Source organism: Rhamphochromis longiceps, linkage group LG5 (assembly GCF_057381845.1).
Source record: "Rhamphochromis longiceps isolate RC_006_pf linkage group LG5, R_longiceps_female_GT1.1, whole genome shotgun sequence".
Taxonomy (NCBI): domain Eukaryota; kingdom Metazoa; phylum Chordata; class Actinopteri; order Cichliformes; family Cichlidae; genus Rhamphochromis; species Rhamphochromis longiceps.
In genome coordinates this window covers 15,140,711-15,212,799 of record NC_140561.1, presented here as the reverse complement: position 1 = coordinate 15,212,799, position 72,089 = coordinate 15,140,711, and the positions used below count along the sequence as shown (strand labels likewise).

Here is a 72,089-nt window from a genome sequence, read left to right as displayed (position 1 = left end):
CAGCTATTATCATGACTGTGCATGAAAAGAAATAGCAGAGGAATTGCAACCATGGACCGGAGCCTGATTCAATAGGTATTATTAGTGTACAGCCTATCTACATCAACGTTGATGCATAATGAAAGAACACCACTCTTTACTTCTCTAAAATACTGCGCAGCACATCTCCCTGTGCATAAAAACAGCCCAATGAAATAAGAAAACATAGTCTAAAATTATCACACGATTGCTGCTGTCTTGTAGGTTGAAGGTTTTTTAATTACCAAAATAACTGGCACTCTTTTCAGTCATTAGGTAATTCTGTCCGATGCCAATAAATATTTACTGTCATAAACAATATTATCCATCGATATCTTTATAAATGTGCGAGTATAATCCACATTTAAATGATATAAAGTTTCCAAAAACCTACGTATTAATAAACAATGTGTAAAAATCAATGCTGACTGACACATCTAACAGTGCCATTCATCTGTATTCTGTCTCTCTGAAATGCAGTCTTGGTTTTATGCTCACTTTCCAAAGCATATATAACATTTCTTTTCAGTTTTGTTTGTCATTGGTTAAATCAGGATGTTTTGAGCAGAACAGGGACAAGAGGGACATTTGAGAGGTGGGAAGGGACTATTCAAGTGGCTGCAGTTGATGCGAAGCATCAATCTTTCATATGCTTTGAGGCCACTTCAAATCAATTTCACCCCAGCCGCTTCCAGGCTAATCATGTGGCAGAGGGCAGGCAATGTGCCAAGTCTGTCTGGATAGAGGAAAAGACAGACAGACACAGAGGCAAACAGACACCCAGTCACACAGACAGATAAGCAGATAGACAGACAAACATCCCAAACCTGCACTGGGCTAGATATGGAGGAGGTTGATCTGAAATGACAGGCACTCAACCATTTCTGCCTCAACAATATTTGCACTCTGTTTTGGTATACAAATTTATTCCACTATCTAGTCTGGTGTATTCTGAATATTGGAAAACTTCTGTTCCAAGGCCAAAGTAGAAGTACCCATAAAAATATCAGGTGAATAGTTTTAAATATCAGTCAGAATGCAATGATCTATCGTATCGGCGCTAAAACAAATGCAGTTACTGTTGTGAATACATGAAACAATCGAAAAGCTTTTTACAAATGCAAAGCATTTTCACACATAGGTAGAATGATTCATTGTGTGCAATCCCAACAGCTCTTAGCTCATAAGTGGTGCATGCATATGCAGGGTTGACTCACAAGGCTGGACACTACCCTTGCTGTGCTGCTGAGTTAGTGGTGCATATGTACACTGAGCACGCTGGCTTTGTTTATTCTATTGACTTATTTGTTCTGTCCATTGACTGTGTTCCCCGTAGCCAAGCCTCGCTTTTCTCCCTTTAAATCACCACCTCCTAATTATCTGTCACATTTTCTCCTATCCCATGCCAAAGACACACAATGGCCAATAATGACCCCGTAGACAGCATCTATCAGGCGCCCCGCCATTGATTCCTTTCTCTCTCTTTTTCCTCTCTCTCATTTTCTCGCTGTTTCCTCTTTGGCTTGCATAGTCCTCGTCCTCCCGTCTTGTTCAGCCATTTCCCTCCCCTCCTCTCACTTTGTTTCTCTGTCACTCTGTGTCGGCCTCTAACGACTGCACAGACCTAATGCTGGGTGCCTGAAAGAGAGGGGCATCATCCTAATGTACTGTTTTACGGAAATGTCGCTCGTCTTTCTTTTCTTCTGTTCACAATCAATAAAAATATGCCAACACTTTTTTTTTTTTTGAAATTGCCAGTGCTCACACACTCAGATGCATTAGGGCTGTGTGTGGCAGTATAAGTTTAAGTCAAAAGTTGCCACATTAAAGTCTGGAAAAGTGCCTCAAGTAGAAGCTGTTTAACTGCTGTCACTGGCTGACTGAACAGACAGTGGGGAGTCAAAGTGGGTGACTGGCCAATGTTTGGCCAGAATGGACTCCTATATGACAGTAATGTGGTTGGAGTGTTAGCTGCCTGAGGGCTGGAGAGAAACTCGTTCCCCTCCCACAGTTTCAGCTGGCATCTGTCTCCCTTGTGCGCCTCACCCACAGCCACCACCCCTCACCCCTCGTTCACTCTTTCCCGTCTCCAAAAGCTTCACCCTGCCGAGAGTGCAGGAGCTCAGGTCATTACAGCAAACTGTCACAGCTAACTGTCACATGGCCCAGGATGCTAGCGTCACTGTCCTCGTGTCCTGACGAGCTAGGCTTGTTCCCAGTACAAACATAGCATCCATCTTCTCACCCACCTCACTGACACACTGAGCACCAATGTGAGAGAAGTCAACTTATTTAACTAGTGTACGATGAAAGGCAGAGAAATGCAAGTTACTTCTACTGTCATCTAAGAAGTCATGTATACTTTTTGGAGATCTTATTTAGAGTCGTGTTTAATAATCTCACTTTTTGCTTCCACTTGAACTGAGATTAGTCACCATTAAGACAGCTACTGTAACCCTATCTTAACAGCTCTTTCTAAAAAGCTAAGGATTGACCCTACATTCTAGCTGAACTGAGAAATAAATAATAATACAAGTCATATCAAATATAAAACAGCATTTAACAAATAGAAAAAGAGTCAGCTGTGAATGCTTCGGTGAGGTCTTTGGAAGTCCAAGATGTTGGTCCTTTTTTAAAAATCTTCTACAATTTTCCGGTTCCATCCAAAGCTATTCTTGATGCAGAAACCTCCATCCCACGCTATCTGTTTGGGTGAATATGAGTCACTGTTGGTGATTGTTTGAGGGAAAAAAAACAAAACAAAAAAAACACCGCAGGAAAGTAATGCCTGACAGCCTGAACCAGGAAGAGAGAAGTGTTGTTTTATTACCAGAGGGGTAATAACAGCGCAGATAGCATCTATCAGCGGGGTGCCGAGAAGAGGCAGAAGATAAACTGTGGAGCACCTCGGCACAGATGATGCTCGACACTTCAGAGGAAACGAGGCTAGGACCGTTGACAGAGTTAGTGACGTGCCCCCCACCCATCACATCAGCGACAGATGCTCCAGAAAGGGGGGACTAGAAAATATCAAACGCGCTAAACTGAGCAATAACCGTTTGTGTCTGCACGGTGTGCATGTGTTTATGAGGTCCAACATGAAAACGCCACTTCAAATGTGAAGTCCTTTTGACAATAGTAGTGTGCTCTGAATTTTACAGAGACCACATGCGACCAGGGTTTGTGTATAAGTTTTCCACAGAATGGTCGCTTTTCCACGTGTGTGTGTGTGTGTGTGTGTGTGTGTGTGTGTGTGTGTGTGTGTGTGTGTGTGTGTGTGTTCGTGTCCCTGGGGCCCTCTCCCTGTGTGAGTCAGTCTAGTTGCTGTAATCACTCTGCTCACTACCTTCCACTCCAAACCTGATTTGGCCAGATTGTTTCATTTTCTTTTTCCTGGCTCCTGCCCCCAATCCTCCCGGTTTCTGCTTGCAACCTATCTTTTTTACCCTCCCTCTTCTTTTTCTGTCCTGTCTCTTCATCCTTTTCTTAACCCCCACCTACCCACCCCCACCCCTGTGCATACCTCCTGTGTTTCTTTACCTCCTTCCACCAGTTTTTTCCCCACTTCCCTTTCCACCCTCCTCCCCTTTTCGTGGTAATGGCAGCTGATTGATGGAGTTTGTTTTGCTTTAATTACACTGCAGGTGAGTGGCCAGGGCTGTTCATGCTAGTGAAGCAGAAAACTCACCTTGGTTAGGCTAGAAATTGGATTGCCCAAAGTGGAAACCCAGCGCACTGGTCGGATCTTAAAACTATTGCATTTTATTACTGCTTTTTTCTTCTAGTTTCTCCCTGAGTGTTTAACAGTTTGTCTTACAAGCTTATTAGATATATAAACTCTACTTTATCTTCTAAAAACATAGAGTAAACAACATTGCTAAGATTTAACGTGTGATTTAACTTTTTTTTTTGCTTAACATTTCCTTTATTGCCACATTTTTTTTGCTAAGTGTGCGCTATTGCAGCCAGGTAATCTCTGATTTTATTTGGAGTTTGCTAACATTTAGACTTCTGGGCCCTATTTCAGGAAGCCGGTTTAGTGCAAACTCTGAGTAAGTATACGCTGAGTTAACGAAAACTCTGGGTTTTCGGTTTCACAAAGCGAGTTTAGATTAATTCTGAGTGAGTTACTATGACGACACACTCCGTGAAGCTAACCTGCCCCCTAGCAGGTTTACTTCAACTAACCCTGACCTTCTCCGCCTCTTTGTCGGAAACCTGACTGTAGGAAGTGTCAGACATGGCGTGCTCCTTCCTTGAAGAGCCAGTAGATGTTGAAGCCCAAATTCTCCGCAGAGCTCTCCACCGGGAGAGAGTGATTAGAGCGCGTTTGGACATCTTATCATTTCCTGATGATTTCCTGTGTGAACGTTACCGTTTTTCAGCACAATCTATAATTTATTTGAATAACATCCTCAGGCCTAATATTGCTCATGTGACACATCGTGGACATCCTCTCAGTTCTGTACATATTATTTGTATCGCACTACGGTTTTTTGCAAACGAGAGCTTTCTGTATAATATTGGTGACGCTGAGCACGTTTCCAAGGCTACCGTCTGTCGGGCAGTCAGGAATGTTACAGTTGCACTGAAACGTCTCCTGTACTCGTTTGTGGTGTTCCCCGGTCATAGACCCACAAGATTTATCAAAGAGGGATGCCACAAAATTGCAGGTAGCAGGATGAACAAAACTTAATTCATGATGTGGTGATACTTGAACTACTACTTAAATTTCACATTTATTCTCACGGTTCCCAGGCGTGATTGGCTGTATAGATGGCACTCACATTCCAATCATTGCTCCTTCAGTAAATGAAGGAGACTATGTGAACAGGAAGTCTTTCCACAGCATTAATGTGCAGGTACATAGTTCCCTGTAGCATTTCAAACTAACAAATTATTTCATTATTAGTAATGGATGCTAATTTGTGTTCTCTGCACTGTGAAGATCATATGTGATGCTGCCTACATTATCACAAATGTGGAAGCCAAGTGGCCAGGCTCTGTGAGTGGTGGTGGTGGAGGACCCCCACCTGTTTTTCGGGCCTCCGCTTTTTTTCTAGTGGCCATAACGGGTCACATTTGAGCATACAGAGTAAGCAAATATGTACTTGTAATGTGCTCAGATAATTTCAATAAGTGCTTACAGAGGGGAAATTAATGTAGTCTCTAACTGCAATTGATTTACATCGGACAAACAGACCAAGCACTATGGCTCATAATACAATTACACCTTACCTGTTTGGACTATATTTTTATATTTCGTTTTTACTTGCTGCCAGGAACATTTGGGGCCTGTTGGGTTGCACCTGCGCTCACATCACATCACAAAATAAAATGTATAAAATAAAAAATAAAATAAAATAAAATATAATAAAATAACGTGTCTCTCGGCTGGCCTGGGAACGCCTTGGTGTTCCCCCGGATAAGCTGGAGGAGGTGGCTGGGGAGAGGGAGGTCTGGGCCTCTTTGCTTAGGCTGCTGCCCCCGCGACCCGGCCCCGGACAAAGCGGATGAGGATGGATGGATGGATGGAAAATAACGTGTTAAATGGGTGGAAATCCCTAGATCAATGTTTAAATTAACACTCACGCATTGACTCTGTCGGCTATGTTTGCCATGCATGCTCCCTTTCTTTTGCAGCTGAGGCTGTGTTACTTTTTTTCTGCAAAATTTGCATGTTATCGGCATATACTGCCATCAGAATTTCGGCCTCAAGCGCTGTAAAATACATTGACCGCGCCTTCTTTCCCTCCGTCTCCATGGTGACTCGCTTAATCTGTGCTCCACTAATCAGGGCTTTATGTATCCTCGTGCGCGCGCTTAATTTGGGGTTAAAGCAACTCCGCGTTGATTGAACTAATTGTTATCAGCCTTTCTGAAACCAAATATTCCGAGTTGGACAGTTCGGGGTTACTCAACCCTGAGTATCGTTTTTCACTCTGAGTTTTCTAAACCGGCTTCCTGAAATAGGGCCCTGGTTTGCTTGGTTTAGTTTAGCATTTTATTTTGAAAGTATCTTTTTTTTTCTTCTTCTCTCCTCTGTTTTTCCACTACCCCACCCTGTTGTCTCAACTATATGTATATCTAGGCTATGTCTCATTATGCTAACATGCCCCCTTGCTTCCTTCATGTCTCAGCTCTTCCTTGCACTGATGTGACAGAGTGGTGAAAGGATGGAAGGGCTGAAGCTGTTAAATGACAAACGCTTGCTTCCAGAGCAAAGTCAGCTTAAGCACTTAAGCAAAGCCAGCTTCTTATGATATGACATGCTAAACAAAGCTTGCATTAGACTCACTTGTTACATGGTCACTGTAAATGATTTTGATTTTTATGAAACTATTTCTTTATTTGAATATTTGTTAGTTTCAAATTATGACACAACATCTGCATGAGCTGTAGAAGCTTAAAAAACAGAAATGCGCGATGCTTTGCAAGCAAATTACTCTTTGTAATCTACTGTGTTTGATTTACATTTGCCTGATTATGCATTATATTGCACCTGAGAATATAACTGTGATGTATTATACTCTAACGACAAAATTAATTAAGCACTATGAGAATGAATTGTCTACAGTATATGCTTACACATGGAGGTGCAGAATATATTCATCATGTGATACAATGAAAGGTTTTGCATAGGATTTACCTGTGCTTTATTGCCCTTAATGAATGTAAACACAGGAGGCTAGCAGCAATGTGGCAACCACCCAAACTGTGGAATGTCAGTGAAATTCAGAAACTTGTAGTGATGAGAAAATAACATGAGGGACTTAGTTGATGGGCTGGGCCTGAAATGACTACCAACGTCTAAGAGCAACAAATCATCAGCTAAGCCATGCAAAGAGACCAAATGGCTTTGTACTGATGAGGTTTATCTTTTCGAGAAGGCTCCTCTCTCCTCATGCTGTTCACACGGAAGAGTCATGTTTAATTAAGGAGTTGGGAAATCCTTTATGATACCAGTTGAGGAACAATTTCTGAGTCACGGAAGGGGATAAAATACGAGGAAGCACAAGTTAGCATAATGAAAAGCACCTATAGGTTTCCTCTCCTTCTGCATTTGGTGGTCCATTTTTAACACCCTCTTTACATTCCCCTGAGATGTCCCATTACTTTTGTGGATCTTTACTAACTAACTTAACTAACCTGGCTCTAGGGATGGGTGAAAAGTTGAGAGCTGCTGAGGAGTAATGTTTTTAGCAGCTGGATGCATTGTAACATGCATTCCAACGGGACTAATGAAGTTGCTGAAATTAGCTGTAAAGAGTCCAAAATTCATACTAAAAATTGTCCAGAAAATGTTATTTTTCCTGCACAGTAAGAATTTACTGTGTTTGTGTTTCATATCTTTTATTCACTACTATCAAATACATTAATGATATGATATTGATATTATGAACAAGTATTCTTTTTTTGTCTGCATTTGTGTTGTTTTTGTGACCCGTGCACATTAATAAAAGCTTCATTTCTGCCAGTAAATGAGCATCTCTTACATGCAGGGCAATAGCTGTGGCCTTAGCACTCTCTTTCAAATTACACGGGCTCTTTTCACTTATTCTGAATTTGCCTCCCTGCAATCTGCGTTGAATTTTTCATCTGCTACTATTTAACTACTCATTAAATTAAAAATTTAAAAAGAGACTTTTTGGTCATTTAAATGCACGGACAACACCTACAAATAACGTTATATACAAATAAAACCTCACTTTAGCTCAGACACTAAAGTCATAGATGCATTATTGATCAGGAGCTTATTTGTTCTCGTATGGCTGATTGGTGAATAAAATATCAGCGGATATGCCCTTTTAATGACTAGAGATATCCAGCCACACTGAGCATGTAAAAAAGATCCTCTGCGCTGATGTTTTGTTTAAAAGTTTCAGGCTTATGCTCTCATTTGATTTGTCTGTATGCCCTGAGGGATTTAGTGTTCCCAGCAGAATCTCTTGTGGGCAGCTTAGATCCTTTAAGGAGCTCCCTTGAGAGCAGAAACTTTCCCATCATTTATAATAAACGATAACTCTTTGACAGTAACTGTCTGCTGGAAGTGCATGTCAAATGTTGGGACTTTTCCCTTCTGGTAATTAAATGCAGATTTTCATCATTTAGAAGAAGGAATCAGATTTCTGTCTGCAGGCTTAATTGTAAGGATCCTTAAAGATCTGAGCAGTGTTGGTCAAGTTACTTGAAAAAAGTAATCAGTAACTAATTATTGATTACTTCCCCAAAAAAGTAATCCCGTTACTTTACTAATTACTTATTTTCAAAAGTAATTAATTACTTAGTTACTTAGTTACTTAGTTACTTTTTAAAAACACGATTTACAAGAGGTGATAAAGCGATAAATCTTTCAGCCCAATTCTACTTTTTCTACATAATCCATCATACAAAATGTAATGTCATCTTTTTTTAACTTGTTTTATCAGTTTTAATCTTTTAACTTTATGCATCAAGCAAAAATGTAATTATATGCAACATTCTCTGACTTGAATAAATTAGTTTAACATTTTTTCTACACATTCCAGCACATAAAAGAAAATATTTTTTGTGTTTACACTCACTCTTTCAAATAGATGCAAGAAAAAAAACAGCAGAAAATAAATAAAGTCAAAGACTTAGCGGTCCTGTTGCTCTATTTTCACCTGTAAAGCAGGACTACGGTAGGCGGAGGTTTACCCTGGTGCAGGTGTGCCGCGGTCAGTTGAAGAATCCGCGAGTTTCTCTGTGAATTTCCAATTACGTCGTTTCCACTCGATGCTTGCTTGGAAGTTTAGGGTTTTTTTCGCTGTAAAAAGGAGTTTTCTTCCCACGCACAACGGACGCTAATGTTTTTGTCACTTTTTATGGAATCAAGCTCAAAGTAAGGTCAGTACTTCCACACTTTAAACGCTGCACGCTCATACTGTCTCCTGCACTCGATACTTGATCCATTGTTGATCTGCACACAGCTGTTGTCACTAACGGCGCACTCGCTTACGTCACTGTCGTGAGACATTCTCGCAAAAAATCACGGTTTTAGTAACGCAGTAACGCAGCGTTCCTACGGGAAAGTAATGGTAATCTAATTACTGTTTTTGCAATAGTAATCCCTTACTTGTTACTTGAAAAAAGTAATCAGATTACAGTAACGCGTAACGCGTTACTGCCCATCTCTGGATCTGAGGTGCATGTGCAAATGTAACAGGAACCTTTTTGTAACTTGATTAACAAAAAGTAAGTGAGAAAGTCAACTTTTGCTGCTCTCTAACTACAGTTGGATTGTGGCTAGTGTATTAAAAATCCAAGCAACTGTAGCCTGTAACATCAATGATTAAAACAAATAGGAACAAAGCAACAAACGAATGACATTGCCGACATCGTCTCTGCAAGTATTTAAGATAAAGTAAATAACATTTAATATTTTTCATTTACATTTACCTGTGGTCACAAACTGCTGTACACAAAATACAAAATGAGCAAACAATACAAGAAAATTAAATGCCATGAAACAAAAACAAAAGCAAGTTCCAAAGATAACCTAAAAAAAGTTAGTTATATCCCTAATTAATTAAAATTGTTAAAGCCATCTTGTAAATTTTAACAACTTATTTTCCCCAAATGAAATAGTTCTTGCCAGTGAACAGCTTTCTTGTTTTAGTTATTGTTTTTTTTGTTGTTGTTGTTGTTGTTGTTGTTGTTTTTACCAAATGCAGGCTGTTTTGGCACAATTTAGTTGCTGTTTTCCCAGGGAAAAGGTGGACTTGGCACGGTGTCATAAAAGCGTACTTCATAAATCACCCCAAACATTTTGGGGCTTAAATACACCCCTATGTTATCTTGATAACTGCATGCATTTGTCTGCTTAACCAGTAGATAAAGAGTGGTGCTTACAAAGTATGTGACTACAACTGATAACAGGTATTAAGTAGACTGATAGCATTTGAAGCAGGATACAAACAACTATATTGATATGAAGCTTCAGTACAAATGCACCACTTTATTTACCTGAATAGGAGAAAAGAAATACCAGACTTCTACTTTATCAGCTCCAACTTCTCTAACAGCAAAAGTCACCCCAAGTCTAGACAGTTCTAGCTTTCCTTAAAGCCCCTCTTTATGGAAACATCTGGACCGCTGATTGTTACTTGCTCTTCTAGCTATCCTTGTACCTTTCAGGACACAGAATACTTACTGAGCAATTTCCTGCTTTCTGTCTCTCAATACTGCAGCATGTCAGGACCATGGACAGATCCAGTGGCTGGAAGACTCAGGGAAAAGATTGCTCTGGTAATGTTAATACTTTACTGTCACAGCTTGTTAGCATCATTTATATTCCTCATTTAAAATGACTGTTTGCAACTTAATTTCAGCTACAACTGATTTTGCCCTTGGGGAATGAAACTGCATCAACCTTTTTTTTCCCCATAACATGACAATTGTATAGTTACAAATTCAACACATCATAGCTCTTCTGTAGCAACCGCTGCCCCACTAATTATTGCTTGTGCCAATGAATCGATATGGAGTTGATGTTTGCATTGCATGAGCAGTGGAATGGCTTGGTTTACTTAAACCTGATGGTTACCAAAGTCATTATCATTCTATTCACTTTGCGGTGTTTCATTTGTACTATTCAAATTGCTGAACACAGCCTAAAGTAATCAGCCATTAGCAGACTTGGATTTAGTATTTAAGAGCAAAGGCTAAATGTACAGCTAAAACTTACTGAATGATTTAAAAAAAAAAAAAGACAAACAAAATAAAGGAATAAAGAAAGAGAGACTGTGGAAAAGTGTGAGATGAATATAGAATATTTTAGAGTTTGAGCAACAGGAGGAGGAATAATCCCATATTATCAAATTCTTATATGTTCTCTTACTTAGCGACTTACTCTTTTATGCTCCTTCAACCTTTCCGTGTACTTGAATGAATTATGCAGTGGTAGCGCGGAGCATGCTAATTTGTTAAAACAGAAAAAACAGATGGGAGTTTTAAAGACTTAAAATCAAAACAAAATACAAAAAAGAACATAAAGAACATGTAAACCCATCTCATGCTTACCTCTATATGTACAGAAACAGGACAACATACCTCCATGCTCAACCTGCTTGTCATTCCTGTTCACCTTTGGCACCTTTTTGTTTTCCCCTGTGAGGTGGTCATCCCATCCACTTCTTTCTTATTCTCACTATTCCATCTGCTCTCTACCCTTTTTTGTCTATTTGTCAGAAAAATGGGTCATCAGGGAAATTCAAACAACCTGGAAGTCTTCCATACTGTTGCCATCTGCCTTGTACACGCATGACTGCATAGCCATACAAGCCCCTATAGCACCCAACGTCCACACTGTGGGAGTAATGTAGTCCACACTCTTCACATAAGTTTATCCCTAAAACATTCTAAAGTTTGTTGTTGCAGATTTTGTTTGTTTGATCAGTTTGCTTACATTACATAGAGTCTCGTACATTTGCCATTGCTGATGCATAATGCAATATGAATAAATATTATTATTATCATTATTATTATTAATGAAAATTATTTTTCAAGAAAAAAATAGGCATAAACATTAAAGCAATTATACAGACAGTTTATCACAATTTACAACTTCCAGTGATCTACTGTTTGCATTATCATGTGGTGCACAGAGATGTCCTGCACAATGACTGCATCTCTGAAGAAAAACAAAGGTTAAGTGATCTAGCAAAAATGTCACTTTACTGTGTTTGTGGATTATCAGAGTTGTCATGCTGCTTGCCCTTTTGGATTACATTTTTCTATCCCTGAAGTTATTTTGGTGAACACAATGTTATCAGAACCCCTCAGACATTGTGGCCAAAGAAACAAACACTGTGCCCAGGTAATCACCTGGGATTATTAGTGATTATTAGTGATCAGTCTCGATGATCATCGTGTCTTCAATGTAAACATACCAGTGGGCAATGTGAGCATGTAAGAACACACAACAAAGAACAAATATTTAAGTTACCTTTCGTTTCTTCTCATTGATTCTTAAACAAGATTCCTTATGGCACCAACCCCTGCAGCAGGCTAATACACCCAGTCTGCCTATTAACCAAAACTGATACCAACTCTCCATAAAACTACTTCTACAACATCGAACAAGCAAACCCATGAGGACTGGGAAATCCTGTAAGTCTAAATAAACTTTTTTTTAAGATAAGAAATGTATCCAGATTTTGAAATTTCTATTGTTAAACTATAAAAAAACTTAAACACAAGAAACTTTTTACAAATTAAATACGGTCTCAAGCCACTCCTCTCTTTTTTATTTTTTTACTTCCAGTGAGACAGACTTGTAATTTTTAAAACTGGTCTTAAGCAAAAGTTCTTCAGACTTTCTAAAGGTCTTTTAAAGTGTTTCTCTGGGCAGTTTTTCTTAGGTGTGCTAAATAAATTTGAGAAACTGGACAAGTGGAGGACAAAAGAACAAGTGGCAGGCTTAGAAATGAACAAACACACAAAACAGTATCTGAAAGTCATATCCTTAACCCTTTAAAGCCAAGTGTATCGTATTTGATACGTGACTTTTTGAGACTTCTGCATCATCAGTCAGAAAAACTAAAATAAATTGCATGATACATTTTCAAAAAACAAATTACAAGAAGTGCCCGATGTAGCAAATATGAAACTAATTAATACTCACATATCCAAATTAAAATTTAATTCATTCCTTTTTTAATTTATAATTTTGTTAGAAGGTTCACTAAAACACTTTTCTTTTAAATTTTCATGCATTAAAGTGTTAAGAAATTTGAAGACCTGCCCATGGACCTGATAGATGCATCTGACCCATTAATATGAAACCATCTTCTATTCAGTGAAGCCTCATCAGAATTAGTCTAAGAAGTCATTCTTAAGGAAAGGCAAGGCAAGGCAAGGCAAGGCAAATTTATTTGTATAGCACAATTCAACAACAAGGTGATTCAAAGTGCTTTACAGAGACATTAGAAACAAAAACAAATAAAAAGCATGATTTAAAATTGATTAAAACAAGCAAACAAACTAACTAACTAAACACACACATTTCACACCAGGAAAGGAAAGGAAACAGGGAGAAAAGGCTGAGGTAAAATACACAAGAACTGGACTGCAAATCAGTGGCCACAGGTTCTGACAGAGTGATGAATCCAAATGTCCTGATTTTCCACATGACGATGATCCCAAACACACTGTCAGTCCAGTAAAAGCATACCTGGGTAGAAAAACACACAGTGGAAGACGATCAGACATAGACTGTCTTCCCCAGAGCTTGGATGTCAACATTATGAAGCCACGTGGGATCATATTGACAGTGAACACAACAAAAGCCAAAGCCAAAGAAGAGCTTTGAAGGTCCTTCAAGAAGCCTGGAGAAGTATTCCAGAAGACTGCTTAAAGAAATGACAAAAATGGCAAAATGATCAAACTATTAACGTTTAAGGATAGGTCAGAGGTCAAAGTGTGACCTGATATTTTTACATTTTTATACTGTACTTTCTCTGTGTTGACAATACACACTTGTAAGAGTCACAGATTCTAGTTTCATCAGAATTCATTTCAAACTTTTCGAGCTGTCATGTTGACAGACAGAATGACACGCATCCAAACACTAACAAAAACACAGTCTCCTTGGTGGAGGTGACAAGTGAACTATTTCAAAATCAACAAAGCAAGACGATAATCTAAAAAGCTTACTAAATGTATATAAAAACAGATGACACGAGGCGCTTAAGTACAACAGTGGAAAGTGTAATAGTGTAATAAAGTGTTTTAGTGTGTAGAAAAGGTGCAAATGTGTGCAAATGTTAAAATGAGAGAATGGCTAATTCTCTGCTCGACCGATGTGTTGCCTTGTAGAGAATCACTGCATGAGGTAGAAGAGCTTTCCATTATCTGCCCTTGTGGCAGTGGAGCTGAATCAGTCTGCTGGAGAAGATGCTCTGCTGCCTGTCCAGTAAATGGTGCAGAGTATGGTTAAAATTATCCTTAATGGATAACAATTTGTTCCATGACCTCCACTTCACCGCAGCTTCAAGTGCTCAGTTTGCAGCCAATCGCAGAGCAGGCCTTTATTCACGTTGTTGGTGTCACCACATCTGCTGTATCTTCCTATACATGTCAAAGGATCTCAGTTTCCTAAGACGAGCCTGCTCATCCATGTCTTACAGCTTCTGTGTCATACAGTTCAGCCTGTTCTTGATATAGATGCGTGGGTGCTTATCTAGGGATAAGCAATACCCCTGTACAAAAAAGGTACCAATAGCTAATATATGTTTATTCATTAGTCCAACTAATGTTTTTAGTTTAGCCATGTGGCATACCTACAGTATAGGTCATTGTTTGGCACATTTTGTTTTCGTCAGATAGTAACAGCTATCTCATCCTCTGCACTCAACTCAGAGCTAAAGTCTTCACTGGAGTTATAATCCTCTGCCAACACAACTTATTTGAATGTTTTCTTTAGGCACATTTCCAATAAAATGTATAAAATGATGATACATTATGAAAAAATTAATATTTTTTCTCATTCATAACTAACGTCCATTTCCTTTATGCAGTCTGGACTGTGTATGGCTCACTGTAAAGTCAGGATGTCATAGCAGCAGCTACTTCTTCTTTTACTGCACCTAGAGTAGATTTTCAAACTGCATTTCTTCAGCACACAAGGTTTGAGGTCAGAACTTTGTTTCTATAGAGGCTAATGGTGAATTGTGAGTTGTTAAATCTCGCCAGGTCTCCTGTTCCCAATGGTAGTTAGATATGTACTCCACTACCATTACCCAAACCCCACAGCAACCAGAGAGCTTTGCTTCTGATTGCTGTCATCAGCACTGAATGATCATAAATTTCTCTCTTGCACACAGCAACATCTTGATATAACTTTCTATTAAGTTAGTGAAAGCTGACTGTGCTGTGTTCCACTTACTCTATCTGCAATCATTATTTTGTGGTTACATCTGATGATAGTGGACATGTTTGGGCATAAAAAAAAGCCACCATTATTTTTTACACTTTTTGTCTTGTTTAAAAAGGATGTGAAATAGAACAGCATGTGTGAATGATTTCACACCATCTGAGCTCGTGGCAAAGAAAAATAGATCTGCTGGGTTGTGGTAAATGCCCACTTTCTTTATTATTATATTCATTGACAACCTCTGTGTTATGTAAAAAGGTAAGTCCAAATGCCCTCTTCATATCAAAACATTCATTCTTTCACAGTTCAGTGGAATATACAGAAGATATGCAGAGTGTGGTAAAGAAACGCATAGTCAGAATTAATGAGAACTGCCCATATCAGGCAGTTTGTCAGTTGTGCCTCTTATTCCACTGTCTGTTTGTAATTGTGCCAAACACCTCGCTTCCCAGGGCGATTTGAAGCATCTTATTGTGAGCCATTGCCAGTTGGCTGATAAAGCCTTCTATAAATGTCTTAGGGATTTTCTGATCATACATTGCGTTGTGCGAGTTTTCTCTGAAATTGTTCCTGATTATTCAATGTAAATATAAATTATGGTGTGATCGGAAATAGAGGCCATGGTGTTAGATGCAGTGTGTAAATAAGCAAGATTAAAGGGCCACCTTGGGGTTGTGCTCAGTGTAGGTTTACATATTGTCACGTACTAAGTGATTGAAGCTTTTTCTATTTTCTCTATTTTTTTTGTTGGTCACAGATAAACATACACCTTAAGCATCAACGAATTAATTAACCTTGATAAGCGAATTACACGGAGAATTCAATGTGAAACATTAACATGTAAATCACAATAATTTGGATGGAAGATCTGCAAGTTAGATCTCAGTATTAAACAGCTGTGGCAGACCCACCGTCGCCACTGAGCTAGATATTACTCTTCTAGATAGAGGCATTATTGGTGGATGTATCATCATTATACCAACTCAGTCAACATCTCTGGTAATTTCATAAACTGGCAGGTATACCAAAAACCCAAGCCAAAATAAATTCATGACAATGATATTCCCTATAAATCATCTGGAGCAGGAGAAAACAGAGCAAAAGGATGAGAAGAGCAGGACAACTTGAGCTAAACTGAAGCACAGATTCTTCGGGTGCGGAGTTTGGGGAATTTATCAAACACTGATAAAAAAGAAAGAAAAACAAAAAATAGGAACATAAAGAGTTTGTAGGTGCCATGTTTGGGCTGTACTAACAGTGTGATTCCTTGGAGTACACTGTGAAGGTGAAACGAGTCTTATTTGAAATGGACAAAAGCAATCAGTAATATACAACAACGACAACAAAATAAAAAAAAACACCAACACACTTATATCAGCTTGCTATACACAGAATAAATCATCCTTCTTCTCAGACAAAAGGAGAGCATGAAAGTTAGGGCGTAGTAATAAAGAGGAGAGCAGAAATTCATACAGACAAATGAAGACGGGTGGACTCTGCATGGAGCAGTAATCACAGGGGGTGCTACTCAACTGGAGGACCGAGCAAACGAAAATACACATAAACAAAGCCCTTTTTGATCTTCAGAGAAGCAAAAATATTGATTGGAGCTCTATGTGGTCAGTTAGGCTCTGCATTCAGAAATAAAGTTGAGCTTGGCGGTGGGTAGGCGAGGGAAGCAGCTGAGGCAAAGAGAACCTCAGGCTAATGTGTCTGTGTCGAAGGCATCATGGGCTGAAGAGCCAACAGGTGGCCACCATGCTTCAGGGTACAGACTCACCTGGTGGATGCTGAGCCACAACCCCTACAAAGAAAAATGAAGTGTTTGATCTCCAGCAAGAGGCTATGAGGGGAGAATTTAGTGGCTCAGAGCAAACACACAAATACAGTGTTACAAGTTTAAAGTTGATATTTTCAGTACACTCTGTTCCCTGACTAACTTAATTGATCATTTTTGTGTACTGGAGAATATTTTAATGTCTAAAAGAAAACGTTGTAGAAGGCATTACATGCCAGATCAGCTTTATTATGATTTGAACGAAAAGGTAGAATTGTGTTATGCAGCTGCATATTTGGTGTAGGTATTGGTGTTCACCTCATTTTTACCAGCTGGCTAGATTTAGCAATATTTTTACCTACTGAGGTTTTTTGTTATTATTATTTCTGCAGGTAGAGGTGTAGGTTAAAATTGCAATTCTGGAGATGTTGGTTCTTGTTTTTAGCTAGACTGAAGTTTAAAAAAAATGGTTTGGGTTCAATTCAGGATGTGCTAACATCAGTGGATCAGTGACCTGCCCTGTTTGACCTGAAAAGCACAATTTGTTTGACTTGTGTGCCTTGGTGTGATAAAGTAAACTGTACCTTGTTATACTTTCATCAAAGAAATCCAACTCTTCACTGATGACAGGAGGCTTCATAAAACTGAGTTTAGGTAATTAACTACTCTAAAAGGCATGTGAGAAGACACTGTGTCACTTCTTTCATGATTAACCTACAAAATGCATAAAATCACGAAGCCTCTGTTCTCTGCAAGATTGCTTTTCAAGGCCACGCATGTGTGTAAAAGTGAAAGCAAGTGAGAGAGGGAGAGAGCAGTTGATGCTGTAGTTCACTCAGTCCTGGATCATTAAGAGCAGTGTGTGTGCAGGCCAAGAGGGGAGGGGGCAGAATCGTGCTTGGGCACAGTGCAGGGCAATCATAACTAGTGTGGCTAAACTGAAACAATGCTCTCATTGATCACTAGTGAAATGATGATAAAACTTCACTATTGATGATTAGTAAAACGTATTTATTATAACTCACTTGTTAAAAGGAAAACAAAGAAAACTACAAACTGTTCATCGCCTTATAATGATTAGGTATTTGGACCGTTTGCGGTCTCAGTCAAAGATAGTATATAATGTAACATGGATGTAGCTTCTGGTTTGGGAAAAGGCCAGTGTGGAAGACTGAAGGGCACCAGATAATTGTGGTTATAACAAAAAGACTTTCAGTTCCATCCAAATCTATGAGAAAACAGCTTTTTGACTTCCTGACAAGTTTATGGTCTTAGTCACTTTGGTTCATATAGAATATAAAATTAAGTCTGTTTTGTAAATCTTGGTCATACCATGTTTCCATAGATTATCCGTGGTACGCTCATTAGATGATGATTTGCAATTTTGAAACCAAGATGGCAACAGCACAAATGTTAATCTTGAGGCTTCAAAAGGAGCCTTCAGATACCAGTGGCTGATGTCTGTGGTAACTGCTTTTATACTATTTTTGGTGCCAATTAATCATATAAATAGAAGTAACCCTTCATATATTTAGGTGGATTTTGCACTTGTACAATGCTGCAGTTGAACACATTGTGACAGCAGCTACACCCTGCAGTTGCACTGCATAGTGGATTTGACTGTCCACAGTGGGATATAACTGTTAAATTTGTGATGTACGTTTTGAAACAGGGCAGCTTAGACACTTTTAGATGATCTGATAAGTACTTTAGCTGCAGAATTGTGAGGTTTTAATCTGTTAGCTTCTTGTTATCACCCCTGTAAAACGCTCTCAGTTGAGGCACGAAATGATGGAAGATGTTCATAAACAGTTGAGTGAAGGCTATGAAATTATAATTGGGGCTGTTAATGCTGTTTGCGAAATCCTGCCATAATTCAATCCCATCACCTTTGATATCTCTTTTAGCATGTTTATGATCAATTGGGGATAACAACATTTGTATTTATTATTATTCTGATGTGCATAAAGGGGCAAGAAACCGCTTTAATTCCAATTGCAGTAAGTAATTTTCATTAAATGTCAATTTGTTATTAATTCAGAGCAACGCTGAAATCAAATAGTGTTCATTAATCACTGTGCCGTCCGGCGCGCTGCTAATTAAAATGTTGGGGGCGAGCTCGTTATTCACTGGCAGACCTGATTGTTAATGTCGACTCATTGTCCTCCTCCACCACGCTATCATTTATTTTCTTTGGTTTTCTTGTAAACTCTTGTTAATTATTAAATAGCTTTTTTGGACCCCTTGTGACAATTTTCAGATATTCATCCGAATGCTGCCACCGAGAGGAAACTGTCCTCTAGGAGAGTGCACTGCAACCGACCATAAGGGAAGGGTTCTATTAAAACCACATATCTAACAACATGAAAAAGACATGAAGCAAAATGCATTTGAATCAGAAGTTTTGGAAAAGTATAAAAATCTGCAGACGTTGCATCTTTGTGTGCTGAAAGACAGAACTCTGGTCAGCGCGCAGCATTTTTTTCAGTGCGCAGTTCGACAGTATTGAATAATTAGCAGTAGGCGTTTAAACAGAAGTCTACTCCCATTGCCGTGGGCACAGAGGACCAAGGTCGGTGTCTTTGACTCACACACATCGTGGCCAGGGATATAACCTGTTTTTCCATCCCTCAATTATGCATGTTATCCAAGAGCACCCATATGTCTCTGTCAATACCTTTTCCTAGCATTCAGTGGCGGTCTGTTTGGGATTTGTGTGCGTTAAATAATGCAGTACTGAAAGGTCAGGAACGAGATGGGGAGAGGGTCAGTCCTTTGACGAGTTGCACATGGGGGGGTTGGAGCTGAGGCTCCGGGAAGCTGCCGTTAATTTCCAGGTCAGTTCCAATAATGAAATGCATACGGTAAATGTCAAACAGCACCCGTTGACGAGTAATCCACCTCCTCTGGGAAATAATGAATGGCTTTCTTTAAGACCCCAACTAACTCCTTCGAACGGAGAAATCAGCATGCAGTTGAATTATGTTTAGGCACAACCAGCCTTTTCTGTGTCTTACACTCGGGTTTGTGGCTTCAAGTTTAACACGTGTGATATGAAGTGCAGTAAAACCATAACTGTAGGCTGATTTTAAAAATGAAATTTGCACACTTAGAGAAACAGAGCAGAATTCTTAACCTTCACAACCCCGGTGTAGGTTTATTTTATAGTGTGTTCTAAAATACCCACAGTTACAGAACAGCACACAGTTCTGGATGTAATAGTGCATCAATATCCTATTTACAAGCAGTGCATTTTGTATCTTTAATGTACCCTTATATGTTTATATACAGAATAAACAAACACTGAGAAATCCCAGAGGATAATCTTTATTCTAAGATGCAAGCATATCCAACCTCTTCCCTTAAAAGTGTAGATTCATTATACTCGGTATCTTTTATTAAGCAAACATTTCCCCAACTAGAAAAAGGAAGACTCTTTCTAGCCAACTTACATCAAAAACTCGTCGCAGCTGGAAACAGTTCACCTGGCTCTGTCTAAAGTACAAAAACTGCTACAGCTAGCAGCACTTCTAATGCTAAATATCCCCACTCAACATGTTGATTCTTGTTAGTTCACAGTGCACACACACTGAAATGCAAGAAGAACCATTTAGGTGTTTGTAGGGTGTTAAATGCTGTAAATATATCTTGGCAACCAGCAGCCAAAGGTGCAGCGAGTTCCCCGAGCCTCTGATGTTTGCTTGGCTCATAGTAACAACAAAATTCCTACAAGGCAAGAAACAGTAAATCCTTGTGAAAGCACAACTTGACATTCTGTTTGTGCGCGGATTAAAAACAAACTGCAATGTGTTGACTAGTGAGTTGGAGAGGCACCTGTAGGCCTATTCTGAAACTTTAAAAAAATAAAAAGGTGGCTGCTTCACCCCGCTGTTTATGCAAAGCTAACTACCTGCTGGTCTGAGCATCATTCTTAGCACAAAGGCTAGACAGTGGTATCAGTCAACTTAGTGTCAAAAAACAAAACAACCACACCCCAAAAACAAATAAGTGTATTTCACAGAATGTCAAACCTAGGCTCTGTGCTGACTGACATGCAGCCAACACTTGCAGACAGGATCTGCAACATCAAACCATAAACAAACTTATGGGAATAGATACTTGGGTTTTCCATTTTATTAAGCGTCAAACTGCTTCTGTGAAATTCAAATAAATCATTCTGAACAACAAACCAAGTTGCTGTGAGCCTGTTCGTACTTTTCACAAAAGGCAAAAGAGCATCCACGTTAAAACAAAGTCATGGCTCTTCATTGTGGCGAATGAAGACACTTTGTGCCTTATCAACAGTTTTATGCAGAGCACAGCTCTCTTAGTTTCATTGTCATAAATTATTGAGGTGATTGTTGGGAAGAGAACAACAACACAGCTACCTTTAGTGAAAGACAAAAGCTGTAATGAAAGGGGGGGGGGGGACTCAAGGTGACTCGCAGACTACATTATCTTTTGGTTGCTCTGTTTCAATGTCAGCTGCAAAGACAGATTCTCCTTTCATCTCTGCCCTTGTTCTGTTTTTGCGTCTGTGCGGGAGAATAAAATATGCGGAAATTTGTGGGTATGCTGTATGTGTGTGCAAAATGAGAGAAATCACTGGAGAAGCATCAGTTAGTTTGAGAGGCGTTGGGAGGGCGGGTTATTGGGGGAGGGTGGAAATGACTAACGGCCTTTTGTGTAATTAATGAGGACAGCGTTGATTTCCACCGATAATTTAGCATGGTTGCCAGCGCTTGACTTCTGATCCCCATTTACCCTGCTCTGTCTCTATTTAGATCAGCCTAGTGTGGGAGGACTGTGTTAACCTTGGAGAATAGACACAAATCACAGGCAGATGCACAGAAAAACACAAAGCCTTATCCACGTCCGCACACAGGACCCCCCCTGAAGTCGCCCACACGTACACACGCAAACATTTATACCCCCTTCATCTATTTTGCACCTTCTCTCTTTTCACACACATACATCAACCATGTGCACACATGCAAACAAGGAAAAGGCATCTGAAAGCGCACAAGCGCGCACATGCACACACACACATACACCCACAAGCACCTGAGGCAATGGAATAAATGCATCTGTAATGATAGCAGATAAGGACTCCCAACCAGGCCTGTAGTCATAGCTCAGTGATTTAGCTAGCAGGGAAAGGGATTGTGGGAATGAAAAACAAGCCAGTGGAAACGTCTGGGCCTCCAGGAGTCAGCAACCAAAAACCCACAGTCAGTCAGTCGGACAGAGAGGAAAAGCTCCAAGGTACTCTTTTAAACATGCTTGCGAGATTCAGCACACAGTTTAAAGCAGATTTATATTCAAACTACTTGTCCTTTTGTACATGGGCATCTTGGTAATGATATTTGCTCCTGTTAATGAAATTGCTAATCACTTTCTGCTGTGACATGTTGATTTGACAGACGTCTGAAAAAAGCCTGATGCGAGCAAGCTGGTGATGGCAGAAGCATCGATCAAAATACCCAATAACCACCCGCATTATTTATTGATTTCTGATGGCTTATTGTATATCAGGAACATATGTTGGCTTAAGGCTCGCCGTGTTCAGGCCGCTGTAAAGACCTGATTGACATGCAAGTGCCGGCATTCTTTATTCATTCACTTCTATCCAAACATCAATGGCACAAGGCTGTATCACCAGCTAGAGCTTAAACAAATGGCACGCGTCTCCCTCAGGCCTCACAGCTGACATTTCCTAGATTTATTATGCATGTGGATAGGCTGCAGGGAATTCAGGTGCAACTAGATAATACTTGAGGTATAATAGTGGGTTTGTACATCTTACAAAAACACAAATGCCCATATGGCACGGGGGAACTTAGATTTGTTCATCTTCAATATTCACGGCCTTCCTGTGACACAACCTACATGTACATGCCCTGAAATATTTTCACAACACAGTTTCACTCTTTCTTGTTATGAGTTGTGTACAGTTTTCATACTTTTCCTTGCTTATTGTTGAAATGTAAGCGATACTCCTGCAGGCGACTCAAAGAAGGGGTGTGTTTCTTTTTTCAGCGTGAATCACCCAGCCAGCCTGTCAGTGCATCCATCACTGATGCCGGGCAGTTCTGCATTATTAAACTTTACGCACGCTAGTGTTACGTGAGAGACCCCCAACTGTCATGCATTATGCATGCTGTAGGTATTTTTCAGGGGCTTTCAGTAATGAGCTCAAAGCTTGCTTTGGAGGACCCTGGTGTTTTAAAGCAGGGTTCCAGCCCTGGCGTCAACATCGGAGGATGTGAAATTAAAAAAAAAAAGAGAAATCACACTACTGAGCAGTGCCATGCTGCCCCCGCTCATACACCCGCCTTTGACCATCCCCAGCCTGCAATGCCACACATGATAAGCTTCTTATTCATATGTAAAGCAGGAGCTGTGGGGTCAACCAAATGATCTTACTGCTGGACTTCTGACGAGAGGGGCTTAAAATGCCACATGAAACTCATTAATCAGGGACAAGTTGATGTTGCAGTTGTAGGTGAATGCAGCAAAAGTCCCGGCTGGAGGTTAAATATGCTTTTTAAAAGTTTGACATGTAGTTTCTTTCAGACGATGGTCAAGTTTACTATCACAGAAAGTCAGGATGGACTGGACACTGCACCACCTCCATAAATCTCTAACAAAGCTGAGACATCTTTACTGTTTTTAGCCAAAAGTTTTGTTACATAGAAGTTGCGATCTCATTGCCATGTTGTCTGCATCCCAGAGATTAAAAAAAAAAAAAGCATCTTACCTCAGTATTGTTTAAATTTCTTCTCCGAGTCATATAGCCAACATTCGTCATGTAAAAATATGTCAAACATTGCATCAAATCTTCAATTATAAATCACCTTTACCAATAATATGGCACTTTGAGAGGAAGAGGTGGTAAAAAGAGATGGATCATAACCAAAAACAGGAACAGGGCAAAAAAGAAATCCTGTCAAGGGTATTATGGAAGTGTCTGAGAAGGAAGGCCATAGATCAAAGCGTGGGACGGCCATTTGTTCCTGAGGAATAATAGCTGTGATGTGTGTCGGACCCGCTGACCCGCTGGAACAATAAAGCCGAGTTGCGGCTGCCTAAGAGCAATGACCTTGTGCGGTTGAAACCTGCCTGAAACAGGAAAAAAAAGAGAGATGGATGGGTAGAGAGACGCATGACCAGGGAGAAACAATTACAATCTATATAAAGGCTGATTCCTGTCCGACACCGCCACTCACACTGCTGAGAGAAGATTGTTGTCGGCTTTCTCTTAACAGTAGAGTTAAGAAAAAGAGACTCTTTTTCTTTTATAAGGCATGAGGGCAGAAGACTTTTTTAAGGCAGCCCACTGTTTTACTACCTGTAAAACAGTTGATCCAATTTAGTTACGAGTTTTGCTTTAAAAGACTTGAATCTTATAAACACCAAGCCATATCAGCCTTATTCTTTTATACCAGTAGCATAGTTTCTGTAATACGTTTTCTCATCGAAATGTCTTTGCAATGAATATGATGCCACACATTATATACTTATTCTGTCCGTGACTGACTGCTATAAAGATGCCCCAGACAAAATTTTAGAGGCTGGGACCACATCATAAAAAAAGAATGGTATCCAACAGCCAAGACATAGGACTACTTTGTCACATCTGAAAAGTGCGAGAGAGAAATATCCAGTGTGCGGGGGGAAAATGGCAAAGTACAAATCAAAGGAAAAAGCCATTCAGCCACCTCGGGGATAGGTAACAAAAGGGCTTCCACGAGCTGTGGGCTTCTTCACAGATAAAAGTCTGTCTGGGAGAGAGCGACAGACTGGTGTTCATTGTGCTACCATGGGAGGGTGCAGACAGTGGTGTGAAAGGAGCCATCAAGGTTGAATGGGTGAGAAAAGGGGATCTGTGGGAGTAAATGAAAAGGGCCTGGATCAAGCATGCCATTGGTCTCAATAGAATGAAATGACAGCACCTTGTATGGAGGTAATCTCAACATGTGACCACCAGCAACCGTGTAATCACAAAGCAGAAAGGGTGCAGAACAGAAACAGCTGTATTGGCCCTATTTTAGTAGCTCACAAAACTAATCATTTCATTGAAAAACTGTGTTTTGCCTACTTGCCATACTGAAAACATTGGGAGAAGAAATGATATATCTTCATTTCAAACAGATCATGCAGACTTGCTTTTTAAAAAAGAAATTTTTATGTGTTCCGTATAAATTAGGAACATATCACGCAATAATCTGTGGAATTAATCACATTATTTATAGGCCCAAAGTAGGTCTATTTCCACATTCTGTGCTTTACCCTGTATATTTGCTACTGCGTAAAGATGTTGCAGATTGACCCAAGAAAGAAAAGCATCTTCCACAGCAATGCAATACCAGACTTTGCAATGTTTTACAGCCAGCACTGTGGAGCCACCCTGGAAATTCTGAACCTGTACCACAAATATGCGCCTACTAGTGTCTGCTTTGTGCTTTAAAGGGACCGGGAAATTTAAAAGGGAGCTAGGATCTGGGATCGGAATATCAAAGGAATTCATAAGCAGTACACTCCCATGAGCTGGTGATGAAAGAACTCAGCTGGCCAAACAGTATAAAACATTCTCCCATAAAGCACAAGAACAGGTCCCAGTCAAGAGAAGACGCCGTTGCCGGTCAACCTAACACCATCTGCGCAACAGACTGCACGCACATGCGCTCTACAGCACGGTTTCTGCTTCATAGGACAGGTTCAAATGCTCAGCTGATGGCACACCAAAGAGCGCTGTGCAAATAGCACAGATGCACTGGTCTAGCTCAGATAACTCTGGGAACGCCTTTTTCGCTCCAGTGAACAGTGTCTCGTTTGCGTTTGCCAATATTTTTTTGGCCCCAGATTTGAGTACGCCTCAGCACGGGTACTGTTTTCAGGTTGTCAGGCAGATGTTACTTTTATTCCTGTGGATGCGATATGTCCTGAATATAACATGGGAATTTCTTTAAATCTGGCACAAAATTTCACTTGGACTTTAAGACGAAGTGATTACAACTGAACGTGTAAACTGCCAGTTTGTGGAGGCATGTTTTTTATTTTCTTGATTTATAAGAGAAAGTCTCTCTGGATCAATATTAGTCACAAAACAAGGTCCCCTCTGGCAGTCTGCCGCATAACTGCGATGCAGATTTGGGTATCCATGACCTTTTATTACACAATATCGTTGTCTCAACAATGTTTGTTCGATTGCTCTTTACTTCCTGCGGTGAACCTCCACTTCAGACCATTAGTTTTAACTTATGGCACCGATGAGCTCGCTGTCGACACATACTAATAAGAAACAAGTAGCAGATGCTTTCAGTTTACAAGGGCGATCACATTGACTCAGGACCTTTCTTGAGAACGTATAATGGTGAATTATGAAGAAAGCCTGTGGTCTCTCTGCACCAGGCCACACTATTATATTGTATTTACATTTACAATAAATCATTGGACTTTCAACCAGTTTAAGTCTTGTGAAAAGATAGTTATTCTGTTTTTTGGTTGTTGTTGGCCTTGTCATCAGATTTGAAACAAACTTAAATGCTGGATTTGACCACTGCGTCAACCTGAAGATGAATTTAAAAGATCTTCATCAAAGAACATTAACCATCAAGGCTTCTTGTTTTCATTTCATCATAGTGTAAACTATGCAAGAAAGAGCAGAGCAAACTCTCAGGATCCATTCATTCTCTTCCGCCTATCGTTATCAGGGTTGCGGGGAGCCTATCCCGGCTGTCTTAGGGTGAGAGGCAGGGTACACCCTGGACAGGTCGCCAGTCTGCTGCAGAGATAACACGTAGACACAGACAACCATTCGCACTCACATTCACGCCTATGGGCAATTTAGAGTTTCCATTTAACCTATCCCCACTAACTGCATGCCTTTGGACTGTGGGAGGAGGCCGAAGTACCCAGAGAGAACCCACGCAAACATGAGGAGAACATGCAAAATCCACCCACAAAGACACTGGCATGATTGTGGAATTGAGCTCAGGACCTTTCTGCTGTGAGGCAAAGGTACTAACCACCATGTCACCATGCTGCACAAACTGTTATGATATAATTTGACAATGTCTGTTTCTCAGCCACAAAAAGTCCACTGTCAGGAAACAACTGACCACGTATCTAAAGTCTTAAGCTCCTGAAGATTCAGTGCTTCCATCATTCATAAGTCTCAGGATGAATTGTTTGGAGCCTCTGTAAAGATCAGCCACAAAAGAACAGATCTGTAACAATTCACACTGTCATTGAGGATAAAGAAAAATTAAGCTAATTCGAAGTGGGCGGGTCAGGATTTGTCATAGTGCATGAAAGAAAAGGGTTGTGACAAAATCACAATGATGAAAGTGACAACCAGGTCTGATTATGTCTGAATGCCTTCTAATCATATCAGTCCACACTTATGCTCTCGGGGGAACTGATTCATAAATCAAGGGTGCATTTGTCATGAGCAATCGAGGAAGCCTTGCATGTGAAACCACAAACCTCCGACTGGCGAGTTTCAACTGGGAGGGCAGTGGTGATTCACGCTTCTGGGGACATGCTCTCTCCCCTGGCACCTTCCTCCGTCTCCAGACACCAGGTGGTGTCATGACAGTCTGCCGGAATGCAAATGTGTTCTCAACAACGCCTGAACTGTTACGATTCGCCCATTTGTCACAGGATATGTTCATTACCCACAGCTTTGGGCCCAAAATTAGTGTCGGTACAAGACATCCCGGCTGTGTGATGAATCCCCCTCGCCGCCTGCCTTGTCATCCCCTGTTTCAGATCGAAGGGTCTCCTTCCTCCCCTTTCCTCCCCCCTTTGCTCCTCCGTGTCCTTCATATCTCCACGCTTCTGTTCTTTATTTTTTCACAAAGAAATATTAGTCAACAAAGCTGTGCGCAGCAAGGGCCCAAACCATGGCTCCAGAGGACGTCACATTACCCTTCCAGATGGTGCGCTAATGTTGCGGTGGATATCAAGGTGTTCCAACTCATAATAAGAGGGATCCATTGGCGTCAACAGTCATTGAGTTATAACCTTGCAACAATACGTGGCATCTTGGCGGAGGGGCGTCAGTGTGATGCCATGGTAACCTTGTCGTGAGGACAACAAAGTGACACACGTTGATAGATAGAACGCACTAAATGGTTTTATGCATGTGGTGACTAGTCAGTAACTGCTAGGGGAGGTCAGACATAGTAATTACGCCACTTCATATGAGGAGCTATTATTATTCCACGCTAGAGTTATTTGCATGACAGGATTAGGGTCAACTTATGTCTCAGTTGAGTCAGTTCAGAAAATGAATGCAAATGTAAAATGTTATTTAAGCAGATCTTTGGAGTGAAGGCAGGACTGCAGTGTGTGAGAGAGATCATATTCTTGTGTTTTTGTGCTGGTGTACGGTGCTCAGCCACTGTTGCAGACCCATCTCATGCTTTTTTGGCAGATTTGTCACCTCTGGTAGCACAGACCAAATACCGAAGGAGAGAAAGGACAAAGACACAAACAAAACCGAATCGCTTCATAACTATCCTTTCCCTTCGCTTCAAGAGCAGACACGGCAACATTTTATGCCACGCCACCCCTGTCATGTATTTATGATGAGCAGTCTCCCGCCATAATGAATGCGAATCCAGCGAGCAGACGTTCAGACATGACAGAAGGACAACAGCCCTGCCTTACACTTGCTGAAGACAACAGCGTACGTCCCACTTTCACTTCCCCTACCCCTTCCTCCTCCCTCACCGTGGTAATGGTTTCTCTGACCTCTGTCTCCCCATTACTGTACGCTTCACCCAACATCAACCGTCAGACAGCATCACTCATCAACACACATCACACATCATGAACACACCAGCGCCGCTGCCCATTGCCTGGTTCCCGCCGCATCAACTGGTGACAGCCGGTGTTTGCAGGATGATAGAGATGACAGGAGCTCTGTTTGAGATAGCAATGATGACCCTGATGATGACCTAATTAGTAAAGTGTTTGACAGCACTGCACTGGAGGAAAGTAGTAGAAGAGCACAATGTATGAATTTTTGAATGTTAGGCATCTAATCATAGGCCAGTTGTAGCATGTACTGTTCTGACTGATCAGGACAAGAGTCAAGGATTTGCTGCGTTTGATTTATTTTCTGTTAGGTGTCTCCTATGGCTGAATTCGAAATAGTACATACATTGGCAAGCCTATTGTTTCTGGGTGTTGTTTTTTGTTGTTGTTGCAAAAGGCAACATAGAGGTAGTTTGTAAGGCTGCCAGAATCACAGCACATGTTTACTCCATGGGACATTTGATTCATAGCCCAGCAGCCTTTCACACTGTGTCTATAACGTATGCCTACATAGATATGACAAATCTCTGCTAAACAAGAACTCAGCCTGAACAACCCTGTTGTGTAACAGTAGACATGTGACTGGAAAGAAAGAAGAAATGTTTGAAGAAGGACGATAGCAATATATATATAAAAAACGGCCCTGTAACTCTCCCCCTTATCATTGTGATCATTTAATGTGAAATCAGTCAAATTTGCTCGAGATAATTGACTGAAAAGCTTAATTTTGTGAACTTTAAATATACTGAAAACAAACTACCCTGTCAAACTGCAGGTTACACTTGACATTAATGTAATTTTAAGGCGTGCCGCGTTCATTTCTGGGACTCCCGTAAACATGTAATGAATGTAACGAATTAGGACTTCTAGTTTCTGAAGGCATAAAAGACAACATCACCTCCTGGACACATGGCTACTGCCATCCTTTCAGGAAGATTCATTAACTCTGGGTATTACTGTACAAGCGTTTGTTTTAACTGATGTCAGTCTGCTCACTTTGAATGTGTGTGGCAGCTCACAGACAGAAACCAAATGAAGAAAAAAAACTTTCCCTCTGTTCCTTTCTTCTTAATCAATATTACTTTCCCTCAGGGGAGGATTAAGAAAAAGGTTTTCGTGATAGTCGTACAAATTCAATTTCAAATTGAATTGTTCTTCTTGCGGGCAGGTGCGTTTTGTCACATGTGAACATTTTATCACTGATGCCATCTTGACAGTCTCCCTTGGCAATGCTCAGATGGTAGGTTATTAACACATGCTGAGAGGGAAGAAAATCCATATTCTACAACTTGTTGTTTGTCATTTTGACAGTCGTCAGCATTAACAACATAGTCAGCCTGCAGCAAACGTAGCAATTACCTCTAGACTCTCAATTAATGAGCTTTATGAAAATGTTATTATAATTGTTACAGGACCTTATCAGACCTTGCCAGGCTCTTCTCTCCCCTCCTTCTTTAAGACACAGGGAGTCGAGTGCACGATATAATTGTTTATGCTTTAAGATTTCTTTTTTTTTTTTTCATCTGTTTGCTCCACAACATTTCTCCCCATGCGTGCTTTGCTCCACAAAATGGCGACTTTTAAACTGGAAGCGTTCCATATTAAAGTGTACAAAATGAAGTCAGGTTTCCTTTGGGGGAAGAAGAACCCCCCCCCCCCCCCCCCCCAAATTGCTGGTGGTTCTTTAATGTGTCCTTATAGCCTTTTTTTATAAGCCTTTTTTTGCCCCCCATCGTTTACAAGCCGTCTTCCTGTCTGGCAAAATTCAAAATAGACCAACTACCAGGCTTATTTGGTTTTCCCACATCTGCTGCTTCATATCCTTGGCTCAGATTCGCAGGTCTGGAGCCAGTGTCAGACTCAGCATCGGAAGGCGGCAGGTCTCCCATCAACCTCCTCCAACCATAAGCTATCCTCCTCACTGAAACAGGCCCCAGATGGAAATGGTGTAAGACTGTGAAAGAATCTTGTTGACAGAATTCAGGACCCAGTTAAAGGTCTCACTTTGACAAGACGAATCCTAGCCTCAGGCTTCCTTCTGCCTCCAATTCGCTCTCTCCCATTCTTTTGCCCTTTCTCTCTCTTTCTCCTCTCTTTGTCTCTGTCTTTCTACCCTCTGTCTCTTTGAGTGCGGGCACTGGCAAAATTTCAAGTCTTCTTATTTATTTATCAACTCATTAAGATTCCCCCTCGCACCTCAGTCCCACAGAGGCTTTTCTGGAGGAAAAGATTCCTAAAACAGCCCTTATCTGAAGTCTCCTTTGTCCCCAAGTTCTTAGGAATTGTTTAACAGGATTATTACCGAGGTTACACTATCCATTATACATTCAGCTGGAAGTGGGAGAGTGATTTACATTACGAATAAATTTCTTTCCTCTGTCTACTTCATTTCTGACGTAACTGCGTGCAGAAATGACCTCCGCTCAAAGCACAGAGGGATAAGCCTTGGTAGGTACATTATGAGAATTAATTTGACAGTTTTTCAGATGAAGAATAGAAAAAGACAAAAGTTTAAGGCATGTGATGGAACCGCTTGTCTCCCAGGATCTGCCTGTACACGTTGAGCTGCAAAAAAGTGAAACACTATGAAGCTGTTTTATCTGTATTAAGACTGGAAAATGAAAGTGTTCTGTATCACTAAAATATTATTCCCAGTACGTTGTTAGTTATTATGTGTTTTAGCGCCCTCTGTGGTCGTTTCAAGTAATGCATCGTAGAAATGGTTTGTTTTGAAACAACTTTATTGAACAGGAAGTCAGCTCAAGGAAAGCAAGCGAGCGAAAGAAAGAGAGACATATCGGCACACGGCTTATGGTGTCCTGTCGGAAAATTTACTGTCTACATCTTTGGTTTACGGTTGTATCGCCGGTATGTACTTAAAGTTAAATTACAACTTGTTTTTGTACATTATGTTGCCGCTAGCGCAGTATTTGACCGTAAAGCTAATCTCGGTGCTAAGCTAGCTATCCGCGATGTCGGAGGTCGTCTGAGATAGCCTCAGTAGTTGTTTAAAAGTTTATATAATTAGACGTATGCTGTGTATTAGTATTGCGGTGTATAAATGTATGTTATGCTACGCTTATGTATGTCATGACTGTATTTTTTGTCTTGTTTTTAGTTTTACCCTTTTGAATGTCAGTAAACCTGTTGACAACGCCCATCGGTCTTCAGAGTGGTGATATGAGAAAGGTGTTCACGCCCTTGCATCAGACATGCACCCGTAACGGCACAGTAAAACGGCGACATCTGCACGAACAAAGATAACGCAGTCATCGCACGCTAGAGTGAAGCTGACCACTACTGCGCCTGGGAGCAACACGGCATACAGCAGTGAGCCAGCAGTCGTCTAATCAACTCCAACATGTCCAGCAAGGCGTCATCCCTCAAGACCCGGTCCGAAGCTTCGTGTGCCTCCTCTACAGGTTCTGCAGCAGCCAAAGCCAGAGCAAAAGCTGAGGCAGCCAAGGCACGGCTCAGCTTCGCAGCTAAAGAAATGGATTTGAAGGTAGAAAAAGCACAAATAGAAGTAGCAAAAGCTAAAGTCGAGGCATCCATCGAATATTTACAGCATGAAAAAGATGTAGCTTCAGCCATTGCTGAAGCAGAGTCATTAGAAGCAGCTGCTGCCACACAGACAGAAACGCGCAGCAACATCTGTCCCTCAGTAACAGCAGAACGAACTAAACAGTATGTCATTGGCCAATCTACATTTGTGAGAAAAGAAAATGATGCTGCTCTTCAACAATCACAAAATGAAAATGTAACACAAAGTAAATCAGAGCTCACCTGTGATCAGCCACCAAGCCCTAAAAAGGAAAATGACCCACAAAAAATTCCAATTGGTCTAACAGATGATCCTGACTGTTGCCAAAAAACTCCAGTCATTTCCCCTTCTCCCCATGCTAATAAAAATTACAGTACCAATTGGTCAAATCAGGTGTCAGCATCTAGCTTCCATAATGCTAGGCCTTTATACAAAGAGCCTAGAGAATCAAATGTGAGTGACTTCATCAGATACTTTGCTCGTCGTGAAATAGTGGCAACAGGGCTGCTCCAGTTTAATGACAAGCCCCAAAACTTCAGAGCTTGGAAACGCTCATTTGAAAATGCTATAAGCGGGTTAGATCTAACGGTAAGTGAAGAAATGGACTTGATGTTAAAATGGCTTGGCAAGGAATCGGCTGAACATGCAGAACAACTCAGAGCCATACACATCAACAACCCAGTCAATGGCCTCAACATGATATGGGACAGACTTGAACAATGTTATGGCTCAGCTGAAGTGATCGAGGATGCACTGTTTAAAAGAATTGATGCATTCCCAAAAATCTCATCCAAAGACTTTGCAAAACTGAGAAAATTTAGTGACATGCTCATGGAAGTGCAGAGCGCTAAAGCTGAAGGAGACCTCCCTGGTCTCGCGTTCCTAGATACAGCAAGAGGAGTAAATCCAATCATCCAAAAACTTCCCTTCTACCTGCAAGAAAGGTGGATTACGGTAGGAGCCAACTACAAACGCACAAAATGTGTCTCCTTCCCACCATTTAGTGTTCTAGTAGACTTTGTTGCACAAGAAGCTGATGCTAGAAACGACCCCAGCTTTAACCTCACACCATCACCTGATGCACCCAGACCAGACAAACTATCTTGGAGGGCAAACAGACAAAAAGAGATTTCTGTGCACAAAACTGATGTCATCTCTCGCACTAGTTCAGACACACAGAGGTCCCCAAACAAAACTGTACATGGTGAAAAGCTTTGTCCAATTCACAAGAAAGCCCATCCTCTCGCAGTGTGCAGAGCATTTCGCATGAAAACACTGTTAGATAGGAAAACGTTCTTAAAAGAAAATGACTTTTGCTTCAGGTGCTGTGCCTCATCTTCACACATAGCAAAGAACTGTAAAGCCAAGGTACAGTGTTCCGAGTGCAACGATGAGAAGCACTGCACAGCTCTCCACCCAGGACCAGCTCCCTGGCTAAAAGAAACCGAACCAGCAGCAGAGCATGGCGGGGAGCCTGACACCATTGAATCAGAGGAGATCACTTCTAAATGCACTCAGGTTTGTGGTGTGAATGAAGCAGGCACTTCATGTTCCAAAATCTGTCTCGTTAATGTCTACCCAGCAGGCCACCCACATCAAGCAGTAAGGCTCTATGCCATCCATGATGAACAAAGTAACAGATCACTAGTACGTCCGGAGTTCTTCGAGTTGTTTAATGACTGCGGCCCTAGTTCCCCTTACTCGCTTAAGACGTGTGCTGGTACCAAAGAGACAATGGGTAGAAGAGCTACAGGTTATGTAGCGGCAGCTTTAGACGGTTCAGTCCACATCCGACTGCCTAGCCTAATTGAGTGCAAAAATATCCCAAATGACAGAGACGAGATCCCCACACCCAGTGCAGCTAGACACCACAGCCATCTAAAGTCAGTGGCTCACCTCATTCCTGCCTTGGACTCTAACGCCCCCATACTAATGCTACTTGGACGGGATGTCATTAGAGCTCACAAAGTCCGCAAACAGATAAGTGGCCCTAACAACGCACCCTATGCTCAAAAATTGGACCTAGGATGGGTCATAGTAGGAAACGTGTGTTTAGGTGACGTCCACAAAACTCCTGCAGTGAGGACTCTGTTCACAAATGCAACTGAAAGGGGACGTCCCACAGCATTCGAGCCATGTCCTAATGTTTTCAACATAAAAGAGAAACATTGTGGGATACAAGTTCCACTCAACTTCAGCCCCCAGCTGGCAGACAGTGCTTGTGAACCTGATCATTTAGGATGTAATGTGTTCAAACAAACCAGAAATGACAACTACATCTCACCTTCCATCCAGGACAATGCCTTCTTAAAAATAATGGAGGAGGGACTAACAAAAGACACAGATAACAGTTGGACAGCTCCTTTACCATTTAAAAATCCACGCCGAAAGCTCCCTAACAACAGACCACAGGCCCTGAACCGCCTAATGTCTCTTCTTCGCACCTTTGAAAAGAAGAAAGAGATGAAGGAACATTTCATCACTTTCATGGACAAAATATTCCAAAACAAACATGCAGAGATCGCCCCTACACTAAAAGAGGATGAGGAATGTTGGTATCTGCCACTATTCGGTGTCTACCATCCCCGTAAACCCATGCAGATCAGGGTCGTCTTCGACAGTAGCGCCAAGTATGAAGGCGTATCCCTGAATGACGTTCTGTTAACAGGACCAGATTTTAATAACTCATTGCTTGGGGTCCTAATACGCTTCAGAAAAGAAGCCGTCGCCTTCACAGCAGACATCGAACAGATGTTTTACTGTTTCAACGTGCGAGAGCAAGACAGGAACTACTTACGCTTCTTGTGGTTCCGTGACAACGACATTTCCAAAGAAGTTGTGGAGTACAGAATGACGGTCCACGTCTTTGGGAACAGCCCATCGCCAGCAGTAGCCATATATGGCCTGCACCAGTCTGTCCAACGCGTCGAACCGGACTGCGATGCAGATGTGAAGCAGTTTGTCATGCGCGACTTCTACGTTGATGACGGACTCAAATCTCTACCTACTGTTGAAAAGGCCATATCTCTACTCCAAAGAACCCGAGATGCACTTGCAAACTCAAACTTAAGACTGCATAAAATAGCAGCAAACAGGAAGGAAGTACTAGAGGCATTCCCGACTCAAGATCATGCCAAAAATCTAAAAAACCTAGACTTCGAAAGTGATTCAGTGCCCATGCAGCGTAGCCTAGGTCTCCTCTGGGACCTAAGTAAAGACCGCTTCACCTTTGAAGTATCTGATGAGTCAAAACCCTTTACCAGACGAGGTGTTCTATCAACAATAAACAGCCTCTATGATCCGCTGGGTTTTGTAGCACCAGTCACCATACAGGGGAAGTCTATTCTACGCGAACTTACAGCCGAAAATGGGGACTGGGATGGACAAAATATTCCAAAACAAACATGCAGAGATCGCCCCTACACTAAAAGAGGATGAGGAATGTTGGTATCTGCCACTATTCGGTGTCTACCATCCCCGTAAACCCATGCAGATCAGGGTCGTCTTCGACAGTAGCGCCAAGTATGAAGGCGTATCCCTGAATGACGTTCTGTTAACAGGACCAGATTTTAATAACTCATTGCTTGGGGTCCTAATACGCTTCAGAAAAGAAGCCGTCGCCTTCACAGCAGACATCGAACAGATGTTTTACTGTTTCAACGTGCGAGAGCAAGACAGGAACTACTTACGCTTCTTGTGGTTCCGTGACAACGACATTTCCAAAGAAGTTGTGGAGTACAGAATGACGGTCCACGTCTTTGGGAACAGCCCATCGCCAGCAGTAGCCATATATGGCCTGCACCAGTCTGTCCAACGCGTCGAACCGGACTGCGATGCAGATGTGAAGCAGTTTGTCATGCGCGACTTCTACGTTGATGACGGACTCAAATCTCTACCTACTGTTGAAAAGGCCATATCTCTACTCCAAAGAACCCGAGATGCACTTGCAAACTCAAACTTAAGACTGCATAAAATAGCAGCAAACAGGAAGGAAGTACTAGAGGCATTCCCGACTCAAGATCATGCCAAAAATCTAAAAAACCTAGACTTCGAAAGTGATTCAGTGCCCATGCAGCGTAGCCTAGGTCTCCTCTGGGACCTAAGTAAAGACCGCTTCACCTTTGAAGTATCTGATGAGTCAAAACCCTTTACCAGACGAGGTGTTCTATCAACAATAAACAGCCTCTATGATCCGCTGGGTTTTGTAGCACCAGTCACCATACAGGGGAAGTCTATTCTACGCGAACTTACAGCCGAAAATGGGGACTGGGATGCTCCACTCCCTCCCGAAATGGAAGAGTCTTGGACACAGTGGAAAGACTCACTCAAAGACTTGCCTAACATGACCATTCCCAGAGCATACACAGACATTTCCCCTTCAACAGCCGTGAAAAAAGAGTTGTGTGTTTTTTCAGACGCATCTACCAAAGCCATAGCTGCAGTGGCCTATTTAAAAGTGACAGATGCAGAAGGACACAGTCAAGTAGGCTTTGTAATGGGTAAGGCTAAGCTAGCACCACGCCCAGATCAGACTATTCCAAGATTAGAGCTTAGTGCTGCCGTTTTAGCGGTTGAGCTCGCAGATCTTATCTCAGATGAACTTGACTGTAAACTAGATCACACTACTTTCTACACAGACAGTAAAGTAGTCCTAGGTTACATCTACAACGAGTCTAGAAGATTTTATGTCTATGTCAGTAATCGTGTGACTAGAATCCGCAGATCTTCTCAGCCATGCCAGTGGCACTATGTAGCTAGCAGTCAGAACCCTGCAGATCACGCCACTCGTTCTGTTCCTGCATTCCAGCTGCCGCTTAGTAACTGGCTCACCGGCCCTGACCTTTTACATCAGATTCAGAATTCTCCGAATGACTCCTATGACCTTGTAGAACCCAACATGGACGCAGATGTAAGACCTCAGGTAACCGCACTCAAAACAACAGCCTCAACTAAAGAACTGGGCTCAGACAGATTCACCAAGTTTTCTACCTGGAAATCCCTCACACGTGCTCTTTCTAGACTAATACATGTCATCCACAACTTCAAATCACCACCAGGCAAAGCCAATCACTGTAATGGCTGGCATTACTGTGAAACAGGACTTACTGTGGATGAGTTAAAGCAAGCTCAGAACCTTGTCATTCGAGCAGTACAGCAGGACGTGTATGCTGAAGAAATCAAGTGTGTGCAAAAACATGGAAAACTACCCAAAACCAGTCATCTCAAAACCTTAGACCCCTATCTGGACAAAGAAGGACTCCTTAGAGTAGGTGGTCGCATCAGAGACTCAAACATTAGCCAAGGTGAGAAAAACCCTCTCATAGTTCCTGGCCACCACCATGTTGCAGCGCTTCTCATAAAGCACTACCACGAGCAGACCCAGCATCAAGGTCGCCTTTTCACAGAAGGAGCCGTTCGCTCCGCAGGATGGTGGATAGTGGGCGGTAAAAGAAAAGTGAGCACAATCATCTATCATTGTGTTACCTGCAAAATACTTCGTGCCCCTTTGAGCACACAGAAAATGTCAAACCTCCCTCCAGACCGTCTCACAACAGATCCCCCGTTCACGAATGTGGGCTTAGATGTGTTTGGTCCGTGGTTTGTGTCTTCACGACGTACAAGAGGAAGCGTCACCCAGAATAAAAGGTGGGCTGTCATATTCACTTGTTTGAGTATTAGAGCAGTTCACATTGAAGTGGTAGAGTCACTTGATACATCTAGCTTCATTAATGCATTCCGACGATTTCTGGCCGTGAGGGGACCACTGAAAACTGTTCGCTCTGATCGAGGCACCAATTTTGTAAGTGCATGTAAAGAACTGAAAATCCCTTCAAACTTGGACAACACAGCTGTGCACACCTTCTTAAAAGAACATGGATGTAAATGGACTTTTAACCCACCTCATGCCTCCCATTTCAGCGGAGCATGGGAGAGAATGATAGGTTTAGCACGGAGCATATTGGACTCTATGTTTTTTCAGCTTAAGACCACTAAACTCACTCATGAGGTTCTCGTCACCTTCATGGCAGAGGTGGCTGCTATCATAAACTGTAGACCCCTCGTCCCGGTTTCATCAGACCCAAGTGACCCCTTTATCTTGACTCCAGCTGTTCTCCTGACTCAAAAGGTAGCACCCCTTCAGGCTCCAGCTGAAAAATTCACAGCATCAGACCTCTACAAACATCAGTGGCGCCAGGTTCAGCACCTGTCGAACATCTTCTGGGACAAATGGAGGAAAGAGTTTCTCCCTACCCTACAGCCACGCCGCAAATGGCAGTCTAGCCAGCCTAACGTGAGCTTAGGAAGTGTTGTGGTACTCAAAGACAGTCGAGTGCCAAGAAATGAGTGGCCTCTTGGTCTCATAACTAAGGTGTTCCCAAGTAAAGATGGTAAAATACGTACCGTGGAAATTAAGGTAGTTAAATCAGATGGTACAAAGGTGTTGACCAGACCTATCTCAGAGATCGTACCCTTGGTGCCTTCTTAACGTGTTGTTTTCTTCAACGTTTAATCGTGGCGTTATTCACGCCAGGCGGGGAGTGTTCTGTATCACTAAAATATTATTCCCAGTACGTTGTTAGTTATTATGTGTTTTAGCGCCCTCTGTGGTCGTTTCAAGTAATGCACCGTAGAAATGGTTTGTTTTGAAACAACTTTATTGAACAGGAAGTCAGCTCAAGGAAAGCAAGCGAGCGAAAGAAAGAGAGACATATCGGCACACGGCTTATGGTGTCCTGTCGGAAAATTTACTGTCTACATCTTTGGTTTACGGTTGTATCGCCGGTATGTACTTAAAGTTAAATTACAACTTGTTTTTGTACATTATGTTGCCGCTAGCGCAGTATTTGACCGTAAAGCTAATCTCGGTGCTAAGCTAGCTATCCGCGATGTCGGAGGTCGTCTGAGATAGCCTCAGTAGTTGTTTAAAAGTTTATATAATTAGACGTATGCTGTGTATTAGTATTGCGGTGTATAAATGTATGTTATGCTACGCTTATGTATGTCATGACTGTATTTTTTGTCTTGTTTTTAGTTTTACCCTTTTGAATGTCAGTAAACCTGTTGACAACGCCCATCGGTCTTCAGAGTGGTGATATGAGAAAGGTGTTCACGCCCTTGCATCAGACATGCACCCGTAACGGCACAGAAAGCGTGCGTGTAATACGATATGCAAATATATTCCATGCTCAAGTGCTAAAACGTAGACCCAGACATGATCTCCTAGAAAAGTAACAAATCTAAAGATCCGATTGTTATTGGTGTACAAGAGTGATAAACTCTTCAGGAAACTGTTCAGCGCTTAACTAGTCAGGGGATGAAGTACAAGAAAGAAAATAAACTGCTGACATACTGAGTGAATACGGGCATTTCTCCAGGTTTGCAGGGTTTGTTGCCTAGTGATACATGTAATTGCAGCTATAACTGACATAGCTTAATATGTCCTGGTATAAAATTAAATTTTCAAGTGTTGCAAATATGCGCTTTCCAACTGAAGCCCAATTAACCAAATTGATTGATGCTGGAATAGCTTTCAGCGCAAACGATAATGAGGAAAATGTAAAAGAACGAAATCAACAAAAATTATGCTTGAAGACGTACGCACGCCTTTCCAGCAGTTTGTGTCGAGGCGTGCAGTGATACTCACGACAGTGTGAGGGACTCTCTGCGATGGAAGCAGCTTCCCCCACCATGTGGTAAATGGTTTGTGACTGGTATTGAGTGATGCACCCGCTCTAGGATACCCAACGATAATGTGTTCTGCACACAGTGTTTCATGCTGCATAGCGACAGAGTATCATTCAGAAAATGTCTTTGTGTGTGCACAAAACCACAAAAAAGCCACAAAAAAAATGTTTGAAATCATTTCTATTCTGGCTTCATACCATCTGTGCTGTGCAAAATAGCCACAGATAAAAATAAGGATGAGCCACATTATCTGGCTTCAAACACTGATGAAGAGTAGTGAATGAATAAAAATGTATTTTAACCACAAATTAGAACTGCCTGAATGGTTATTGAAAGTGCTGCCTAATGGCTTTTCAAAAGCATTGACAACACTAAGTAAAAGCACTGCTCTAATCTCAGCTTGCTGCACGACATATTAATAGCGTGTTTTGAAGATGACACACCGTTTGTTTGTTTTTTGGGAGCCTATCAAAGCCTCAGAGGACTCTGTGTTCTCACTTCCTTGTGTCTTTAGCTGCTGTTTGACTCCCATGACCTCACTTACATACAATAGAGCGCCATTATGCGATCAGTTATTTCTGGCAGGCTTTTGACAACTGTTTTCATCTCATGCCCTCATATTGATGAGTTAATGTGTTCTTTTAGCTTTTCATTTGAGCCAGCTGCCTGGCAAGGTGAATCTCCCCCAGGCATTAATGGCCTGCTGTACAGCAGAGAGTCAATCCTACCATACACTGATAGATAAATCACATACAGAGAGGGGCAGATAGAGGGCTAAAGGTGCATGTAGAGTAACTGGCTGTAGGAGGGGTTGTGGGTACTTTTTTTCCACATTTTCCCATTCATCACTTGTGTACTAACTGAATACAAAAAAAAGAAGCTCACCCCTCAACTTATTCCCCCCCCCTCTCATTTCATTAAGAAAAAGAAAAAGATGACTGATGTATGTGGAGAGAAACAAGATTGAAAGTTGCGATGATGGCCACTCCATTTGGCGGAAAAATTGACTCCGACATCCTCATTTCCTCTCCCAATGGCTTTAAGACCCCCATCATATTTTTGACAAAATTAATCTACATCTTTGAAACTGTCACTCAGCCCAGAAATGTTAGGGATGCTGTGTAATACAACTGTCTTCTTCTGCTGATTAATTGGATTGAAGTGCTGTGTGAGAATGAAAATGGGAACTCTTGACAGAGTATTCCATCCATCTAGTTTTGTTTCCAAAAGATGTCCTCCCTGTTGCCCCTTTTCTCCACTTATGTTTGACCAAAATAAAGCACATTCCTGCACAGAACCATTTGACAATTTTATCCTTAGGAAAGGAAAAAAATGTAGACCTCTGTTTCGAATGACCCTCCTTGATAGTGACACTCTGCTGTGTCTCATCAAATTAATTAACTGTCTGATGGATCATAAATCAGCCAACACATTAACAGGGCCTGGTGTTTTATGCTGATTCAAGCCTTTCTAACGTTGTAGGAAGTATATGGTACAAACCCACCCGTGAACACTACTACAGGCCACTTATTGTACTGTCATCGTGTCAGATCTGGAGTACATGAGAGATGTTTTCGTTTAAATCTCGACAAGTGCATAGCTTAATAGCTTGAACATTAGACAGCTATAAATGGAGAAACGCATAATCAAACTTGGCATAAGTGGAAAATGTATATTTTCTGCACTGATTACAATTAGAGTTAGTTCATAGTAAAGCTGAAAAAACTGTAAGGGCTCAACCTTTTTTACTGCTAACTCCAGATGGTGTTCCATTCATTCATACAGTACGTGTGAGACTACATGATGTGGTAGAGACACTGAACTCTTGACAGTGTCTCTCTGCACACAGCTGTGAATCAAATGCTCCATTGATTTTCAAAACGTTTCCATAACCAGATCCTTGGATTCACTGGCAGTTCAGTGAAAGCTGCGTATGAAGAGCACTGTGTTGTTTTCAGAGAGCGCTTAAGCGCATGTGTATGAAACCTGAACGCATCATCATAAGTCAGCGTATCGTCTCAAGACCCTGACATTTATAGTAAAGCATAAAACATGAGAGTTTATGCTCCGTTCTTGCCCACATGGAGACACACACCCAAGCGGGCTAATGTAGACACACAAATTCGCAAGCACCAATCCCCAACCATGCACACAAAAACACCAAAGTTTAACCCCGACCCCAACACGACCACTTGATTAAATTGTTCTTTCATTTAAAATATCAGTCAGAGAATATTCAACATATTTTTTTTAACTGAAACTAAAGGAGGTTTGATAGAATAATAACAAAAAATATCTGCTCTTTAGTGTTTTTAATGCAAATCACTTTTCATCTCCACACATTGCATCACTCTGTTTAAGCTACTGCATAACATGCTTTCACTGAGTAGTGAAATCCCACTGAACAGATACCTTCAAGGTGACATTGCATCATTTCACGCATTATTCCTCTGTAACTGAGCCTGTCATTTTCTGTATCTTTGTAATATCTGAGATCTTGAGTAGAATTCAAATGAAAGATGTAGGTTAGTATCTCACTTGATGAATTACTATCTTAATTAAGCCTGAATGAGCCCTGCAGCTATAATGTAACGTTGTCACGCTTAACAACAGAACCAGTAAGATGTGAGCAACTGGTGTCATTAACTTTAAAACAAAGTTTATCACTTTTTTCCTAGCATGCTACTATCCTGCTAGCACAATGTTACCGTTTCATGTGTATTTATGTATTTGCTGTGTATAAAAATCCCGATAGAAAAGCTAATGTGAGAGCTCATGTAGCATCCATGAGGTATTCAAGTGTCATTGTCTGCACTGACCTGCTGGGGAAGTGTACTGATCTCAAATACGTCAGACTTTTTAAAAGATGAGGACTGTTGAATTCATCTGATGAGCTACCGAGCATCTGACAATCTTCTATTCAGATGCAAAGCCAGGTGAGCCATTCATCACAAATCCTGCATTCGCTCACACAATCCGTCACCGAACCACATTCAATTTTGCAACTATTTTGGGACGTGGCTGCAGTTGCATCTGTGTTAATGTATTTATCTTCTTTTCACAAAAAGAAAGCTATGCCAAGTATGAGACAAGGTATTAGTGACTTCAAAGAAGTGAGAAACATGTCAGAGAAATCATGAGGGACTAATGGGCTCATGCCAACTCCACCTCCAGCAGGATGTTGTCCTAATCCTGGAGTGTTTTGGGGGATAAGCCCCAATGTTGGCTCACGGAGACAATTCTTTCCAGCTCGATCTCATCAATTTCTCAGTGAAGGGTCCCCATCCAATGTTCTCCCCTTTTGTTGTGCTGTGACTTGTGTCATCTCCCAATTTATCGCACTGTGAGCGGGCAGTTTTTATCATGAAAGGTTTCTCTCCGCCTCTTTCACTCTCTGCTCCTTTGCTCCCACAGTCGTTCTCTCCCCTCTCTGTTCTGCTCTGTTTGCCGCTGCTGAAGTCTTATGGCAAGATCACAGCGGTGACACAATGTGGTCACAATTCACAAGACTGATTAACCCCCCCTCCCCATTTATAATGTACTGAAACCTATTTCTGTCAGTTCCTTCACCCAAACTTTGAGCCTGATAGATTTGTTTTGTTTTCTGTAATATCTGTAGGTCCTGTTTGATGAATGTCAACAATACATAGTCTTCTAAAGCAACAGCAAATATGCGTGAATTGAATTTGCATAAATGAAATTTAATGTCATGAATTTAATAATGAACTGCCAGCGATGAAACACTTAAGATCTCCACCAGAATCAACAAATAACAGGATAAAGTAATGCGCTACTTAGCAAGAAACAGACAACAACAAACTACTTATTAACAGTAAAATGGCTTTGAAGTTGCAGTCACAGATTAAATTCTCTCTAACTGCGTTATAATCACAGCCAAATAGCACCCCACTTCACCCCCCTCCCGTCCGCACCCCCATTTCCACCCACCCCAAAAAAGGTAAAATGACTACCATGTGAAGACTGCTCATCAGTGATGAATATTCATAGCTCTTTGGTAATGGCTGTTTATATAATCAGCGGGGATGGGGTTGGAGATGGATATGGGTTAATTATCAAGAGCAGTTTTAATTGCATTCTTCGTCACTGCGATGATGTTTCCGAATTAGCGAGAGTCTTTCTTTCTTTGTTTATGTTCATGCATTTGGAGTCAGTTAAACCAGCTGATGTGGAGACAGGATCTCTGAATGTTTTTTCTGCTTCCATAACTTCAGTAGATGAGAAAATGAAGCCCCGGTAGACGGGCTACAGGGCTCGAGAGAAGTCTGTGGAGATGCCTGCGGAAGTGAGGATAGTGGAAAACATGCTCCTAATTCTTCCCAGGGTCTCACCCTCTTAACCCCTCCACTGTTCTGAAGGCTTCAGCATTTTCTTGCAAGCACTGAAGTCCCTGTTCTGGGATACCAGATCCACTTGTAACTGTTTGCAACGATTATATGTTAAGAGACATTTCTGGAATGTCAGGCTCTTGAGTTTGACTAGCCAGTTTCAGTCATGAACTAAAACACTGATGGTTAAACTCAGGCTTTAAACATTAACATAAATGTATTTAAGCTGTCTAGATGTTAATATTTAACTGTGGAAGATAGGTGAGAAATAGATTTGTTATGTTTTACATAACAAATGTACATTTCCTGAAAAACAAGCAGACTTTGTATTTCTGTACCTGCAAAAAGAAGGCACTGGGTACATGCTGATCAGCCACTCTTGGGAAATCTTGGGTCTTGGGTTTCATGAAGATGTTAGGTTGATACTCACCACCTGAGTATTGCTATACTCCACAAGGACAGCCTCCCCACAGCACAGCATAACTGCAGTGATGTAAGAAAAACAAAAACCACAAAATTCAGAAGAAGCAGCCATCAGAAATAACTTACTTCATAATTTATTGATTAATTTTCATTTCCAATATTTTGGTTGTTACTTCAGTGCACCATGGGTCAAACAGCTACTTTTTATTTTCCCACTGAGCTGCAAATGAAAGATAGATTCTAGAGGCCAAAAATGGTTTACACGTAAAAAAAAATCTTAAGAAATACAGGAGAATGTACTATTTGAAAATAAAATAGCAAAAGAAATAAAAGAATACATAAAAATAAAAGAATTAAGAAAAACTTCATAGGGAGGATGCACTTACAGATTCTTATCATTTTTCTTTTTGTTTACATATATCTGTGGTGTCAGGAGCAAGAGTTACTATGTTCTGAGCAAGTATTACAGCACATTTTGCAAAGTGGTGCAATCGTCCAACCGATATCACGACAAACATGTAATACACAAGCTGGACACACTTTGCCTCTCCACAGCGTGAAATGGACACGCATGCAGAAGTTGCAGTAAGCTGCAGTACCAGCAGAGGGAGCTATTTTAATTTAAGCTAACAAATAAAATAATCACGGGAAAACATTTAAAAAGACATTATTAACACATTTACACGTAAATACAGATTAGCAAGATAGCTTAATCATTTCTGGCACAGAAGGACCCTGGAACGTACTTCATACCTTCCTTGGTCAGTAGTGACTTCATGGCTTTAAATATGTTATCTCCCCTCAGCTGGTTCTGCAACATCTGCATGCGTGTCCTTTACATGTTTTGGAGAGGCAAAGCGTGTAATGGACACAGTGGACATACGTGTCTATTCAACCCACTCCCAAATGTCTTTTTTCCTTTTTCAATATAATAATGTCGGTTTGCCGCCATAAAGTGCATTTTGTGACAAATTAAAAGGTACAGGCTAGCCAGAGATCGACTATACATTTGTAATCTAATCAACATACTCTAAGTGGGCGGGGCTTAATCAGCAGACAACGGAAACTATCAACGACAATATAGTTTAAATTGTATACTGCCTTTGACCACAGTACACGAACAAAACAGACTGCATCTTCTCCAGCAGCTCTCTAGAGCTTAGCGCAAGTGTCTCATCCAACAACATTGTTGGCCACTGATGATAGAAACGTCAGCGTGTGATAAATAGGACCATTTTTGGTTGGATGAGGAGAGGTGTAAGCTCCTTCAAACAGGGATCAGGTGGTAAAGAGGATAAGAAGTGGCTTGGTTCAAGAAAAGTGCCACAACCCATGGATCCTCCAGACGCTCACATTTACGACAAGGGTGGTTTTCCCTCGTCTTTCGCCGCAGATTCCCCGGCTCTTCCTCATGGGGCATCAATCACCAAGCCCCTCATCGCCACAAACCATTCATGTAGCCTGCACCATGCCCCAAAAAAGAATGGCCTGTCATTTCTATGGTTAAATTCAATCCCATCCACTTGAACATGCATCGACAGGGATCCGTCGGGACGAGAGCGTCATTCATCACGCCTCAGCTGCTGTTGTTGCTGTGCATAGTAGTTTACGTGTGTGTATGGCAGCAGCCCAGATTTGTCTTGGAGACGCCAGGGAAAGATGATAGGAGCGCAACGTGATCGGCAAAGCAATAGAGCATTTAAGCTTGCATCAGACAGCGTGAGATTATGATTTTTTCCCCTCTTCTTCTGTCTCTGTGAGGCAAGAACAGAGCACAGCTGTAGCTGTCTCGTCTTTTAGCCCCCCGCCCTTGATTCTTACTCACCCCACTGAGCTTCAATATTGGCAATTTTAGGGTCACAATAGGCCCCAGTGGTAGGTAAAATGGATGAGAGGTCAGACCGTATGCCTGTAAATCCCCACGTGTGTTTTCATTTTGATGTAATTGACAAAGACAGGAAACAATGGCTTAGATTTAAAGATGAGGTGGCCAATGGGTTCATTTTTCTACAATTCTGTGCTTTTTCATCTCCAACCCATTTGATGGAAAGTAGATAATAGATATTGTAGATCACAATAGCATTCACATCACTGTGCAGCATGCGTAGACACGTGGTGGGATGAGTAGTACACTTCTGATTTTTCACTACAAATCCTGTCCAAAGTCCAGATTTAACACCTTTGTGGGCAATTTTTAAAATAAGTTTATAAGTTTATGGAAATTTCTGAAACTCTCAAAATGACAGAACTAATTATAAAAACAAAATGCATCATGAGCACAAATTTAGCTTCCTGTCACTTTTTTTTTTACCCTTGCATTCAAGTGCGGTTTAATGTATGCCTAACATTTCTCAGAACAGTTCAGAAAATTCATATTTCATTCTCCTTGTCATATTTTCAAAGCAAAACAAAGTGAATGACACTGGTAATGATGCTAATCTTCTTCTTCTATTCAAGCCCATTGTTTTGTCTGTGTTCCCACCACAAGTCCATCTGAATACCCCTCAATCCCGCCCCCCATCATCATCTTCCTAATGAGTGATTTGTCTGCTGCTGGTATTTATAGTAATTCCAAGAGATGTCATCCACTCTGACTGCCACATTTTGTTTTTTGATGTCCTTGGCAATTGCATTGCAGTAAGCAACAATATACTCCTCTGTTCTGTGCCTTATTGGTTATGAGCTGGAGTGAGCGCCACAAAGCATGAGTTGAACAAACTCATTTCCTTTTCTCTTTGTTTACAAGCATGAGCTTGCATGCATACCAGCTGTACCTACGTGACAGCTGACCAAGAAGCAAAAAGGATTTTAGTTCACACGTCTTCTCTATTCTAATCCAAAGAAGATCTTTAACATATAGTATAAGCAGCACCTTATTAAGTTGCTCATAAAAAGATCCAAACACAGTCATATATTCATGTGTCAGTTGTTCTTTTATTAAAGGCTATGAGCTTCTGCTATATGCTTTAAGCTACTTATCAAAAAGACGGCCATGGAACTGCAGCAGGTGTGTACCATTCATCAGGGAAGTCTCAGTGTCCCCACTGTCAGCTGAGTGGGGAATATCCCCTCCTGCTAAAGTGTCTGGACCCTCCGGGGAAGTCAGGCGCAAACAGTTATGCAGCTTTATTGGACTTATATATCTGTTTTATGTATTAGCAGGCATATAGCTGTGAAATATTTACATTATTCTAGACACAGGCGAGCAGAGTTCGCAAAGTGCCCGCAATCTAAAAACAATAAAGAGCAGTCTATCTCTTTATCGCTGCCATTTTATGAAATGACTTGAGGCAGGAGATGGTTTTGATGCTGGAATGTTGGGGGTCCGGAGCGTTCTTCTTCTGTCTCTGAGTATTTTAGAGTGGTTGCTTTTATGAAGTGCATCTTAATACTGCACCACAATAGGGGCTCCGACTTTTTAGGTGAGCAAGGCTGTCACATATTTTTCTAGTAATAAATCATTCCTACTATAGGACTTTTTATTTCCTGTAGTGTGGATTTGCCTGATTCCTTTGAGAACAAAAAAAACGGCTCCTCCACAAATGAGCTGTGACTCTTCGATACCGAGGTTTTCATTTTTCTGAAATGTTAAATTGCTGTACGTGGTATTTTTTTTTTCTTTTTTCCATGTCCGGTTGACTTTACTTACTGTTGTGTTTTGGCATTTCCGATGCTAACAGAAAAAAATGCATTTTTAATGAGCAAACTTTAAAGTCAGTTTCTTTTTATTGCCGTACTGTTGGGATAACAGCTGGAGATGACTGCTATTCTTTTAACTAATAAGATTTGTATGTAATTTGAACAAATTTGCAGCTATTGAGGCCTTTCATGGCCCTTAAAACCTTCACTGAACTTTGAGATGTCTTTGCAGTGCATTGCAGTGTGTGCTTAAAATGCTAAAAAACAAACAAACATTGTTTTAATTGTTTCCTATTAGCGTGGCCCAAAATAACTTGACAATATATTCCAAAACACTTCTAATTATCTTTTTTCTCTTCACACACGGTATACATCTTGTGCCTTGGTGACTGCAATTCCTGTTTGTGTCTAACCTTATCAAAGGTTCATTCTGGTGTGCCTCTTGAACAGCTTGGCCAGTCAGACCCACATATGCCTTCCTCTCAAGAAGCCGACCAGACCGCCAAACAGCTGCTGCTCTCCTGACCAGACTAACTCAACACACCAATCATGCAACATGCTGCAGGGGCAGCTGGAGTACACTGACTAAGGTCATATTGCACACAGTATATTTTATGCAGAAACTCGTGCATGCATGCATGCACAAAGCCAGACACTGTAGAACAGACGCACCCGCAAGAGCGCATTACCAGTGGCCTTTTTCTAATTCACTGTACTGCGAGTAACCGGGTGGCCGGCAGATGAAGTTTACACATGGAAATACAAATTGTTGGAAGAAGAGACAGCCGCTCGTTTCTGTAGACAAGACAAGTGCAAACCATTTACACAATCCACATTTTTCTCTTTGTTGTGTGCAATCATGTCAGCTGAACCATGAGGAAACAGTTCAGTGTGTGAGCAAATCAAGAATCAATGTAATGATATGGCCCATTAAGTTATGAAATGAGGTTCTTCACAAATTGTTTTGCTTCTAGTAGATTTCTCCAAACAGGTTCTCCTGTAATGGGCTGGAAAGACAAACACCTCTATCAGCAAGTCAACTTCAGCCTCAGTCCTGGTTTCTATTCCTGTGTTTATTTCCTGTAAGTGGGGAAGGGATCAATTTTTTATGCAGCTTAAACAAATTTGATATGTAGATCTGATTTGTAATCACACACTGTACAAGGCATTTTGTTTTGTTCTGGTGTTTACTTCACGTGTAATCTCGGATAATTTGGTGAGCATAGGCGATTAAAGTACTACGACAAATCCAGTGAAATACAAATCATAGCAAAGTCAGAGCTACACTATACGATGAATCATATGCAAACACCACATGCTATTTTTAAACTGGCCACACTCTTATTCTGATATTAATTTCATCAACAATGACTTAGTTAATGTGCCGTGACGGTTGTAATTATAAACATAATATCAAATGCAACCACCCCATTATCACTGGGGACACATGGGAATCAGTAAGCAATCATGTATGCCGCTTGATATTTTAAACCTTGTTTGAGCAGCCGATTTCAGCAAGGTGTTAGCACCTTGTCGCCGCTCATCAAATTAAAATTTTGAACCTGAACATTATGAACGAGGCTGCTGAATACCGAATTAGAAAGAAAGAAATCTATCTAGCATCTCTATAAGGTCAGAAACTTCATAATATACAGTCTCCGTTGTGGGAGCATTGTGGGTGAATTTAAAATGCATTATGTTTTGGGTGAAAAAGCATTTAAATTCATACTGCCGAATGTAAATGAAATGTCATAACCCACTGTGTGCTTTCTACCACTTAACATATTCATTTCAAACAACAGCTAAACAGAGCAGCCCCGCACTGCTTTGATAAATACATTCATTTATATGCTTGGGTATTTAAGAAGAGAGAGTGCCTTCAGCATCAGATATGCATAATAGTATACAGTACTGTGAAAATCACCACATCTGCTCCATAATGAAAAGGTCTTTGCAAAAGCTGAAAAAAATCCAGCAACTCTATTTGAATTTATAAAATCCCACACACCATGTGTGGAGGGCAAAATGCAAATACATGTTTTAATATTTCACAAAAAGAGAAGCATTAGTTACATAATTTAAATTAAAGTGTTTTGTATTTGGTAATATTTGCAAGAGACACTGAGCGACAGGAATGGGTCTGTCTCAACACTATATAAACATTTATACTGAGTTCAAAGTCAGCTTAATCAACCTGCTGGAGGATTTCTCTTTAAGAATATTTATGGGCTTAAGCGATACTTCAGGTGAAGTCTGGGTTATAAGTAAAGATGAAAATAGACGTGCGTTATTCATTTATACCAGTCAGGAAGTAGCTAGAAGTACTAGTAATCAAGACTGGCCTCACTTGTGCTTCACCACAATACCAATCACTTTGCAGCACTTGTGTCACCTCATGTTACCGAGATTTAAAGGAACATTGTCTCTGAAATGGGTTTCCCATCATGTCAGTCTAATTGTGACACATTAGGTTTGATTTCAGGCCATGGGGATGTTTTAAAACATCTACGTTATCACCACCCTCGGCTCAAGTTGTATCTGAAAGTGTTTTATGGCTCAAATAGAATGAAAGCAATAATGTTTTTACTCTCGAAGGTTAGCTGATCCATTAAGGTCCAACGATGGCATGCTGAACTCAGTTCAGGATAAAAAAAAAAAAATCCCTCCTAGTGTTAACAACACCTCCCCTTACATTGATTGGCAATTAAGACCCACTGTCCAAAGTCTATATTACTAGGAGAATGGGAAAAAAAAAAGCCCGTCCATTAAGGGTTCAGTTGAAGCTGCAGTTCTCTCCCAGGGCCATACCATGAGGTTTAATAATAAAGTTAGCAGCCATCATAATGTACCCTCTGTGGATCACAGTTCATTAATGCAGTTACAGCCTTACAAGAGTATAAGGGCTGAGAGGTGACACTGTATTGATTACAAAACCGCCACCCCATATAGAAAAATAGACACGCGCAGGCACACACGAACACACCCTACACCTGACCCATGTCAGCCTTGTATATAGTGAGGCCAGCAGTGATGATTCAGCACTTTCACCACAGAACCAGAGTTCAGTTAAATGCAGGGCATGAGGAACGGAGGAGGAGGGGGAGGAGGAAGGTGCGTGGTGGAATCCAGCCAAGCCTTTAGAGTGGAGAGTGTGTGGTGGGTGGAAGGGTAAGAGTTGCAGGATGGGGGTCGGTGGTGATGTCATCTGATGCTTGGAGTGATGGATAACCTTACCAAGGCTAGAGGGCACACATAAACACACAAACGCATATAGGCATTTCTACACAAATATTTACAGTAGAAGCAAACTTGTGCACTCTTACAGAGAGAAAGAGTAAAGTGCGCACGCACATCGCAATATTAAGCTCTCGCTGTAACCGATGTAGGCTCGCACACACACAGACCCACATTTTTAACTGCACACGCAGATGGAGGCATCCGCCCACTTATGGGCACAGAGTTTTCTCTTGGTATTAAAGCACTTCTTTGGCTCTGATGCCTTGTCACTTATCTTAAGCACTGGGAAGACGTGGGGGAAGGGGGAGGAGAGAGAGAAAGATGACACACGAGCCAGCTTCATTCTGCTGACTGCTCAACTTTAGGTGTTGGTGAGTACAGATTAACAATGACGGAAGGTACTAACATCCATCCACCGTAAACTGTGATTCACTTGAACTTTTTTCATCTTCTAGATCCAAAGTCATCTTAAGTTAAGTCTCTTCTGACATAGAGCTGTCAGGTCTTTGATGCTCATGTACTGCGTACTGTATTATTATTAATACATCTTGTGCAGTCTTTGCGTACATACCTTTTCTCTTATATAAAAGGCTTAAATAGCCTTTGCTAGGTAGATGTCAGTGATGATTAGCTGAAATGATTAAACTATTTTATCACAACTTTGACTCAGGACATACTGATGGAGCTACAGTGAATCAATACAGTGAATTAATACATACTGCGCAGATTTTTTTCCAGTTATTACGAAATGCAGAAATCATGCTGGGTTCTCTATGTGTCTTCTAAATGTGTTGCATCTCTGCTGCGCACATCTGTCCCCATTTACATTCTTGGATATCTGGCTCATTCCCTTCACCTGAAATATTCATTTCCTTTTCCATCTCCATTTCAAACTTGCATGTGTTTGTTTCCTCTGACTTCTAGTTTGGTGCAGTGGAAGGATTTTCTTTCTTCCTCCCTGACTTTCCTTCTTTCTCCTCCCTTTGTCTTCCTCTGTCTGTCACACTCTCTCGCTCCCTTATGAGCTTTCATTCCCTCTCACTTCTTTGTCAACCTCCTCTTGTAAAGAGAGCGAATGTCTATTTTAAGCAATGTGTCATGCACCAGCCACCCCCACACAGACACAGCGCAGAGGAGAAGACTGGCACAACTCAAGCATGTTGTGTGTAAGTATCTGGGTGCTCGTGCACCCTGTGCTGGGAAGATCATGCTCCCTTTTTTTCCCATAACTTTAACAAAACACAGCCTACAAAAGGGTCACAAGAAGCATTGGTGATGTCACGGTTTCTGATATGTTTATTATACATGCTTTAAATTAAACATACAACTGAGTACTCACAGGCTGTAAAATATAAGTGCTTTTACATGCTTCTAAGCCCAACTAAGGATCCACTAGGAGCAGTTACTTTGGTTAGAAATGGCAAAAAATGTATGAAATTTGACAACTCAGTAGTCAGGAATCATGGGAAAACACTTGTTATATCAAATATTAGAATCTTATAAAATTCCGCTTGATAGTATTATAAACTCATTCAGTAGCTGGCATTTAACCCTTGGATAGCCGTCAAAATTTACACCCTTTCACGGTCGCCGGGACCCAAAAGGGTCCCTATTTTGACGATGACCATCAGAGGGTTAATACCATATCTAATAATGTATCACATACATGCATCTCTCATTTGATATTGGATATACATTTATTCATGTTGTACATCAAAAAGTACATTTTTCTTTAAATGAGATCTCTGATTGAGTGTGGCACACCTTCTCCATTAGATGCAAAATGGATCATTTTTTAATTGCTTCAACTGACCTCACTTTTACGATATTAATATCCCCTTTTTTTTTACACAATAACCCATCTAAAAAATGTTAATTCCTATTTCTTTTTGTGTTCCAGTGTTCTGACAAAACGTCCTACTTTGTCAAAACATCCTAGCGTAGCGTAAATTTATAGTCATGTCTATCAGTCTGTGCTACCTTATCACAATATACTACCTTACGTGTTTTTTTTTTGCCTCCATCGTACATATCTATAGGTAGGATGTTCTGATGGCCAAATCACACTTATCAAAACGTGCTTCCTGCATGGATTTATTTAGGCAGGAGGACTAACATTAATTGACAAGGTTTACGTTGTATGCCAGTTTACAGAAGTTAAGATGTACTAAATCAAGACTTGAAATATGACTTCAATTGAGACTCCAAATTGGAGTATTTGCACAAAAAACAAGACGCATGTTAGCTTGAAAAGTTAACAAATTGACAAAAGCTTAAGGAAAACAAGTATCAACTGTAATAAAGCAGTAAAACATATAATACTAACTGTTTTTCGCACGCACGAGATCGGGGTAGAATCAAATAATAGGCATGTACTATTAACACCAAAAACATGTGCGTTTTGAGTTGTACGCATGCGCAGTAACAACAAGTAGGACAGCTTGATAGGTTGGGTGTTTTAATAACTTAGTAATGTTTCATTTACATGGTTGTTACTTTGAAGAAGTCTTTCACATGTTATCACTAGCCCCTCAAATTTATATACAGTAATAGACCCCATACAAAATATGCACGATCTATAAGCTATTGATTTTAAAACATCATATTGAACATGTAATATGCTGACACAGGTACACGGGCAAAAGGTTTTATTCCTCTTTTGATCTGCAATGAACACAGCAAGTATCACTGTGATTTATTTTAAGTACCTTGTCAGTTCTGTGCTGACGCGCATGTTACGCATGCATACATAATATTCAGGCTTTTGTCTGCAGCAGATTGAAGTGTATATGAGGCCGGCTACAGTATGTAAAATACCCATGAACAGAGTCAGTGTTCCACTGTGATTTAAATGTGTGAACATCCTGCTTCTTATATTTCTAGTATACACAAATGTGTGCTTTCAGCTTTTTTGTCTCTAATCTCGCAAACATCTCACCTCCTTCTGCTCCTTTCCCCCTCCTCTTTCACTCTCTCTCCTTCTCTGATAGCTGGGTGTGAGATGACTCACGGGACGAGGCAAAGCGCCGGGCACACACGGCTCTCAGGTAATGAGAAATGATGTTGGTGTCAATGGTGGAATCGTCCAAATCATCCCTGAGCTGAGTTACATAATTCAAATATCATTCTTATACTCCCCCTCCTCTTTTATCTGTTATCACTGCCTTGTCCTCTGGCACACTCTCCTTCGCTTGCTCTCAGTTCAAACAGATTTGATTTCTATTCCTCTATGTTCCAGTGACATCGCCTCTCCTCCGAGAGGAGTGTGCTCGGATTGGAACAAGGATCAAGTCACCCATCACAGCGAAGCATGCAGGGAAAGGCCAAGAGGTAGAAAATCTGTCTGCCTATACCTGTAAGTTAGAGTATATCTTTTATCTTTTTTTAATATCTTTTTTCTTTGGCATGCTTGATGTTTATGTTTGTTGTGCGCTGTTGTATTTTTGTCTGTTGCAGTTTGTCTGTGTGTGTCTGTTTTAATGTTCCTTTCTTTGTTCCCCCGCCAACTCTGACCTTAAAGGGATTACCCAGTGAAATAAATAATTCAGCATTTGGGGAAATAAGCTTATTAGGTTTCTGCTTCCAACACTTACAAGAGAAAATTTAAACCACCATCAACATTTCTGTAGGCTATGGTGACATGACTCTGCAGCCAGCTCCTGGTTAGCACGTTTTCAGCTTCTACAAACCTCACTAATAAACATGTAATTTCTCTGTTTGGCTATTTGCTTAAATATTTCACAGAGGAATAACCGTTGGCTAATTTTCTTTTTCTTGTCGTCTAGGCCAATAGCTCAGAAATGAAAGATGTACCAGTGTTGGGGACATAAGTTTGTTGTTGGCTGGATGGGTACATCAACAAATTAGTTTAAAAAAAACATGCGTTTAATAAATTCATTTCAGTAATCTGATGAGTATTTGCCTGTAAGAGAACAGTCTCATTCAATTAACACCAACGTCAGCCTGTTTAGGTTTTTGAACAGGAGGTTAAGTTGCTGTTTTTGCCATGTTTGGAAACCTTAAGCAGTTTAATATGTTGATAGAACCAAGTAAAGTCAAGGACATAAACCTGTGGAAAATCACAATCTGTCATTTTCAAACATTGGTCATCGCTATAACAAGATAAAATGTTTATAGGTGGGACTTAAAGGTGTTTGTAGTTATATGGCAATCATAATAATCAGACAAGCCCTCATCCCTTGGCACTAAAAATAAAAACTGAAGAGAATAAAATAAAAAGAACTCCAATAAATGATCATATTTTCCTAAAAATGGAAAGAGAAGGAAATATGTGACTATAATAATAGTATAATACCTATGATGATGTAATTTAACAGCTCTGTGTTGTTATCACAATGCTGATATAATATGTAATATACCTACTGCTAATAGATGGGAATAAGGACGAAAAGAAAACCTTTCTAAGGATTCTCTATACTGATGCCACACACTGAACACTGGACTGCCCTCGAGGGCTGTTTGTGCTCAGCTTCGGGAAAAGGAAATGAAGTTCACCAGATTGTTTTTTTGGAATCTGAATTGAAAACTTTCCAGGCCAGGGCTGAGTCTGCACCGGCCAGATTGAGGTGAGATAGAGTGGAGAATATGAGCAGAGAGATGAAGTTGACCCCAACCTTTTTTTTCACCCTCCTGCCATTTAGAGCTGAGACTAGCGGGCTGCTTGGCAAGGTGGGAGAAAATATGCTGTTAACTGTGAGCATGTAGTCACTTCAGCCTCTGTCTCTTTATTTTCATCCACTTGTATTTGCTGTGATTCATTGTTCCCCTGCACTACGTGTCTTGAGTACAGTGCTTGCACTTCCATCTTTTTTGCGCGAGCACTTGCATGTGCATGCACACATGAAGTCTCACACCCTTTTCACTTCCATCTACTCTGTCTGCTCTCCTACGTTTCCCTTCTATCCTTCTTCTTTCCAGCAGTGGTTGAAATCTTGGATGTATTGGCATGTCTCCTCTCATCACCCCACCACTTGTGAGCAGGATCGAGGAGAGTTTAGGTGGGAGAGCGTGTGTTGAGGCGTAAAGGACCCTCTCAGCCCTAAGCCAAGTCCTGTCCATCCAACGGAGAGCCCAGACGGTGTGATTCAGCCCTCCTGAAGCCCGGCCAACTCATACTCACACAAACACACGCAGTTACACACACACAAGGCACTCGGTGAGAAAGTCACAGACATCCTTTTTCCTCTCTTAAGTCACCACAGTGAGGCTGCACTGGAGGAGAGGCACAAAGAAGAGGTGTGGAGGGGTAGCTCTGCAGATCTCAATCCTCAAGGCAAGGTCACTTTTGCCTGGCTAAAAGCACGCATAAGTGATAGAAGCACTGAGGAGGATACAGGTAAAAGAAAAGATTCTGGTCTTTTTAAAACTTGGGCCCTGTTTTCCCATCTTTTGGGGTTTAAATTTTTAATAGGGACAAAGATGTTTGGAGTCAGCTCACTACAGAGCAATAACCAGCAGTGTTGAAGCAACTGCAAAATAATCCTACGGGGCTATTGCCCAACATCACAATGTTTATATTTGATACTTTACCGTAAATGTCTGTAATCTTCAAGTTATCCTGCCACGGTTTTGATTGATTGATTGATTTTATTTAGTTCCAATACATATTAAGACAGTGATAGTGTGCAGGTAATAAGTACCTGAATAAGGAGCAGTAAAAAGTAATCATAAAAATCAACCTATTTCCATAACGTACCTTTTTTGGAAGCATTTTGCATTGCAGTGATGCCATGTCAACAAAATAGCTTGAGCAATAACATTAACTCCAGTACATTTGCATTTTTCTTGTAGAAAATGTGCTTTGCTGTTCTCTGTGATTGACCCCAGTAATCTCAGATAAAATGGTCACACAAAACCAGATGGTTTCCAAGGTGCAGTGCCCGAACAGGAGTGTTTTTGTTAATTTGTAGCACAGCTGGTCACATCTTAGGCATGTCCCCATTGCCCAAAGTTACTCTGCAAAAGCTTTGTGAAGGGTAGTGTGTCATTGTGTTGCCACAACTCAGAAATCTGCACCCATAAACCATTTGTTTGCCTTTGTTGTTTTTTTCAATAACAATATCTACATTTTCTGTAACTATGTAACTAGAGACTTTTGCAAGGTACTGGTCTGTCCCTGTTGGGATCTTTTGTTAACGTTTTGCTCAACTGGGAACCTGGGAAAACAAGCACTTTTCTTGAATGACAATTGCCCTGTGGGATTACATTGGAGCCGCTTCACCGTAGCCAGTTGTAGGTATCTTTCTCAGTATTGGACTTCTTCCAAACATTTTTTGTCCTTATTAACAATCTAGACCCCATAAAGTTTGAAAAATACCACCAGGTTTCAAAAATATTGGAATTTTTTTGTTTCAGCATGACTTGTTACAGACAGATTTGACTCCCTCTAGGGCAAACACATATATTGATCTACAAGCATGAGGAACTGTCATCTTTCTAGATTTGAATGCATGGTTTGGGGGAGAAAGACCTAACTGACTGACAGCTGATAAGCACGAATCTGTAAGCCATGGGGACTTTGGCATGGACATTTTTTGCGGTTTGTTAGCAGTGGGTGCCATAGAGCAGTTCTCACTCAGAATTTCTTTGGATGTAAAATGAAGGTTGTTTTGCATCTAATGATTTTCTTATTCCTTTTAAATGAGCTCCTCTGAGTGTTTTCCTTCACTAGAAACTCATTTTTGTTAAGTGAAGGCTGTGTGCAGGCAGAAATGGAATGGTGGACCCAAAGTGCAGACTCTCAGAGACGAAAAAGGTGAACTCGAAAACAGCTTTAATGGTGAACCGGACCAAAAACTAAACTGAAAAAATACAAAAACTAACCAGGCTAGCAAACAGAACACACAGTACAGAACGAGGGTAGATCACAACACAAAGGAAAACACAGAGCTTAAATACACAGAGGAAGCAATCGGGGAATGGGAGACAGGAGGGGCACAGCTTGGGCAAATCAGGGCTGACAAGACAAAGGATGTAAAACCAGACACATTAACATGAGACACAGACTTTCAAAGTAAAACAGGAAACACAGACTGGGCTTACAGTCACAGACTCACAAGCAGACAGTGCAACAAAAGGAACAGAGACGTGGGACCAGGGCAGACACAGACGCCGACTGGACACAGAACAGAGGGAGTATGGAAACCCAAACTTAAGAACTACAAAATCACAAACCAAGAAGAACCGGGGAAAATAGAAATGCAAAACAGAAACCAGAACATTCACAGTAATAAACCAAGATGAGAACACAAATAAAGGTACAAAACTGAAAACACTGGGTCAATGACCCAGGTACCCTAACACTCTTAACCCACCCATGCAGCCAATCCCAAGCTAAATAAAGAATTATTTCCAAATTCCAAATGCTAGATTAATATTATGGACAGATTTCTATTACGCATTATTCTTTTCTCACATAAGGTATCATAACAAGTTGCATTAAGGAGCAAGATTTTTTCCTTTCACAATATTGACTGATTTGCTCATAAAGCAAATAAATACATAAATCTTCAAATATTCGTATGGCCTGGATTCAGCAGTTCTTGCGGTAGCAGTCTGACATGCCACTAGCACTCGACTTGATGACAAGCAGCTTTGTTTACCACGTGCAGGTGCTCCCACTTCACAGGACCTAATAACTCATGTCACATTCTTCAGCTTCAAAGTCTATTCAGTCAGTCTACTGAATGTGTGCTCGTGTTACATTTTACTTCACATTTAGCACCAAAAGGTCATAATCCTGGTGAGTTTATTGTGGTTCATCTTGTCAAGTTTTCATTAAGCATGTCACTGCCAGTGTTGGGGCCCTTATTTAAAAAAAGTAATCAGTTCAAATTATACACTTTTTTTTTATACATTAATAATACATGCATTACATTACTGAACTACTGGTTACTATATATCGGCTTATATTTCTTTCTAAATCCCAGACTAGCTTCTTTTTCTGTCCTAAAGCCAATAGGATGTCTGGTTTAGCATTAGCCTCATTGTGTCCAGGTAGATTAGCATTGAGACAGCACTGTGGCAGGGTGCTCCTTGAATGACCAAGAGACCGTCTCTGCCTCATACTCTGTTCACCCTCCCCCTCCTTCTTCAAAACCCAACCTCCACGAAAGAAACAATGAAAGGCTGACCTGCCACTCAGTTCACTACAGTTCATCCACATCTAGGCCTTGAGGGGCTCGGAGCGCCTGAGTGCACACACAGTGCTAACCTTGACTTATGAGTTATATGGATATATCACAGTAAGATCATATAGGAAGACACAGATATGTACTGGGGTTAGGAAAATGAGTGCAGGGTACACTGAATAATATATCAGCATTACTACCAAGAGTGGACCAAGAATACTGTATTTGAACCCATGAATGGGTCAAGGAACAGCAGGAAAAGTAAGAGTAAAGAAGACGAGGGAAGAAATAGAGAGAAAGAGTGAGAGAGGGTGGATGAGTGTGACAAGCGCCATAACGTCCTCTGAGATGCATTTGGACACAGTGAGCATCTGTCAAAACAAGGCAGCCTCAACGGCCGCCTCACTAATGGCTATGGACGTGAGCGACAGAGGGGTAGGGAGAGGTGGGGAGAGACACACAAGCCTGCTGCTGCACGTGCACACACAAATCACACACGCATACACAGGCATAACAGTGCGGACACTTTTTTTGTTTGCAGCAAATCATTGATACCAGATTTGTACAAAGCTACAGTGTAATAGCTATTGAACTATTTTGACGTTCGCGCATGAGCGCGTGCGTTCGCGTGTGTGTGTGCATTCATGCACCCGATTATGTTGGTTTCTGTGTGCAAGCGCAGTGTGTGCATGTTTACCTTCCAACTGTGGTTTTTGGTTGTCAGATACTTTCCACCATCTCTCATTGTGATGAATTGGGTGCTGTGTCAATCAGTCATCTGAATTGTTTTTTTTTCCCCTTCTTCTTTTTTTCAAGGCACTTTGGGCTGAGTTGTGTTCACTCTCCATTTCTCTCTCTCCCCCTTTCTCTCAGTCTTGCTGTCTCTGTACAAGAAACATCCATAAGAAATCATCATAGGGTTTAAATTAATGTGTTGAAAGAAAATGTGCCTATACGTGGCAGTTACACACACATGTGCGCATTGTTGTCAGCTTACCGTAATTTTAATAGAAACCCTTTTTTACAGGTAACATTGCTCTATCTGTTTGATAAGAAAAACACCAGATTAAATTTATTTCCCCCTCGGGTGTGTAGAGAGAGTGAACAGGAACAAAACAGTACAGTGCTACCCAAATCTTAACCGCCTAAGGCTACTGCTGCTGTGTGTACAACAGCAGCCCATGCACAAAGAGTAGCATTAGACCCCCAAACTAAATTAATGCTTCAGTTCATAAATTTTCTAAACCCCTATGATTTATACTTAATAATGTGCTCCTGTTTTTTGTGGACATTTTTCTTTCAAAGATCCTTTTAACTAAAATGACATAAAAAGGGTAAATAAAACAGTTAAATATGAATATAAAGACTTGGTGAGTCATAACTTGGCAAATGCAAATACACTTGGAATGCTGGCTACCAATTACTGTAATTATTCTTCATTCAATGTTAGCAATTAGGCAGAAATGAGTAGAAATGTTTCTTCAGAATTCAACTAAATGCTGTTATTTAATGATGATAATTTGAATTCATTGTGGGAAAATTAAAAGGAAACTATTTTTTAAAACAATATCCAATATTTTTTCAAGAAAATATTCATTGCTTTTTTAAAAGGTTTGCACAAACCGACTGCCAATTTAAACTTTGACCTGTTTAGCAAAAAATGAGGAATCTTGAATACTAAATGTATTTTTGGTTAAGAGTTCTTTTAGTAGTGCTCAAACAAAACAAAACAACATTTTTAAAATCCAAAAAAGTACCCTGTTATGCACCCATGCCCAGTCAGGAGGATTACTATAACTTGAGCTGGATTTACACATGCACTGCACTCCTGAACTTTCCTAGACATTATCTGCCTGATGTGCATGTGAGAACAAAAAAGTCCAACTCCTGAATATGAATTTGATGTGATGAGTTATTGTGCCTTATTTGCATTCTATTTATTATGTGAGAGACAATTAAAATGGGTACCGTAGAGCTTCAGAGTCTTTCACAAGAACATGTAGCTCTAGTTCAAATTGTGCAAGATGCAAATGCTCTAACACTGATCACTACTGATTTCTATTTCCATGATTATAACAGAAAATACAATATAATGTGTAAAAATGTTATTAAATGCTAGTTCAAAAGTCTTTAACAGTGCTCTGCTTATGTTATCCTGTCTGGATACTAGATTGACAGAATTAAGATATTGCTGTACATAATGCATGCCCCCTTAACACACCTAAAAAAAGCAATTAATGCAAAATCTTCTACAAGTGGAACACATCAGGTATGAAGTTAATTATATTACATATAATATTATGTATTACATTAATACTGCTTGTAGATTAAAGCATTACAATATCATAAGCACATGAAAGTTTGAATACACATGAAAATAAAAAGTTAGTGCTACCGAAAAGAATACTATGTTGACTTGTGACTGGTGATTGGTTACTACTGAAATGGCTGAAAACCATTGTTCATTTTAGTCAAATTGTGCATATAGAGGGGAAACTCCTGGAAAAATATTTTTTTTCGTTGGGACCATTGCCTGTGCCTACAGATGGTCAGGCTGTTAATAGTTATGTCATAACTGATTACGACCGAGCAGCCTTCACATCGCATAACACCGAAATAAAATAGAACATCCACCTACTGTTGCTTGATCCAATCAGCCACCACCCATTGCTGATGTGGACGTTGCCATCTTGTGCTAACAACACAATTTGGTGCCGGACTGTACACAGCAAAAATCAGCCCATGCACTTGCATGAATTAGTCATACCAATCTAAATTTTACCCTGGCTCTAATAATAATGTCAATACCACAACTACCCACATAGGATTATTTAAAAACTCTAATAGACAACAAATTTATATGTGTACCTAACATCATGTTTTTAATAATTAACATTAGATAATAGTCTTCTATCTCTTGTTCATACAGCCCACTCTTTACCTTGGTTTTATCTGTGTAAAGCAATTGTTAGTAATCATTTTTGTCTTCATTAGTATAAAACCTGAAAACCAAATGCATCCTATTTTGATTTTAATTACTTCACGAAATCAACAAATTTATTTTTTTTCATCATCAATGTAAGTCCAGAATCCACAGCTAACACTGTGCTGAAAAATAAAAAATACAAAAAGATATACATTAGTTAAGAAAAGTAATGTGTTACGTTACTTAATTACTCCCTGTTACACTACTCATTACTATACTTTATAATGTGGCATGACACACATTGTCACATAATTACCATTTAACAACATAAACCTGAAGCTACAGTCCCACAACATCACACAAATCCCTACCCTAATAAGGAAATAAACAAACGGTCTTTCTTTTAGAGTTGAGACATGAACACAAAGCTAACAACACAAAGCAAAATTGAAAACCACCTCATAAACTTCAAAGCAACTATTACTGCAGTTTATCTGTAGAAACACTGAGGCTACAGTGCTGCATTTCTGATTGTTCATTACTCCTGTTGTTACCTGTTGAAGATCAGGCTCTGGGTGCTGGCCATGACTTTGCGTTCTTTGCTAGCTTTGTGTTAGCATGTTCCCTAGTCAGATGTTTGCAAAGAGCCGATGTTCTGCTAGCATGCAGTTAGTTCAGTCCTGGATGTAGTTTGCACTTTACAATTACAGTGGGGCAAAAAAGTATTTAGTCAGCCACCGATTGTGCAAGTTCCCCCACTTAAAATGATGACAGAGGTCAGTAATTTGCACCAGAGGTACACTTCAACTGTGAGAGACAGAATGTGAAAAAAAAAATCCATGAATTCACATGGTAGGATTTGTAAAGAATTTATTCGTAAATTAGGGTGGAAAATAAGTATTTGGTCACCTCAAACATGGAAAATCTCTGGCTCTCACAGACCTGTAACGTCTTCTGTAAGGCGCTTTTCTGTCCCCCACTCGTTACCTGTATGAATGGCACCTGTTTGAACTCATCATCTGTATAAAAGACACCTGTCCACAGCCTCAAACAGTCAGACTCCAAACTCCGCCATGGCCAAAACCAAAGAGCTTTTGAAGGACACCAGGAAAAGTATTGTAGACCTGCACCAGACTGGGAAGAGTGAATCTACAATAGGCAAGCAGCTTGGTGTGAAAAAATCAACTGTGGGAGCAATCATCAGAAAATGGAAGACATACAAGACCACTGATAATCTCCCACGATCTGGGGCTCCATGCAAGATCTCATCCCGTGGGGTCAAAATGATCATGAGAACGGTGAGCAAAGATCCCAGAACCACACGGGGGGACCTGGTGAATGACCTGCAGAGAGCTGGGACCAAAGTAACAAAGGTCACCATCAGTAACACACTACAACGGCAGGGAATCACATCCCGCAGTGCCAGACGTGTTCCGCTGCTGAAGCCAGTGCATGTCCAGGCCCGTCTGAAGTTTGCCAGAGAGCACATGGATGATACAGCAGAGGATTGGGAGAATGTCATGTGGTCAGATGAAACCAAAGTAGAACCCCACGGGGGTGGGTGTGGAAAGGATTTTGGCCCGATCCGCCATTTTGGGGGTCTAAGTAAGGAGCGAAAGCATAGTCATGGTTCGTACTTGCTGTGTGGTCGGCTGCAATGTCCGATCTTACGACCGGCACGGGAATAAGTTTCGATTGTCTTTTTATGCTTTCCCAACCTGGAAGCAACATGAAGGAGCTCATGTATCGGATATTACCAAACGAAGGCGTCTAGCCTGGATAGCAGCCGTGAGACGAGCTGATATCAAGTTCTGTTACGTCTCCAGATATCAGTTGGTGTGCTCAAGACATTTTCATTCCGGTAAGTTCTAAATATGTTCACATCACACTTTATAGCTGAATAATATCATCGTTGGTGGTCTCGGAAGTTATAGAAATTGCGATCAAACATAGAATGGAGTGACTTGATTGGTTGATGTAAAGACAATAAATGAAATGAGACAGGAAGGACACAAATTGGCGTTAATAATTTACCCGATTATCAATGTGTTAATTTGCATGTACTTTACAATTATGGGCATATAATATGATAACGATATTTTAGCAGTTCAATGATAAATGTGTAACATTAATTACGGTGCGGGGTGGAAAATGGCTATTTCACTCGATGCACTCCAGCTGACTTCCTTTGACGACGTACTCAGAGTTTGGCGGCTTGAAAATAGCCAAATCTTGCACCCAGCCATTTGTAAATTGGATGTGCGCCTCCAGTGACTTGTAATTACGAAACTGGTTCGCTGTGTAAGCGCTTACTCCACAAACAAGATACGTGAAGATATCGGGGTAGGACAGTGGCGGTAAGTCGTCTGGGTCTTTACTCCACTGCCGTATTTCATATGGGTCCAGATTTGCGATGCACTCTATTTTTTTTTCAAGTACCGCTGCTTCGCCTCTGGACGCAATCGGTCTCTATACCGTCCGTTTTCTTTTGAGCTGCTTTTAAGCATGTTGCTTGTCGTCGTCGTTCCAACACAGTGTGTTTGTTTTGATTCGTAGACCCCGAAAATGGAGCTGCGCTCCCACAATGCATTGCGGCGTGACGTCAACTCCAAAGCCCTATGGGGCTGTTTTTCTGCCAAGGGGACAGGACGACTGATTCGTGGTAAGGACAGAATGAATGGGGCCATGTATCGTGAGATTTTGAGCCAAAACCTCCTTCCATCAGTGAGAACTTTGAAGATGAAACGAGGCTGGGTCTTCCAACATGACAATGATCCAAAACACACCGCCCGGGCAACAAAGGAGTGGCTCCGTAAGAAGCATTTGAAAGTCCTGGAGTGGCCTAGCCAGTCTGCAGACCTCAACCCCATAGAAAATCTGTGGCGGGAGTTGAAAGTCCGTGTTGCTCGGCGACAGCCCCAAAACATCACTACTCTCGAGAAGATCTGCATGGAGGAATGGGCCAAAATACCAGCTACTGTGTGTGCAAAACTGGTAAAGACCTATAGTAAACGTTTGACCTCTGTTATTGCCAACAAAGGTTATGTTACAAAGTATTGAGTTGTATTTTTGTTATTGACCAAATACTTATTTTCCACCCTGATTTACGAATAAATTCTTTACAAATCCTACCATGTGGATTCATGGATTTTTTTTTCACATTCCGTCTCTCACAGTTGAAGTGTACCTCTGGTGCAAATTACTGACCTCTGTCATCATTTTAAGTGGGGGAACTTGCACAATCGGTGGCTGACTAAATACTTTTTTGCCCCACTGTATACTGTGTTGTACATGAAAATAAAAGGAATGTCCATATAGGGCTGGGCCATATTATACCGTTCACGGTAATACCGGTATAATGTTAGGCAACGATAGGAAAATGAAATATCACGATAGAATATGAGTAAAACGCGCATGCGCAGTGCCTTTGTTTTCATACGCACATGGCCGATTGTTGAGTGAAACAGATGAACCAGAATTGGTTTGTAAAAATGGTCCAACTTCAGTGATGTGGAACTGGTTTGGTGTTTGTCCGTCAGATACACGACAAAGCACATTTTTTTGCAGAACATGCAAGCGGCCGTCGTTATTGTCATATTTGTCAGACTAAGATGCTCTTAAATCTGGGAGTAATCTGGGTCCTAAACTCCGTATTCTTCAGGTCAAACGAACACTGCAGCATCACTGAGAGTTAAAAACTGTCTAAATTCTTTCATCTTTAATAAAACGATCAGCATTGCTGCTTTACCAGGTGTAACTATGAAGTATAACTTCCAGGCATCCATGAAAAAAAATGTATTACATTTAACAGAGTTAGAAGTTAGCAGGAAGCTAGCGGAAGTTAGCTCGCTAGTTTCGCTAGTGACCTAAGCATGATATAGCATATTCTGACTGAGAGATTTCTGAAAAAATTCAAACGTACAGCTCTGCTATCACTTCCAACATAAATGAAGACAGGAAACTAAACAGCAGTGACGTTTGTGGGGTTACTGAAGTTGGGCTACGCGATCGCTAGCGATACAGCTATGTTAGCATAACATAAACAGTGAAGCTGGAGGACGAACACTAACACTTTTCCACTTATAAAAGGTTTTGTTGTTTTGTTTTGTTTTTGCCTGTCCCGTTTGGCTCTTTTGCCATCAGAATTGTTGTCTAAAGGCAAAGAAAGATGCCCAACGGATTTACTTTACCAAATTGACCATCCCAGCCTTGCCGTAATGGTCCATTTGATTCACCTTTTATTGTTTATTTTATTTTCACTTACTGAATACGGGACAGACTTGACTGGGGGAAAGAAGGGGAGAAAGAAAGAGGGAAAGAGAAACAGCTGAGAAGAGGGACGGGGAGAAGGGCAAAAACCAAAAACCAACAGAACGGGTAGAAAAAAAGAAAAAGAAAAAAATGCATATATCGATCACCTGGATCACCTGCTGAGAAAGAAAAAAGAAAACAAGCAGAAGAGAACAAGAGTAATAGAATAAACAACATCACAATGATATATGGGAATATGACAGTAAATACTAAATATTAAACATTATTGCGCAGCACATAAGATCAACAGAACACAGTGTGCTTTGAGGTAGGAGCCAAAAAGGGTGTAGTTTGTGGGTGTGATCACCCGTGTGTACACCTGTGAGCATGGACGCGCTTGTTTTTTTAAAAGGTTCCTTCATGTAATGATCTGCTAGAGGGTGTGGGGGGGCCACAGCCCCGTCCTCCAGGGCATGAAGTAGGTATGGAGGAGATCAAGACTCCAGACATCCAGAGGCCCCCAGAACACAAGAGACCAAGGAAGACCAACAGAGGGGCAGCCGCGCCACTGTCCCAGAAAGAGCTGAGGAGAGTCCCAGATGAGGGCTCACTCAGCAGCCGCGGAGCAGAAGCCAGGGGGAGTTGCAGTGACGCGCTCGTGAGCTCCGCCGGCAGCCAGCTGTGCCTGAATGACCGAGCCCCAGGCCGAGAGGCCGGGGGCACCCCACCTCCGAAGTGGCCCGAGCGAGCCCCAGGCTCCAGGCCCCACTTATAAAAGTTAAAGTTAAGGTTCCTGATAGTTAGAGACAAATGCAATCGCATGGCAGGATGCTGTAAACGGACCAAACTTCAGTCAGGAGAACAACTGAGATAATCCATCCACAATATGAGGTTAGTCATTAATATACTGCAACAACATGGGAATAGAGCAGCTGCCAGAGAATTCAACATTAATGAATCAATGGTACAGAAGTGGAGGAAGCAAGAAGAATGAGTTTAATAAAGTTTGACTTATCTGACTGCTTTGTTTCGCTTAATGTGCCTTATAATCCCGTGCACCTTATGGTACGAAAAATACGTACTGCACACTGCAGTTTAATGTTGCAAAGCACCTCTTTTTAACTTCAGTGGATATTATACATGGTTATGCTTAGGATATGTCAGCCCATTTCTACTGGAAATACCTTTTGGTTAAACTTTCAGCAAGGAATTTGCATTTGCACTGTTACATTTTTATAAAGCTTTAATGTACATAAAAACCAGCTTCTTGTTTAAGTGAAAATAAATGGAAGGTTGTCTTTTTGCGCTAGTAATGTTGTGGAGTTGTATTTTGTCTCGCATCAATTATATCGTCAGTTATATCGTTATCGCAAATTTTCAAATATATATCGTGATAAATATTTTTGGCCATATTGCCCTGCTCTATGTCCATATCGCCACTCTTAAAAAACACTCCTCTTAGAAACACTCCACCATTTTGCTCCCTGCCACATCAGCTAGTGATAGTGTACATTTCCAGGAGGGAAAATAAATGCTTAATGTTTTTCTTTCTTTCTATCCACTCAGTGTGGATAGGATAGATAAATGCAAGCAATGGCGTGTTTGTAAAGGCAACAAATGTAACATAGTTACTGAATTGAGCACAGTACTGCATTTATTAAAAATATTGTGCTTGTTAATATACCTATAAGGCTATTAGGTAAGATAAGTCTGTTACGTTAGTCCAGTACATTAATGTGTAACACATAAGCTGTGTGATTAAGACTTTTACTTTACTTTTACCAGACAGGACTCAAAACACATTATTCAGGGACAGCTACAGTTGCCGTGGGGTAAGATGAGCAAGGCAGACAATCAGGACCAACCTCGGTCTGGATTCCTCTCCCTTTCTTCCATCCGTGTCTTGGAGGAACAGCATTGGCAGATGTGCTACCGATTCCCTGAGGCTGATTTTGGAAACATCCAAGAATTTGTAGCTGGGCATGCAACATCTCTCAGGCAGTTCCCTCATATGAAAATAATCTTCCTCCCTCCAATAACTGTGATGATGCTGTTGGATTTCAAAGAAAAGTTTTTGGCTCAGTAATTAAAAATAGTTACCTTCCAATGCATAAAATTTAATTACTGATAGCATAAGAAACACCCATATAGCTTTTCATTAGCCTCTAAAAAAACGCAGTGATCACTGTCGGCTTCTCTCAGTTTTTATCACCACTATTTAGTTTAAAGCTCAGTTTTTAAAACCTTATGATGCAACTACAGCCCAGCCCATGCAGTAGTAAATGAATAACCTAACCTCATATTGTGGATGGATTGTCTCAGTTGTTCTCCTGACTGAAGTTTGGTCTGTTTACAGTATACTGCCATGTGACTGCATATGTCTCCAACCATCAGGAACCCTCATGTTAACAATTATTGAATGGGAAAAAGTTAGCGTTCATCCTCTAGCTTCACTGTGCTAATGTGTTTATATTATGCTAACCATAGCTATGTAGCTAGCCACCACGCAGCACATCATTATTTACCAGGTAGTCCAACTTCAGTAACGCTAAAAAAGGCACTGCTGTTTGGTTTTCGGTCTTCATTCCTGTCAGTAGTGATAGCAGAGCTATACGTTTATGTTTTTTCAGAAATCCCTCAGTCAGAACATGGTATATTATGTTCTGGTAGAAACTAGCCAGCTAACGCCCTGCTAACTTCTAACTCTGTTAAACTTCCGTTTTCACGGATGCCTGTATGTTAAATTTAATTGTTACACCTGGTAAAGCAGCAACACTGATCATTTTATTAAGATGAAAGAATTTAGACAGTTTGTAACGCTCAGTGATGCTGCAGTGTTCATTTGACTTTGGGACCTGAAGCGGAGTTTGGACTTGGAAACAGCTAATGGCATCAGACTTAAAGACCGGATTAACATGGGAATGAAAAAACAACAAAACAATGCAAAAGAAAATAAACAACACTGATTTTAATACAAGAGGTATTTTTTTTCTTTGAATTTTAATGTCCAAAAAAGTCTGTTATTACCTACTTCACTCAGAGCTGTGGTTCAATAGCTACCTTCCTAATAGAAAACATCCTCTTGACCTCCTTTGCTGTGGCTTATTCCAGAACATCCTGCACAGTTTAGAGTTTAACATGATCTTCAAGCAGTTCCTACTCAGTTTTTTGTTTTGTTTTGTTTTGTTTTCTTTTTGTTGTTGTTGTTTTTTTGCAGTGCCATTGCCTTGAGCGGTTGTGCTTGGTCTCCAACAATGGTTGGGTGAGTCATGTGTTTCAAAGTTACATCCTCATTAATGCCAGTTGAGCAAATTATTGCACTAGATAGATTTGATTTTTTTCACCAATTAAATCACAGTTGTGGCTGATCTGTATACATTTTAGAATAAAAAAAAATCTATGGTATTTTTTATTGATTATTACTAGATATTAGTCGATATTAAGAAAAACTGGTAAAATTGTGTTAGAGCTACAGAGTTATTCTTGTAATTCACAAGATATAAGATGATCTTTTTCCCAGATGACATTTCTGTGCTAAATTTGTGCTAGACTGGCACTCCTGGTAGGATTGGGACAGATTAAAAAAAAAAACTGCAACAACAACTGAGACTTAACCAGTGACCAACCAGACAAGGAAGAAATCACACCTACTGCTGGCACACACACACACCGCACCATGGTTAGGTCTGGATAAAATTGATATGATTTGACTGACAGCTCTTGTTTTACAGTCCTTCAGGTTAAACACACAAACTTTCCCTCTTTCTCAATTTATTTGTTTGTCTCATACACACACACGCACACACAAAGAGCATCGCGTGGTGTGTTTTTGTTGGGATTTTGACAAACAACAACAGTGACCTTTAAGGGAGGCGAGGCAGCATGGCTGTGATCACAGGGAATGGAAACGGAGCCAGAGTGAAATGTCAACCGTCCCTGTGGTCTTAGCACTGACGCAAAACTGCCAGAAAAGGGAGAGAAAGAAAGAGTTTGCATGTGTGAGTGAATGTGTGACAGTGTGTGTGTGTTAATCTTGCAGTGGGGGGGGGGGGGGGGGGGGGGGGGGGGGGTGTTCTTTGTGTCAATGAGAGAAAAATGCATCACTAGCAGGCGTGGCAGGCGAGAGCACAAGAGCATAAGAGAAACGAAGCTTGCACTCTTTGAGATTCCTATCAGTCATTCATCTGGTCAGATTACAAAAAGAAATCATCTCACATAGCTGATGCATCATCACTTCCACTATGTCAGGGAAGTTGCATAGCAGTCAGAGATAGAGTCATTACAGTCATATGACTGATGTGTGAAATGGCGTGCAAGGCATGAGGTATGATGGTGTTGATGCTTTTACATTGTCCTGATAATGATGCTCTTCCACGAGGTTGTGAATGGGAATAATTTTGCATGTGGGGCAGGTGCTGAACTGCAGCTGCCGAACTCACAGCAGCAATAAATGTAGCATGCAACTTCCACCATTCATACAAATCATATATCCAATTAAATCCTGCATAAGAAACACAAGCATATGGGCACTATCTGAATGTCAAAATATTTCCAGGATTTGAAAGTCACACCTTCTACCTTCTTCAGTGACTGCCAGATGATGTGAGTCACACAGAGGTTGATCCTTAAATAGTATTTGAGATGACAAAATTTGATTCCAAATTTCATAGATAATGCTGATGTTTCGCTGATGTTTTAAGTTTATCCAATAAATGAAATAAAGGATTAGCTAATGTGATATCAGCCGTTGGTTTCTGAGCTTTGAAACCTTTAGATGAATGTTCCTGTCATCACCATTTTGGTTGCATGAACCTGATTGTGAGGATAGATAAGGGGCGGGTCTTGGTGTAAACACGCTCACTCGCTAAAGACCTATGAATGACATCTCACTTGTCAGAAAGCGTGTGGTTTTGTGGCAGAGATAATTTTTCATTTTCAAACATGGTAGGAACAAAGTTTACAAAATAGAATTAATTCAGTACGACTTAGATTGCGTTCCTGAACCATTAAACCCAACAGGAAGCTGTTTACAGAGGTGAGGTCAGAAAGCCATTTTCCAATAGACCTCTACAGGATAGAAAGTCTTTTGTGACTTCAGCTTTCGTCATCTGGGGGCTTTCAGTCAGAATGCAGGTTTAAGGCATTTTAACATTGGTTTAGTTTGTCCGACCCGGAGGCTGTGTGCATGTTTTATACTGTCTAGGGTTTATACAAGACATTCCACCAACTTTTTTGAGCGTGTGTATCTTTTCTTTCAATGATTAAATGTTCCATGGTCAATTATTTAGATCGCAGTGTAATTCTTTCCAGTTTAGAATTATTTTTGTGATGTCCAACTATTGAACATGCAATAGTATTGGAATTAAA

At 40.8% G+C, this 72,089-nt stretch overlaps 2 protein-coding genes across 2 annotated transcripts; both read left to right on the top strand.

The window, feature by feature from the left end:
• The first annotated feature begins 31,239 nt into the window (after positions 1–31,239).
• On the top strand, positions 31,240–35,502 carry LOC146669465 (uncharacterized). Its single transcript, XM_085407802.1, has 2 exons — positions 31,240–31,388; positions 31,639–35,502. Exon 2 carries the CDS (start codon positions 31,882–31,884, stop codon positions 35,500–35,502), a length of 3,621 nt encoding a protein of 1,206 aa, XP_085263928.1. The 5' UTR covers positions 31,240–31,388; positions 31,639–31,881.
• Positions 35,467–39,229, top strand: LOC146669464 (uncharacterized). The gene is made up of 2 exons (XM_085406077.1): positions 35,467–38,847; positions 39,098–39,229. Exon 1 carries the CDS (start codon positions 35,552–35,554, stop codon positions 38,549–38,551), a length of 3,000 nt encoding a protein of 999 aa, XP_085262203.1. The 5' UTR covers positions 35,467–35,551; the 3' UTR covers positions 38,552–38,847; positions 39,098–39,229.
• Positions 39,230–72,089: the final 32,860 nt, after the last annotated feature.

Bases quoted from the DNA above. Each gene is read 5' to 3' on its own strand.
- LOC146669464 (XM_085406077.1), top strand. From the start codon at position 35,552: ATGCAGATCAGGGTCGTCTTCGACAGTAGCGCCAAGTATGAAGGCGTA.
- LOC146669465 (XM_085407802.1), top strand. From the start codon at position 31,882: ATGTCCAGCAAGGCGTCATCCCTCAAGACCCGGTCCGAAGCTTCGTGT.